The sequence below is a fragment of the Neoarius graeffei genome, chromosome 14, assembly GCF_027579695.1.
Source record: "Neoarius graeffei isolate fNeoGra1 chromosome 14, fNeoGra1.pri, whole genome shotgun sequence".
Lineage (NCBI taxonomy): Eukaryota > Metazoa > Chordata > Actinopteri > Siluriformes > Ariidae > Neoarius > Neoarius graeffei.
Window position 1 is genome coordinate 11,787,988 of NC_083582.1, and position 66,095 is coordinate 11,854,082.

At 42.8% G+C, this 66,095-nt stretch overlaps 3 protein-coding genes across 5 annotated transcripts in view; 1 reads left to right on the plus strand and 2 right to left on the minus strand.

The window, feature by feature from the left end:
• The window catches only part of LOC132897966 (rho-related GTP-binding protein RhoN-like), a 21,603-nt gene extending 21,191 nt beyond the window's left edge, over window positions 1-412 (minus strand). Inside the window, exon 1 of the mRNA XM_060939277.1 lies at window positions 71-412. Within this exon, the coding sequence (XP_060795260.1) occupies window positions 71-187 (117 nt within the window). The 5' untranslated portion in view covers window positions 188-412. The remainder of the gene's footprint in view (window positions 1-70) is intronic.
• Window positions 413-8,154: 7,742 nt separating this feature from the next.
• LOC132897967 (uncharacterized) lies at window positions 8,155-32,269 on the minus strand. The gene is made up of 8 exons (XM_060939278.1): window positions 32,150-32,269; window positions 28,161-28,345; window positions 27,831-27,934; window positions 27,472-27,666; window positions 18,402-18,582; window positions 12,360-15,127; window positions 12,045-12,274; window positions 8,155-8,245 (listed from the first exon to the last, which is right to left on the minus strand). The coding sequence occupies exons 2-8, from the start codon at window positions 28,342-28,344 to the stop codon at window positions 8,173-8,175; spliced, it is 3,735 nt and encodes a 1,244-aa protein (XP_060795261.1). The 5' UTR covers window position 28,345; window positions 32,150-32,269; the 3' UTR covers window positions 8,155-8,172.
• A 6,722-nt stretch (window positions 32,270-38,991) lies between these two features.
• Window positions 38,992-41,930, plus strand: LOC132897968 (uncharacterized). Of its 3 annotated transcripts, none has more exons than XM_060939280.1 (2): window positions 38,992-39,767; window positions 41,161-41,930. In XM_060939280.1, the coding sequence occupies exons 1-2, from the start codon at window positions 39,086-39,088 to the stop codon at window positions 41,196-41,198; spliced, it is 720 nt and encodes a 239-aa protein (XP_060795263.1). In that variant the 5' UTR covers window positions 38,992-39,085; the 3' UTR covers window positions 41,199-41,930. The 3 variants fall into 3 exon arrangements, with proteins under 3 accessions (XP_060795263.1, XP_060795264.1, XP_060795262.1); XM_060939281.1 differs by having other exon boundaries at window positions 41,176-41,930; XM_060939279.1 differs by having other exon boundaries at window positions 41,211-41,930.
• Window positions 41,931-66,095: the final 24,165 nt, after the last annotated feature.

A 66,095-nucleotide genomic window follows, 5' to 3' on the forward strand; every position in this document is an offset into this window, starting at 1 on the left:
ATAAGCATCAGTAGTGTAAAAGCAGTGGAAGCAATAGTGTGTGTGTGTGTGTGTGTGTGTGTGTCCTCACATCTGGATAGGAGTCCTTGGCGAACACGTGCAGCAGCGCGGTTTTCCCGCAGCGCGAGTCTCCCACCACTACGATCTTACAGCGGCGCGCGACCCGACTCTCCATCGCTGAACTCATCACCAAGCAACAAGCCGTTCCCGAGGAGCAGCGCGTGAGTCACGGGCACTGCGTTAACCCCGCACGCGCAGGACAAACAAAGCAAACAGACCTCAACGTCACGTCCCGTCGGTGCGCTTTTAATCCTGAGGTGTGTGCGCGTGCGTGCGTTTTGTTTCCTGTCACATCGCCACGCGCTGTTCACCGTGAAGGAGCGCGCGCTGTCCTCCTCCTCCACTCTCACGCGCCTCCCAGCTGTAGCGCGCGAGCCGAGAGCGCCGGAGTTTTATCCTCCACATCGAAAACTCCGCCTCACGTGTTGCACAATCAGCCAATCAGACACCAGGATTATTCACAGCGCCGTTTAAAACCCCCAAACCGGGTACCGTTCAAAAGTTTGGGGTCGCCCAGACAATTTTGTGTTTTCCATGAAAAGTCACACCTTTATTTACCACCATAAGTTGTAAAATGAATAGAAAATATAGTCAAGACATTTTTCTGGCCATTTTGAGCATTTAATCGACCCCACAAGATCACGTCATGTCATGTCAGCCCGGGGGCATTTTGAGTTATTGACAGATTCAGAAAGTACAGTTTCTAAGCTTTCCAATGATGCCTTCCATGTGGAGATCTGACAATATTTGAAGAATGTGTGGCCTTTTGAAAGTGCATACTTTTCCTTCTCAGTTACTCTGGGTGCAGGGCGGGCACATAATGGTGCTCATTTGCATGACATTATGTGCCTTATTTTTGTACTTCATATCTGAAGTACAAAAATAAGTCCTAAAGTATACTTTAACGTTTTGTGGTTGAAAAATTACTCACACCGTAAGAAAGAAAGATAGCACGATGATAACAACTAACACAATGCTAGTTTCATGTAACCAAACCACAACACTCTCCGTTACATGCAAAAATAACCACACAACCTTAGATTAATAAACTTACCCCATCAGAAAGAGAAATGTCGCCTTGCACACATCAATGCCTCTGATGGAATATGTAGTCCTAGAACACTTCCTTTTGGTTGTTTTTTTTTGCTAGAAATGGTCATCTCGGGTGGCACGGTGGCGTAGTGGTTAGCGCTGTCGCCTCACAGCAAGAAGGTCCGGGTTCGAGCCCTGTGGCCGGTGAGGGCCTTTCTGTACGGAGTTTGCATGTTCTCCCCGTGTCTGCGTGGGTTTCCTCCGGGTGCTCCGGTTTCCCCCACAGTCCAAAGACATGCAGGTTAGGTTAACTGGTGACTCTAAATTGACCGTAGGTGTGAATGTGAGTGTGAATGGTTGTCTGTGTCTATGTGTCAGCCCTGTGATGACCTGGCGACTTGTCCAGGGTGTACCCCGCCTTTCGCCCGTAGTCAGCTGGGATAGGCTCCAGCTTGCCTGCGACCCTGTAGAACAGGATAAAGCGGCTAGAGATAATGAGATGAGATGAGATGGTCATCTCTGATGTAACTACCGTGCATCTGTTTGCTTCGCGGTGTTTCAGCTCCTCTGCGATCTGTTTAGCTTGCTCCATATTCATTCCATAGTGAAATTACACGCCTGTATGCAGCTTAAGTAGCCACGAGCTCAGCTTGTATCATACAGCTGATTGGCGAAAAAAAACCCCAAAAGACAAATCGTCACGTGAATGGCCCATATGGTAATTTACCCACACCCCCCAGCAGGCTACAGTCCTGACAAAAACGAAACAATTTGCAACAAAAAAATGTATGCTTTTCCAACAAAACAATCTATTATCTGAAATACTGATTGCATTCTTCAAGATCTCAACTTGCACATTATGGAAAAAAACGAAAATCACAAATTTCGAAAAAAAATGCTTCTTTTGCGATTTTCTCAGATTCGTTTCGGCCGACATGTGTCCCTGGATTCCGTGAAGTGATACGGATGCTCCAGAAACTCAATCTGCTCAAAGGAAGGTCAGTTTTATAGCTTCTCTAAAGAGCTAAACTGTTTTCAGCTGTGCTAACATGATTGTACAAGGGTTTTCTAATCATCCATTAGCCTTCTGAGGCAATGAGCAAACACATTGTACCATTAGAACACTGGAGTGATAGTTGCTGGAAATGGGCCTCTATACACCTATAGAGATATTGCACCAAAAACCAGACATTTAGTAGAATTTAGCTAGAATAGTCATTTACCACATTGGCAATGTATAGAGTGGATTTCTGATTAGTTTAAAGCAGGGGTTCTCAACCTTTTGCAACCTGGGCCCCACCAAAGCTGGTTCATTGCAGTTGGGGGCCCCTCTTCTCGGCCCGCCCCCATCCCCCCCCCCCCCCCCAACACACTCACCCGCAGTGACGCCACCCGACCTACAGCACCTTATATTGACCGATAGATAGATAGATAGATAGATAGATAGATAGATAGATAGATAGATAGCCCTGGGCTAGATTATTATTATTATTATTATCATTATTTTTATTATTATTATTATTAGTAGTAGTAGTAGTAGTAGCAGTAGCAGCAGTAGTAGCATTATCCATTCCATAGAAATACATAGGCCTATTATCATTATTAGGCTATTGTTATAATTGGCAGTAGCACCACATTTCTAATCTGCTTTCGGGCATTATTATTATTATTATTATTATTATTATTATTATTGCCTATTATCATTACTAAGCTGTTGGCAGTAGTACAAGACTTATGTTCTTTCAGGCATTATTATTATTATTAGGCCTATTATTATTATTATTATTATTGCTGTTGTTGGTTGTTGATATTATTATTATTATTATTCTATTATTATTAATAGGTATTATTATTATTATTATTATCTCATTCTCATCTCATTATCTCTAGCCGCTTTATCCTTCTACAGGGTCGCAGGCAAGCTGGAGCCTATCCCAGCTGACTACGGGCGAAAGGCGGGGTACACCCTGGACAAGTCGCCAGGTCATCACAGGGCTGACACATAGACACAGACAACCATTCACACTCACATTCACACCTACGGTCAATTTAGAGTCACCAGTTAACCTAACCTGCATGTCTTTGGACTGTGGGGGAAACCGGAGCACCCGGAGGAAACCCACGCGGACACGGGGAGAACATGCAAACTCCACACAGAAAGGCCCTCGCCGGCCCCGGGGCTCGAACCCAGGACCTTCTTGCTGTGAGGCGACAGTGCTAACCACTACACCACCGTGCCGCCCCTATTATTATTATTATTAGTGTTTTTATTAGGTATTTTATTAGGCTTATCATTAGCTGGCTATTGATATCATTGGGAATTGGGACCAGGCGTGAATTTAGGTTTTACTTTTTACTGTGCCTTTGTGATCTGCATTTGCGTTAATGCGAGACCTGAGCCTGCTTTGCCTTACAAAGATCCTCGATTCTTGGCGAAATGTTTGACAAGCACAGTCTCAAGTCATCCTCAATTTGCGCACGATTGCGATATTTCGTTTTGAGCGCAGTCATTTTTGAAAATCCTGCCTCACACAAGTAGGTCGATGCGAATGGGATGAGCAGTTTCAAGGCTACGTCACACAGTTGCGGGTACTCCTGCATCAATGCTGCCCAGAATGTCGAAAGAGGGCATGAGGTGAAGACTGCCTTAAGTCTACTGTCACTCTTCAGCTCAATAAGCTGTTCCTGCATGTCAACTGGAAGTTCGTCAGCAGTACACACAAATGGATCTCGAACCCACGCAAAAGAGCGATAATCCTCTGTGAAGTATGCCGCAAACTGTTTTCTCAATTACCGACAGGTGCTCTGACGCTGCTTGAAAGACAGATGAGAAATCGTGGGAAGTGCCTGCATTACTGATAAAGTCTGCAAGGCTTGGGAACATATCACAGTTCCCCCGACTGATGCGGCCACACACACAAGATTTTATGATAGATTGATGATAGATTTTATAATAGTATTGATTTGTATGTAATAGTCCAATGTCCTGCATTTTGACATGGGTAAATGTGTTGCATCTGCTTAGCTACTATAGCCTGTTAGCCCCAGATTTTTTTTCCCCTCCATACATGAAGCCTACTCGCGACCCCCCTGGAGTACCTCCGCGCCCCACCAGGGGGGCGCGCCCCCCCGGTTGAGAACCACTAGTTTAAAGTGATCTTCATTGAAAAGAACAGTGCTTTTCTTTCAAAAATAAGGAAATTTCAAAGTGACCCCAAACTTTTGAACGGTAGTGTACAAATTACAACAAAAAGAGTATGTATAAACAAATAAATAAAAAACTAAACCCTTTCGCTCCTTAGTCTGATAGTCACAATTTTACAGCAAATCTAGAAAAAAAAAATCATACTCATTCACTTCGTGGATCTATTTTTCATTTTTTTAATTTGATGACTCATCCTGTACTAGTTTTGTGTTTGTCCACGCCCCCTATGGGCGTGTCTTGCTCTACAGCCTTCAAACATACTATTGCTGGGTTTCACGTGACGTCACATCCGCCTCATTAGTTATTCAAAACTTTAGCTGGTGGTCAACCAAAGCTCAGTTGGCAAAGTGTTTGTACAAGGTGCATCGCTCACATGAAAAAAATGCCTCACGCTTGCGTTGTTCGAATCGATCGAACCGTGAAACTGATAAAAGTTTCTTCAGGGTTCCAATAAAAAAGGGTGAACGAACACAGTATTTCATAAAAAGACATTGAGAAAGGTGGCTTTCGAAGCTCTCTTAATGAAATGGAAGCGAGTCGAGTTTGCAGTGACCACTCGGTGAAAGGTTTGTATCTCCCTCTCAGATCTGTCCTTAGTGTTTTCCAAGTACTTTTCTTGCTATGTGTTGTTATTTTGCGGTACTTTTTTTTTTAAGTCACGAAGCGCTAAAGTCCCCGGCTGCTTCTTTGTTTACTCCTCACTCCTCGCAAAGTCCATATCAAGTCAAGTTTATTTGTATAGCGCTTTTAACAATAGACAGTGTCGCAAAGCAGCTTTACAGAATTTAAATGACTTTAAACATGAGCTAATTTTATCCCTAATCTATCCCCAATGAGTAGACCTGTGGCGACGGTGGCAAGGAAAAACTCCCTCAGACAACATGAGGAAGAAACCTCGAGAGGAACCAGACTCTCGAGGTTTCCATATGCATGAAGGTCGTGACAAAATTCTTCCCCAGCCGTACAGTTACAATGCACCGTGATCACTTCTCTGTCTTGTTTAACTAAGATTCAGGTCTTTAAAGGGGTTTTTGATGATCTTTGTGAATGATTTACCTGAGAGATAAGAGCCAACACAAGTGAGAATCAAGCCAACTGTTGTTTGTTTACACTTTAACTTGCAACACTTTGTTGTAAAGACATGAACGAAAAGCTTAAAAAAACATACTTACACGGGCAAAAACAATACAGGATTCATTCAGCAGCGACTTGATAGCGAGGTTCTTTACCCAGCCACATACAAAAAAGTTGTAAGCCTCCATACTCTTCCACGCTTTCATCTGTTTTGCGGTGTAGAAGGACGTCTGCAACACCAGATAGTTCGAGATGTCGGGGAACTCGACTGAAGGGTAGTTTTTGAGATCGTATGACAAATCCTTCTTTACCAGACTGTAGGCGTCGATTCCATTGCACATAGCAATCTTCTGAATTTATCTAAGGCAAGCAACGGCTTCTAGATTACAAGCATATTCTGATAAGTTATTGGTAGTTGTTTGCGCTACGGCAGCCGTTTAGACCACCAGCTATTTCACTTCCAGTAAAACTGCTAAGAAAAGTCACATGACTGAAACCCAGCAATTCCCTCTCCCAACTGAGAATAAATGGGTGGAGTTTATTCATGCGGCGTTTGTGGGACAGAGTTTGTGTGAGTTGGTGGTCATGTGACACATCTTTATCCAACATCTCCACCAGTTTATACATCGTTATTTGTTCTTGAGTCTAAGATTCCTGTTCTTGGCTGCAGGAGTGGAACCCAATGTGGTCTTCTACTGTTGCATGCTGAGATGCTTTTCTGCTCACCATGGTTGTAAAGAGTGATTATATGAGTTACTATATCCTTCCTGGCAAAAAAGTTCGATCTAATCTGGCCATTTTCCTCTGAGCTCTCTCATCAACAAGGCTTTTGTTTCCACCCACAGAACTGTCGCTCGCTCACTCAGTGTTTTTTGCTTTCCGCACCATTCTGTGTAAACTCTAGAAACTGTTGTGTGTGTGTGAAAACCCCAGGAGATCAGCAGTTTCTGAAATACTCAAACCAGTCCATCTGGCTCAAACCAGTGTATAGTGAGTGTATAGGCCAAATTCCAAATGCCTTCACTATATACACTCACTACTTACAGTATGAAATAGAATCTACAGAGAAACTGTAAAGAAGTGCAAACTCCTCTGTCCTGAAGACGTTGAAAAATATAAAGGTACAGCTTCACCTCTGACACTGGAGACTCCTTCCAGAAATGTTACTGAAATAAACACCTTACAAAATATAGCTGTTACTTTTTACTTAATAATTGGAAACGACAGACTCTTTATTCATATGAGAATTTCATTTCAACTCCAAAAAAAAGATATTTAAATCGACGTCATTATAATCATTCCTTTATAACGTGTTTAGTGCAGCAGAGCATCTTAATAACCTGCTGAACACTGAACACTCTTTTTAGCATTTTATTTTAAAGATTAATCATGTGGACGTCCTGATTTGACTGAACATAAAGACTGCTAGCTGGTGGATAGTACGCTGGAGATTATTTGCATGGTGTTAGTTACTGCTTTCACTTTGTGTGCAGCTAATTAACCTTCTACAGTTTGGTAGTTCTACTCCATCCACAAAATAGATTTGGAAGTTTGTTTGTAACGTCCAACACTTGACCCTTAACCTTGGAAACTCATTTGTACACAACAGTGAGTTTTAATGAGTAAGATCTTTTTTTTAATCAAACAAGCCATGAACTCACTCTAGATTAAAACGTTAAAGGAACTAAATTTTTTTTAAATTCTTTTTAATTCCGGTATCTAACATCTACGTACAAATCATGTTTGCTGTAACTGAGATTATACTAAAATGAGCATCATATTTATGGGCTGTTGTCAAAATGTATTATTATTATTTAAATTATTCTTCATAATTATTATTGTGGATGAAATTAAAAACAGCATATGGAAAAAATAGTGCTTGTACGCCCCCTGCTGTTACACTACTATTCTATAATTATAATAACTATGTAACTGAACAATATAAATATCAGTAGAACATATAATAATTGTGTAATTAGTGTATTATTCGCTGTAATGTAATTCACAGAAAGCTTGGCTTGGTGTTATAAGCTTCCTGTGATGCTTTTTAATACAGAAAAGTGTTGTTAATACTGAACAGGTTTAAGACATAAATGTTTATTCAGTTAAAATGGAGCCACAATCATGTAAATAATCACAACAATGCTTATAAATCATCTTTACATCCAGTATATATTACAAATGCATCTCGTCATTTTAATCCTTAAACCACTGAAACTGTCATTAATCTCTAGCCAATAGTTCAACATGTTCGACATATTCAAACAAGCTGTGTTTATGATATATCGTGTACATACCGTGCTGTTTTGATGAATTATTCATACTGTTAATTTTAAGTAGTAAGTCACTTCAGTAATTTTAGAATGAAACTGAAGAATGCGGCTGCATTCCAATGTTCTTAATGTTCACTTCCCCTCATGGCGCCTATGGATAGTGTTATTATTTTATTCGTCATTAATTATTCCCAATGAAGGGAGAAGCAAACTGTACTAAAATCTGTGGAGGAATCTGTGCGAGAGGATCTTGGAAATCTTTTTACAAGAACAAACGCAGTGTACCCAGAAGGCATTGGTGGGTGCACTTTGGCGGTACTACCAAACCTGTTTTTTGAAGCAGTAATAAAATATTAAATATTTCAAAAGGATAATAAAATTAGGCTTAGGATCAAGCTGAAGTTCACTAGAAACTTGGTGGAGCAATCCAACAATAAATCCACAAGAATGATTAAGGATTCTCTACACAATTGCGTGATTTAAAAAAAAACAAAAAAACAAAACAAGAAATTGTCATGGAAAGAGCATTTATTCTTTGACTCCTGCTATCTCCAGTGCTTCATCCAAGCGTTTGATGTAGCCAAAGTCAGGATACCCATTCCTAAAATAAACAGAAGGAAAAACAAAATCAAAACCTGGTGTCCATCATGTACTTTTTTAGTTTTTCACTGGCGTTACAAGGCTAATAAAACAAGTATCACCTGTAATATTTCCTTTAAATATCATTCAGTACAGTGGAACTTATTGTGATCTATATTACATTATTTATTTCTTGAGGAAAATGATCCGATATTACATATCTGTGAGTGGCAAAAGTATGTGAACCTTTGCTTTCAGTATCTGGTGTGACCCCCTTGTGCAGCAATAACTGCAACTAAACGTTTCCGGTAACTGTTGATCAGTCCTGCACACCGGCTTGGAGGAATTTTTACCCATTCCTCCATACAGAACAGCTTCAACTCTGGGATGTTGGTGGGTTTCTTCACATGAACTGCTCGCTTCAGGTTCTTCCACAACATTTCGATTGGATTAAGGTCAGGACTTTGACTTGGCCATTCCAAAACATTAACTTTTTTATTCTTTAACCATTCTTTGGTAGAACGACTTGTGTGCTTAGGGTCGTTGTCTTGCTGCATGGCCCACCTTCTCTTGAGATTCAGTTCATGGACAGATGCCCTGACATTTTCCTTTAGAATTCACTGGTATAATTCAGAATTCATTGTTCCATCAATGATGGCAAGCCGTCTTGGTCCAGATGCAGTAAAACAGGCCCAAACCATGATACTACCACCACCATGTTTCACAGATGGGATAAAGTTATTATGCTGGAATGCAGTGTTTTCCTTTCTCCAAACATAACACTTCTCATTTAAACCAAAAAGTCCTATTTTGGTCTCCTCCATCCACAAAACGTTTTTCCAATCGCCTTCTGGCTTGTCCACATGATCTTTAGCAAACTGCAGACGAGCAGCAATGTTCTTTTTGGAGAGCGGTGGCTTTCTCCTTGCAACTCTGCCATGCACACCATTGTTGTTCAGCGTTCTCCTGATGGTGGACTCATGAACATTAACATTAGCCAATGTGAGAGAGGTCTTCAGTTGCTTAGAAGTTACCCTAGGGTCCTTTGAGACCTTGCCGACTATTACACGCCTTGCTCTTGGAGTGATCTTTGTTGGTCGACCACTCCTGGGGAGGGTAACAATGGTCTTGAATTTCTTCCATTTGTACACAATCTGTCTGACTGTGGATTGGTGGAGTCCAAACTCTTTAGAGATGCTTTTGTAACCTTTTCAAGCCTGATGAGCATCAACAACATTTTTTCTGAGGTCCTCAGAAATCTCCTTTGTTTGTGCCATGATACACTTCCACAAACGTGTTGTGAAGATCAGACTTTGATAGATCCCTGTTCTTTAAATAAAACAGGGTGCCCACTCACACCTGATTGTCATCCCAATGATTGAAAACACCTGACTCTAATTTCACCTTCAAATTAACTGCTATTCCTAGAGGTTCACATACTTTTGCCACTCACAGATATGTAATATTGGATCATTTTCCTCAATAAATAAATGACCAAGTATAATATTTTTTGTCTCATTTGTTTAACTGGGTTCTCTTTACCTACTTTTAGGACTTGTGTGAAAATCTAATGATGTTTTAGGTCATATTATGCAGAAATATAGAAAATTCTAAAGGGTTCACAAACTTTCAAGCACCACCGCATGCAGATAAACCCAGGACACTACCCTGCCACACCAGCAGAGGACATAATCTCTGTAATTCCAAAGCAACCTCCATTATTCCTTAGGCTCACTTTCTGATAAAAATTGAATTCACTGCAAAGTCTTGCCAACTTTCTGGCTGTGTCCATTGGTCTTCCATGTTCTAATTACTGCCTGATTATTCTGATCTTGACTGAGATTCTGTTTTGTGTGTTAGGATTTTGTATTAAAGCACCTCTACAGATTGATCCTAACTCTCTCTTTGAGTCTGATATGTGACTATAATACAACTTCAAATCAGAAAAAGTTGGGATGGTGTGGAAAATGCAAATAAAAAAGAAAGCATGTCTGTGAAGATTCTCAGTCATCCAGGTCATAGTAAACTGTGGGTGGTAAAAGAGAGCAACTGGACTTGACTCAAGTCCAGCTGCTCTCTTTTACCACCCACAGAAAAAAGAAAGCAGTGATTTCTAAATGTACTTAGACTTGTATTACATTACAGACAGAATGAACCCAAGATATTTCATGTTTGGTTGGTCAACTTCATTTCATTTGTTAATATACAGCCATTCCTGCGTTTCAGGCCTGCAACACATTCCAAAAAAGCTGGGACGGGGGAAATTTAGGGCTAGTAATGAAGTAAAACAATTAAATAATGATGTGATTTGAAACAGGTGATGTCAACAGGTGACTGTAATCATGATTTGGTACAAAATCAGTATCCAGGAAAGCCCTAGTCTTTGAGGAGCAAAGGTGGGCTGAGGATCTCCAGTTTGTCAACGAATGTGTGAGAAACTTATTGAAATGTTTAAAAACAATGTTCCTCAAAGAGAGACAGGAAGGGATTTGGATATTTCACCCTCTACGGTGCATAATATCATTAAAAGATTCAAGGAATCTGGAGGAATTTCTGTGCGTAAAGGGCAAGGGCTCAAGCCTAATCTGAACACCTGCGATGTCTGATCCCTCAGACAGCACTGCATCAAGAACCGCCATTCATCTGCTATGGGGTTGTGTCAGTTCCCTTGGCAAAGGTAACTTACACTTCTGTAATGGCAGTATTAATGCAGAAAAGTACACTGAGATTTCGGAGCAACATATGCTGCCTTCAAGACGACATCTTTTCCAGGGAGATTTCAACAAAACAAAGCAAAACCACATTCTGCACACATTACAAAGACGTGGCTGTGAAAGAAGAGGGTGTGCCCCCTCTGTCCTCAATAGAGAATGTGTGGAGAATTTAGAAATGAAAAATATCACAATCATGACTACGTACTTTTGCACACCTTAAGGCCTGTTTGTAGGAAGAATGGAACAAAATAACACCTAAAACGCTTCATCACTTGGTGTCTTTTCTCAATCAGAGAACCCATTCTCATATACCAAGATTGTTCACCTTGCAGGCCAGGACGAGACATTTTATATGTCAGTAACAATAACAACCCTTTCCTCAGCATCACAAAAACTAGAAACAGGAAGTAACATACAAAGTTGAACTAATGCTTGGGTTGAGGTCCCGATAGTGAATAGCTTCTGCACATAATGTGGACTGCACTATGGTTTGGTTGATGTACACCTCTGACCAGATGAGATGTCTGTTTTGATCTTGAAGTGGAGAATAAATGCATATACACTTCTATCCAGTCATCTATAAACATCTTTTTTGTTATCTTTTTTTTACAGAAAGAGTAAATAAAATAAATCACCTTTCTGACTTCTCTAGTGATCTCTCTAGCTCTCTCTGGTCCAATGAGCTCCCTTTATAATAATAATTTACATAAACACATACTGTATGGCTAATGATCTGCTAGAGAAGTTGAACTGGGTCATGTTTAAAAGACTAGAGCTGCTAAACTTTGGCTAGTTTTATTGCTTTTTATTGGGTCTTCTACAGCACTGTTTTGAATGCTCATTTGAGTCCAGTGAAATACTTTGCTGGATCTGCGTCCGGACCATGGCCTACCAGTTGACAACCTCTATTCTATATCCTAAACTTATCTAATTTCAATGCAAAACAAAAACTAGCCATTAGCCAAAATATATCTTAATACGTTCTGAAAAACTGGATCATCTCTCAGTCACTATCAATAACCTGTTAGTAAGATTATTAGGTAGTGAATCAGTTCTGAAAGATGGAAGCATTCTAGTTGAAAACCCCAGCTAAAGGAGTATACTCACTTAGATGCACCCCCTTCTGTTCTGGTTTTATGAGGAATGCTGCCCCAAACCACTCTTCCTTCTATGCTTCCATCATCATCATCTGAAGACCCTACTTTCACAGTGAAAGTGAGTCCTTCATGAAAAGCTTTCTTCAGAAGAGGCAGAAGCTTTTTAGTGTGCTTGTTGTGTGGCAAAAAGGCTTCAAATCTGTTCCCTTTAAAAGGTGCCCCTGGGCAAGGATGATCATCCTGTGGAGAGACCAGTCCATGAGTCTGTGGGAGGTTATAGGTAATATGTTAGAGGTTAATTTTTATACAAATGGTATATTCTTACCCCTTGAATACCATCGGGTATATCATAGATAATCTTCAGAGCTGTGTCCCTGTTAAATCCGGGAATTGTTATTGTTGATTCTTGAACAGACATCGTGCCTTTGATACCAGCTGTAGCACAGATTCTGCAGTTGTTATGAGCTTCTTTTTCACACTTGGGGCAAAAGTTATAGTCACATGCTGTTTGTCTAACAGTGCTGGATTCTTTTTTGCACACATAGCATAAAAGGAGGTTCTGATTTCTGCTGGGCAGTATTTCATTTTTGGGTTCTGAAACTTCAGGTGACCCTTGAGAATCCCTGATTTGGTCCACTGAAATACCTGGGTTCATTTGTTTAATAAATGCTTCCTTGCTCTGAGCAGTAGTGCTTGTATGGTTGCTGTTATTCTCACCATCTGCTTTGTCTTTTGTGGTGGAGTTAATGACGCTCCCAGATGAGGTTTCTCCATTCTCATTGTTCATGGTCCCACTGTCGCCTTGCATCAAGGTAGGACCTTTCTTATTCAATTGCTCCAATTCTTCTTTCATCCTGTTTTGGCTTCCGCTTTCATCATCTTGTTCTTGGTTAGTTAAGACCTGAGGAATCATCTCTGAGGAACTTGCAACACTTTGGTCAGACCTTTTGGCTAGATCTTTCATAATGATATCGGTATGTGGTTTTGCTGAGGCTGTAGACTGGTTGCCAAATAATTTTAAATCACTGTCAGGTGCTTTGCTGGAATGTATACCATATGGGTTGGGATGCTTCTTATTCTCCTGCTTTGAATTTGCAATATCTCCCCCTTTATGGAAGATGTTTATCATCATGGCCTCTACCTTATCACATGATGGTTTAGGACCTAGGATCACCATGTCATTGGACATTACTAAGATTTTAACCATCTTACAGTGCTGCTTCACTGATGTACACAACTCTAGCAAGGTCTTATCCTTGCTGTCTGACACTCCGAGCTTGGACAGTGGTACTGTTCTTGTTTCAAAGTCCATTTCAGCTTTAGTAATGAGACTATTCAAAGCACGGTGACATTCACTCACCTTTCCAGAGTCTACACCTCTTAGACATAATGTGATGTTGTCACCAACTAATTTATCTTTAACTTGTAGGTCAGATGTCAAATTATCAATTTCGGTATTATAAACTGACATAAGATAGAGCCACAGTCTAAAAGGCAAAACTAACTCCATAGTGATGATTTCCCTTGTCAGAGAATTTTGGCTTGTTCCCTTTTGTCCAGCAGACAGATCTACAGACATTGGCACTGTTTCCTCACCTTTGTTCATCCTGTCACTGAGGCTACTGGACCTTCTCAGGGTTGATCCTGAAGGCATGGTGGTGCTGTCATCTTGGCCTCCACTCAAACAAGCTGGAGTCATTGTAGGTTTCTTGTCATATGGAAAATGACCAAGTTTTGACATGTCACCTTTTACCTGGATCTCTGTTTTGCTAGTGCTGGTTTTTGCACTCATACTACGTAAGGTGTTTAGATCCAGATGAGTATTCATTGATGGTGTGATAAGGGGAAGAGAGTGTTGCTGTCCACTATCAATAAACTTTCTCTCCTGTACATATGCATCTCCAACCAATTTGGGAGCTTCCAAGTTGTAAGACATTAAATCCATATTGCCACTGCACATCTCTTTACTAAAATTGGCAGCCATTTTTCGTTCCTTCCCAGACTCTGTTTGTTTAGTCTTGTACCCTTTACTTGACTTGATTTGTTTCTCTGAGTCAACTATATTTGTGTCCGAATGGCTTTGGAGTTCAGTTGTCTCTGAACTGAAGTCTGCCTTATCAAATAATTTTTCATTTATATCCAAGGTGGAGTATGGAGCAGAAGGCTTAGAAGATTCAAAAAGAGAATCTGTGTCTTTATATCTGTCAGGCCAACTACCAGGCTCCATCCATTTTAGATCACTTGAAACATGTCTGTCTTGTGAACCTTCAGTTCTTCTGAAATCAAATGGGTATTCTGTTGACTTCTCTATTCTTTGAATTGGGAAGGTAAATTGTCCAGTGTGTGAATGGTCGTCGAATTTTTTTGATTCCACAGAACTGTGTCTTTTCTTGCTAGAAATCTCACTAGGAATCCCTCTTTGGTTTGTATCTTGGAAGACCTTCTTTGGCATGAATATGTCATGAGAATCCTGACACGATTGTGGAAAGATGCCCGATGGCTCTGATGATGCTGAACTTCCTTGTTTCTTGGATTGAGAGGGGACAAACAGAAGATCTGAGTGGATTTCTTTCTCTATCCCAAACCCTTGCATTGAACAAATAAACTGCTTGGCTTCACATACATCACTTTTACTTCCAACCATATACACATTCCTGTCTTCTTCATTGATCATCAGCCTCGGCAGCCTCTTCCTAAGGCACTCCAGAGCATATGTGAGTTCCTTTTCTGGAATTCCACGCTTATAAACATGCTCCTTGCGTAACTGCGACTCTTCCTGCTGGTACAGATGTGCCAGACCTTGATGGGCCTTCTTAACATAACTTATGCCATGCCTAGACAGGTCTGTTTTTGGTTTGAGATACAAAGTTGTGATGTCGTCACAGTTCACATCTAGAACCTCTACATGATTCTGCTTGAGGATGCTTTGGTATTCCTTGGAGCAGTATGTGTGGATATAACGGAAGATGTCTGAATCCACAGTCAGGGAAAAGTCTTCAAGCGAAGTTCCAATATCTGGCACCAAGTCCCATTTGTCTTTTGTTAAATCTGCATGTGATGCACGATTGCTGTAACTACTTGGCAGAGGTAAACCTGTAAAGAACAATCATATAGTTCACATCAGCAGTGATTTTTTTTACTTAGCATCATTGAAGTCACTGTACAACCCCAATTCCAAAAAAGGTCGAGCGCTGTGTAAACTGTAAATAAGAACAGAAAATGATAATTTGTAAATCATGGAAACCCTATAGCTCATTGAAAATAGTACAAAGACAACATATCAAATGTTGAAACTGAGAAATTTTATTGTTTTTTGAAAAATATATGCTCATTTTAAATTTGATGCCAGCAATACATTTAAAAAAAGGAGGGACAGGAGCATGTTTACCACTGTGGTTCATCATCTCTACTTTTAACAACACTCTGTAAATGTTTGGGAACTGAGGAGACCAACTGCTGTAGTTTTGAAAGAGAAATGTTGTCCCATTCTTGTCTGATATACAGTTTCAGTTGCTCAACAGTTTGGGGTCTCCTTTGTCGTATTTTACGCTTCATAATGCGCCAAATGTTTTAAATGGGAGACAGGTCTGGACTGCAGATAGGCCAGTTTAGCAACCGGACTCTTTTACTACGGAGCTATGCAGTTTTAATATGTGCAGAAAGCGGTTTGGTATTATCCTGCTGAAAGAAGGAAGGCCTTCCCTGAAAAAGATTTTGTCTGGATGGCAGCATATTGCTCTGAAACGTGTGTGTGTGTGTGTGTGTGTGTGTGTGTGTGTAAATATATATATATATGTGTGTGTGTGTGTGTGTGTGTGTATATATATATATATATATGTGTGTGTGTGTGTGTGTGTGTGTGTGTGTGTGTAAAATTCAGCATTAATGATGCCTTCCCAGATGAACAAGCTACCCGTGTCATGTGCATTAATGCCCCCTCATACCATCACAGATGCTGGCTTTTGAACTGTGCACTGATAACAAGCCGGATGGTCCCTCTCCTCTTTAGTCTGGAGGACGTGGTGTCCATTTCGTCAGACCTCAGGACAGTTTTCCACTTTGTCTCAGTCCATCGTAAAAGAGCTCGGGCCCAGAGAAGGTGGTGTTGTTTCTGGATATTGTTTATATCTGGCTTTAATTTGCATTTGTGGATGCAGTAATGAACTGTTTTCACAGATGATGGTTTTCTGAAGTGTTCCTGAGCCCATACAGTGATTTCCACTACAGACACGTCTGCTTTTAATGCAGTGTCGCCTGAAGGCCTGAAGATCACAGGCATACAATGTCAGTTTTCAGTCTTGTCTCTTGCATACAGAGATTTCTCCAGATTCTCTGAATCTTTTAATGATCTTCAATACCATAGATGATGTGATCCCCAAATTCTTTGCAGTTTTACATTGAGGAACATTATTCTTAAATTGTTGCACTGTTTGCCCACACAGTCTTTCATAGAGCGGTGAACCCCTCCCCATCTTTACTTCTGAGAGACTCCGCCTCTCTGGGATGCTCTTTTTATACCCAATCATCTTACTGACCTGTTGCCAATTAACCAAATTAGTGGGGGGTTTTTAGCATTACACAACTTTTTCAGTCTTTTGTTGCCCCATCTCAACTTTTCTGAAATGTGTTGCTGACATCAAATTCAAAATAAACATATATTTTTCAAAAAACAATAAAATTTCCCAGTTTCAACATCTGATGCGTTGTCTTTGTACTATTTTCAATGAAATATAAGGTTTCCATGATTTTCAAATCTTTGTTCTGTTTTAATTTATGTTTTACACAGTGTCCCAACTTTTTTGGAATTGGGGTTGTATGTCTTTCGCGGGCAGTCCTAATTTGAGTTAAATGGCAGTTTCCATAATTTCATTGCAGTGTTTATGTGCAATATGGCCACATAATCTACACACTGTAGACTGTACACTGTCAGAAATAGGGATACAGTAGGAGTCCATTTCTGTCCCCCAAGGTACAATCTACACTAATGTACCCCCTAGGGTTCATTATTGGACCTCAAGGTAACTATGTGTACCGTATCGTATATGTTCCCAAACAGTATATAAAGGGTACAAATAAGTACCTTAGAAGGTTCTGCCCCAGTGACAAGCCATCATACCCCTAAAGGTACAATAATATCCTTTATCTTCTGGGGGTGGCACGGTGGTGTAGTGGTTGGCGCTGTTGCCTCACAGCAAGAAGGTCTGGGTTCAAGCCCCGTGGCCGGCGAGGGCCTTTCTGTGCGGAGTTTGCATGTTCTCCCTATGTCCGTGTGGGTTTCCTCCGGGTGCTCCGGTTTCCCCCACAGTCCAAAGACATGCAGGTTAGGTTAACTGGTGACTCTAAATTGACCGTAGGTGTAAATGTGAGTGTGAATGGTTGTCTGTGTCTATGTGTCAGCCCTGTGATGACCTGGCGACTTGTCCAGGGTGTACCCCGCCTTTCGCCTGTAGTCAGCTGGGATAGGCTCCAGCTTGCCTGCGACCCTGTAGAAGGATAAAGCGGCTAGAGATAATGAGATGAGATTTTCTGTGAGTGTATGCATTTCACAAAATTCCACAATGGGTGGAGACCAAAGAAGTGAACCAACATGCCTGACTCTTTAGGATCAGCCCTGAGAAGTTCCACAGTTTGGTGCTAATCGTGGTTCTGTCTCAATCCATTGTTAATCCCCAGCTCTGTCTGAAAACCTGATTTTTGGACATTCTGTCAAGTCACACTGCTGCCAATGTGACACTTGTTCAGGGTTCAGTATCCTGTACACACCATGAAGTTTGTACCCTGTAAAGACAAAACTGCCTGTTTAAATTCTTCTGTTTAAATTTTCTGTTTTCTTTTGATTTAAGGATGAAGTTTTATTCTATAGTGATCTTATATAGAGTTGCTGAAAGATTGCTCTACGTTAAAAGATTACAAGATTATCCTCTTCTGAGCATCTGAGTCTGTTTTTATGGGCGAGTCGAAGCCTTCATCAGAGTTAGCAGTACTTTCCTTTTAGCTGTGCTAATGTAAGGAATAAAACACTCCATATAGGAAAATAATAAACAATGGGGTGGTATATGTTACTGCTGCCAACCCAAAAGTGTTAACTTACCAATAACAGCACGCTCCCAAGTGTTTTATTCTTCTTATACCAAAGCAATTTTTACAATTTTCATTTTGTAAAGAATGACACGTCATACTTTTTATCTGTTTATATTTACATTCACAAAACAACTTCCTGTTCTTACTTAAATTATAGCAGCTAAAAACAGTTGTTTCTTCACCAGCTTATCTTTTCTTTCTGTCTTGAATTTGAAAGTTACAGTAGGTGTAAAATTATTATTATTAAGCTTGAAGTAATAGATTATAAGTATAGGAATTGGTGTACCTGCTTTCAAGCTTTTACTCTCCAGGTTTAGATTCAAATCTTCACTCAGCACGGTGTGTTTTACAACCCCAATGTCTTCATTTGCACTCTTCACGTGGCTGTTGGCCGACTCCTCCAGGGGTGAGTTATACGTCTTTTTGCTTTCTGTCTTTGGTTGCGGTTTATCACCTGAGCTCTGGTCCTGAGTGAATATTATTATTATTATTATTTTCATTAGTATTAGAACAATATGCATCCATTTATCCAGTTAAAATACAGCCATTTTAACAGCTTTCAGGACATCATGATATCTGCTTATATACATGAAAACAGTAGCGTGAAGGTTTTGTTTAAAGCAAAATGTTTAAGATGAGTTTATTACAACAATACAGACAAACTAATTCAGCGGTTATCGCTCTGAGGCTGCTTAAAAATCTCAAGCTGTTTTTCTACTAAATAACATGATTAAACATATCACAATAAAATTGGAAGGTGTTGATTAATTCTCTGTAATAGCAGCTCTGACAATAGTGCAGGTTTATATTACATTAAACTGCACTTGTTATAATACATTATCGTTTCTATAGTAACAGCTCGTTCACTGGAACGCATATAGTCATCATCATCATCATATCAAGATATGATGATGATGATGACTATATGCTTTCTGTCTTTGGTTGCGGTTTATCACCTGAGCTCTGGTCCTGAGTGAATATTATTATTATTATTATTATTTTCATTAGTATTAGAACAATATGCATCCATTTATCCAGTTAAAATACAGCCATTTTAACAGCTTTGTTAAAATGTCGCTCCAACTCTGGATCCAGCGACGGGCTGTCTCGTTGGCCTCCCGGAGATCGCCGTCTGAGCAGGTCAGACCAAGTTCACAGTTATGTAGAAGGTGCTGTATGGTTTGGGGGTCTTCCCTGCAGAGAGAGGCTGCACTTGTAGATTTACCCCATCTCAGAATGTTGTCACCGGTCCTAGCTACCTTGTATCTGGCTCTGTTGAGTGTGACCCAGTCCCTCCTCGGTAGGTCTGCTCCCGGGGGAAGTGTCTCGCTAGGGGGAGGTAATGACTCATTGTTGTTTGAGTCATTCTCCTTCCACCTCTCCATCTTGAAGGTTTTTGGTGGTACTACACCTAGGCCTTGAACCATCATGAAGCTGTGACATGATCTCAGCCATTGGGGGACCTCCTGATGTATGTGTAGTGGGTGTCTGGGGTCGTTCAGTTGCTTGTCATGCTCCATTCTCACTTGAGGTTCTCGGCGTATACCAGGTGGGCAAATACCTGATAGTTTGTACAGTGCTGGCAAGGGAGTAGCTTTCAGGGTGCCTGTGATGGTGCGACAGGCTCTGTTGAGCTCTACGTCAATCTTGGAAGCATGGGCTGACCTCTCCCATACTGTAGCACAGTACTCAGCTGTTGAATAGTACAGCGCCAGCGTGGACTGCTTGAGGGTGTTGGGGTCAGCACCCCATCTGGAGTTGGCAAGGTTGTCGAGAAGGTTGTTGAGGGGGGGATACTTTCCTCCGGAGCTTAGCAACGTGCTCTTTGAAGGACCTTTGTTCTTTGCCCGTTAGTGTCTTCAGGGCATCTGTGAGACGTTTCTCGATGATCTCAAAACTTCTTGCCTGGGTAGCCAGGCAGAGGTCATCTGCATAGATGAACCTACGGATGTTGTTGAAGGCAGGCTGGTCGTTTGTGTAAATGCTGAAGATCATTGGGGCTAATACTGACTCCTGTGGCAAACCGTTTTTCTGTGCTCTCCATCGACTGTATTTGCCGTCCATTTCAACGAAGAAGCGGCAGTTTGTCAGGAATGACTCTACAACCCCGATTCCAAAAAAGTTGGGACAAAGTACAAATTGTAAGTAAAAATGGAATGCAATAATTTACAAATCTCAAAAACTGATATTGTATTCACAATAGAACATAGACAACATATCAAATGTCGAAAGTGAGACATTTTGAAATTTCATGCCAAATATTGGCTCATTTGAAATTTCATGACAGCAACACATCTCAAAAAAGTTGGGACAGGGGCAATAAGAGGCTGGAAAAGTTAAAGGTACAAAAAAGGAACAGCTGGAGGACCAAATTGCAACTCATTAGGTCAATTGGCAATAGGTCATTAACATGACTGGGTATAAAAAGAGCATCTTGGAGTGGCAGCGGCTCTCAGAAGTAAAGATGGGAAGAGGATCACCAATCCCCCTAATTCTGCACCGACAAATAGTGGAGCGATATCAGAAAGGAGTTCGACAGTGTAAAATTGCAAAGAGTTTGAACATATCATCATCTACAGTGCATAATATCATCAAAAGATTCAGAGAATCTGGGAGAATCTCTGTGCGTAAGGGTCAAGGCCAGAAAACCATACTGGGTGCCCATGATCTTCGGGCCCTTAGACGGCACTGCATCACATACAGGCATGCTTCTGTATTGGAAATCACAAAATGGGCTCAGGAATATTTCCAGAGAACATTATCTGTGAACACAATTCACCGTGCCATCCGCTGTTGCCAGCTAAAACTCTATAGTTCAAAGAAGAAGCCGTATCTAAACATGATCCAGAAGCGCAGACATCTTCTCTGGGCCAAGGCTAATTTAAAATGGACTGTGGCAAAGTGGAAAACTGTTCTGTGGTCAGACGAATCAAAATTTGAAGTTCTTTATGGAAATCAGGGACGCCGTGTCATTCGGACTAAAGAGGAGAAGGACGACCCAAGTTGTTATCAGCGCTCAGTTCAGAAACCTGCATCTCTGATGGTATGGGGTTGCATTAGTGCGTGTGGCATGGGCAGCTTACACATCTGGAAAGACACCATCAATGCTGAAAGGTATATCCAGGTTCTAGAGCAACATATGCTCCCATCCAGACGACGTCTCTTTCAGGGAAGACCTTGCATTTTCCAACATGACAATGCCAAACCACATACTGCATCAATTACAGCATCATGGCTGTGTAGAAGAAGGGTCCAGGTACTGAACTGACCAGCCTGCAGTCCAGATCTTTCACCCAGAGAAAACATTTGGTGCATCATAAAACGGAAGATACGACAAAAAAGACCCAAGACAGTTGATCAACTAGAATCCTACATTAAACAAGAATGGGTTAACATTCCTATCCCTAAACTTGAGCAACTTGTCTCCTCAGTCTCCAGACGTTTACAGACTGTTGTAAAGAGAAAAGGGGATGTCTCACAGTGGTAAACATGGCCTTGTCCCAACTTTTTTGAGATGTGTTGTTGTCATGAAATTTAAAATCACCTAATTTTTCTCTTTAAATGATACATTTTCTCAGTTTAAACATTTGATATGTCATCTATGTTCTATTCTGAATAAAATATGGAATTTTGAAACTTCCAAATCATTGCATTCTGTTTTTATTTACAGTTTGTACTTTGTCCCAACTTTTTTGGAATCGGGGTTGTATGATGCGGACAATTTTTGTGTTCTTGATCATGCGGGCTACTTTAGTCAGTAGAGCTCGATGGTTCACTGTGTCGTAGGCAGCTGTGAGGTCGACGAATCCAGCACCAGTTATCTTACCGGCCTCAAAGCCATCTTCGATGAACTGTGTGAGATTTAGTACTTGTCCGTAGCACGACCGCCCTTCTCTAAATCCACACTGGTCACGGCAGAGTTGTTCCTCGACAGTGGGCTTGATATGGGTCATTACCAGTCATTCATACAACTTAAAGAATATGCAGAGAAGTGATATTGGTCGGTAGCTTTCTGGCATCTTTGGGTCTTTGTTGGGTTTCAACAGAGCTACAACCTTTGCGTGTCGCCACATCTTGGGTAGGTAAGTACCATTAGCGGAACTGTTGAACAACTCTAGTAGCCAGTCTAAGGCCTTGTCACCGAAGTGTTTAATCATCTCTGCACTGATTCCATCAAGTCCTGATGCTTTGCCGGTTTTTAGGTGTTTCAGACCAGCAAAAAGCTCGTCGTGGGAAAAGGGAAAGAAGATTTCGTCACTTTCTTCAAGGACACGTCTCATTTCTTCTTTCATCGTAGCCACGTTCCTTGTTGTGGGGTTTTCCATTGTCTAGTAGTTGTTTTGCTACTTGATTTGGGGTCACTGCTGCAATACGTCGATCTGGCTCCTGGTCAGAGTTTAGTTTTTTGATGGTCTTCCAAGCCTTCTTACTGTTGTGTGTCATATCCAACCCACCGATGGTCTCTTGCCAGTGTTCCTTTCTTGCTTCACTAAGTGATACTAGTAGGTTTTCTCCAAGTTCAATAGTTTCTTTGGCAAATGGGTCAGTGTCATAGGCTTCAATGTACCTGTCATAAATTTCTTTGCTGGTGTCAGTTAGGCCAGGGATGTACTGCTTCCTACATCCGTGAGGGATGTTCTTCTTCGTAGTGTCCCAGACTAGTCTTTGGAAAGATTCATAGCCTTCAGGTGTTGGGTCTGTGTCTTCTATTCCTTCTTCCAGGTCTGAGGGGAAGTCTTCCCACTTGGCTCTCCGGTAGTTGAAGCTGGGTTGTGGCTTTCTGTTGGTGATAGGGTTGACGACAGGGGTAAGATGCAGTGTAATGGGTCTATGTTGAGATTAGGTATGGGATCTTGTACTGACTTCTGAAAGTTCTGGTGGCGTCGAGAGGACACAAAGGCCAAATCTGGGTTATAGCCTTTTCGCCAGCGGGCACTAAGAAAGGATGGTTTATCCTTTGCTCGTATATAGTGAATGCTCCACTAATAACAAATGGATTAAAAACGGGTGTAATTGTTAATATGATGAACTCTTCTGTAAGATGTTTATTTATTTAACATTTATGGAAGGAGTTTTCAGTGTCAATGACTCTTGATAGCTGCTACAGTACAACATAAATGAGAACAGGCACTAACTTGTATGGCACAACATTAAATGTAACTATTAATGGATAAAAAGTATGATGTGATGATCTTCAGTGGATAAAAAAATTGTAATTGTTGGCATACCATTGTGTAGAGATGAAAGTGGAGCAAAGAAAAAAAACCCTGAACTTTTGAAAGTCAAACTAAGATGGGGGGCAACGTCCCCTGAAAATATTTTAATAACATAGCACGCAAAACCCTGCATTCTAGTGCATTTTAGTACTTATTTTCACTAAAACAAGTTATAACTTTTAAGCCTTTTTCCTTCATGTACAGTGGCGCTTGAAAGTTTGTGAACCTTTCAGAATTTTCTATATTTCTGCATAAATATGACCTAAAACATCATCAGATTTTCACACAAGCCCTAAAAGTAGATAAAGAGAACCCAGTTAAACAAATGAGACAAAAATATTATACTTGTCCATTTATTTATTGAAGAAAATGATCCAATATTACATATCTGTGAGTGGCAAAAGTATGTGAACCTTTGCTTTCAGTACCTGGTGTGACCCCCTTGTGCAGCAATAACTGCAACTAAACATTTCTGGTAACTGTTGATCAGTCCTGCACACCAGCTTGGAGGAATTTTAGCCCATTCCTCCATACAGAACAGCTTCAACTCTGGGATGTTGGTGGGTTTCTTCACATGAACTGCTCGCTTCAGGTCCTTCCACAACATTTTGATTGGATTAAGGTCAGGACTTTGACTTGGCCATTCCAAAACATTAACTTTTTTATTCTTCTTTAACCATTCTTTGGTAGAACAACTTGTGTGCTTAGGGTCGTTGTCTCGCTCCATGACCCACCTTCTCTTGAGATTCAGTTCATGGACAGATGTCCTGACATTTTCCTTTAGAATTCGCTGGTATAATTCAGAATTCATTGTTCCATCAATGATATCAAGCCATCCTGACCCAGATGCAGCAAAACAGGCCCAAACCATGATACTACCACCACCATGTTTCACAGATGGGATAAGGTTCTTATGCTGGAATGCAGTGTTTTCCTTTCGCCAAACATAACGCTTCTCATTTAAACCAAAAAGTTCTATTTTGGTCTCATCCGTCCACAAAACATTTTTCCAGTGGCCTTCTGGCTTGTCCATGTGATCTTGAGCAAACTGCAGACGAGCAACAATGTTCTTTTTGGAGTGCAGTGGCTTTTTCCTTGCAACCCTGCCATGCACACCATTGTTGTTTAGTGTTCTCCTGATGGTGGACTCATGAACATTAACATTAGCCAATGTGAGAGAGGCCTTTGGTTGCTTAGAAGTTACCCTGGGGTCCTTTGTGACCTCGCCGACTATTACACGCCTTGCTCTTGGAGTGATCTTTGTTGGTTGACCACTCCTGGGGAGGGTAACAATGGTCCTGAATTTCCTCCATTTGTACACAACCTGTCTGACTGTGGATTGATGGAGTCCAAACTCTTTAGAGATGCTTTTGTAACCTTTTCAAGCCTGATGAGCATCAACAACGCTTTTTCTGAGGTCCTCAGAAATCTCCTTTGTTCGTGCCATGATACACTTCCACAAACATGTGTTGTGAAGATCAGACTTTGATAGATCCCTGTTCTTTAAATAAAAAAGGGTGCCCACTCACACCTGATTGTCATCCCATTGATTGAAAACACCTGACTCTAATTTCACCTTCAAATTAACTGCTAATCCTAGAGGTTCACATAATTTTGCCACTCACAGATATGTAATATTGGATCATTTTCCTCAATAAATAAATGACCGAGCGACTTGTCCAGGGTGTACCCCGCCTTTCGCCCGTAGTCAGCTGGGATAGGCTCCAGCTTGCCTGCGACCCTGTAGAACAGGATAAAGCGGCTAGAGATAATGAGATGAGATGAGATAATATTTTTGTCTCATTTGTTTAACTGGGTTCTCTTTATCTACTTTTAGGACTTGTGTGAAAATCTGATGATGTTTTAGCTCATATTTATGCAGAAATATAGAAAATTCTAAAGGGCTCACAAACTTTCAAGCACCACTGTACATTAATGATTAACATGTCAAAAATATCAAATTTAATTCCCCTAGTTAATGAGTAATTTTCATGAGTGGATTTAGAAAACACGGTGATTTTCTTGGCTATACAGTTCATTACTTTAAAAAAATGAGACAGTTGAAGGTAAACTCAGCAAAATCCCAAAACAGTACTGTTAAAAATTAAAGGTCTGTTAGAGTTTCTAAAGCTTTCAGGTTTCAATGTTGGGGACATTGAGCCTCGTTTATCAATCTTTTAGTAGAGTTGTGCGTTTGCATAAGCTAAAGTGAACTAAAAATTACCAAATCATATTTATGCGAGTTGAAGCCAATTATTTACATTAGTTCGTATTTTCTGTAAATTTAAATGCACCAATGAATACCAAATTTCTCATGTAAATCAGGGGCGTAGCTAGGATTTTTCAAGGCGGGGGGTCACACACTGACTGGCAGCCTGAGTACATTATGTAACAAAAAATAATTACCATTGCTAGTTTTAGGCAGCTTAGAAACCGGCTCTTCCATTGTTGCTGTTTCTTCCACGTTTTCTTGATGTTGTGTTCTAGAAATGGCACTAAAACTTAGCTTCGAAACCACAAAATGCAACTTTGATGGAAAAAATATATAATAAATTGCTGACCTCTCTTCACGTCGAAAGAAGGAGGAAAGTTTTGCTTGTTTTGACATGGCGAATTATTAACACAAGAGGAAATACTTGTAATTTGCAACTAAAAAGACTGCAGCTACACTGGCAGCTTGACCGTGCTTTCTAGTGCAATTGTGTTGTGCTTGCGCAGAACGGTGTCAGTCCTGCACGCCTTAGCACATGCACCTTAAGGCGCGCCTTGCCTAACGAGCTCCGGCACGCGCGCCGTTAACAAAGAACACCTGTCTTTAATCAATGAACTATGTTTGGGCTATTTAAGGACTGCGCCCATGCAAGGACGATGCGAAGTATTACGCCGCATCTAGGAACGCGAAAAATCCGAAAAATAAATTTCTCCATTCAGAAAACCGGAGATTTTCAAGAGTTTTGTCAAATATCCGGATTTCCAGGTAAATCCGGAAGACTTTCATCCCTGCATTGTGGTATAAGAGGAATAAAACACTCGGGGAAATGGTGTTAACAATCAGAAAAATAATCAACTGCTTGAGGCAAGGCAAGCTAAGGCAAGTTTATTTATATAGCACATTTCATACACAGTGGCAGTTCAATGTGCTTTACAGAAGTACATTGAGCACACCACCATGTTGTTTATTATTTTTCTGTAACAGCATGACATGCAGAGACATACTGGATAGGAAAATATGAAAAAGAAATCTGTAGAGCATTCAGATATTAAGAATATATTGACGCATAGGAAAGGCGGGGTACACCCTGGACAAGTCGCCAGGTCATCACAGGGCTGACACATAGACACAGACAACCATTCACACTCACATTCACACCTACGGTCAATTTAGAGTCACCAGTTAACCTAACCTGCATGTCTTTGGACTGTGGGGGAAACCGGAGCACCCGGAGGAAACCCACACGGACAGAAAATGCAAACTCCACACAGAAAGGCCCTCGCCGGCCACGGGGCTCGAACCCGGACCTTCTTGCTGTGAGGCGACAGCGCTAACCACTACACCACCGTGCCGCCCATAATAATAATAATAATAATGAAGGGAAATCGTGATCTACGTGCATTTTTACCTAGAGAAGCTGTAAAATATTTTACGCGTATCAAAAATACGTTAGTCCATAAAATCATAGTTCATAGTTGTAGCTGTGTTTAAATGAAACAATAAAAACTCATATGTTGGCTGTAGGCGGCACGGTGGTGTAGTGGTTAGTGCTGTCGCCTCACAGCAAGAAGGTCCGGGTTCGAGCCCCGTGGCCGGCGAGGGCCTTTCTGTGTGGAGTTTGCATGTTCTCCCCGTGTCCGCGTGGGTTTCCTCCAGGTGCTCCGGTTTCCCCCACAGTCCAAAGACATGCAGGTTAGGTTAACTGGTGACTCTAAATTGACCGTAGGTGTGAATGTGAGTGTGAATGGTTGCCTGTGTCTATGTGTCAGCCCTGTGATGACCTGGCGACTTGTCCAGGGTGTACCCCGCCTTTCACCTGTAGTCAGTTGGGATAGGCTCCAGCTTGCCTGCGACCCTGTAGAACAGGATAAAGCGGCTAGAGATAATGAGATGAGATGTTGGCTGTAAAGTGTTATGATCTGTGATACCTGTTTCTCCAGCGATCCCAGCACCAGGCTGCTGAGTGACTGAACCTCACTGTAGCGCCCTGTCAGAGTATAGAGGTCTTTCTGGTCATCAAAAGTCAAACAGACTCCTGGAAAACTTTCATGTAAAGACAAAAGGGTCTTTTTTCCTTCCGGGAGCTTCTTGTGGTCCACCAACACCGACATACGCAGCAGGACCTGAGGAGGAGGAGAAGGAATGAAAAAGAGAGAATGGACACATTTTCTTTAAAAATGTCCTTCATGAGCTTTGTTCAAGATCAGCAATATTGTGAAAAGAGAGATGGAAATGAAAAAATGACTGAATATGAGTGAATTTGAATAAAAGTGGAAACAGCTGTTACTTTATCCACATCTGCTTCTTCATGATGAAGACTGATGGTGATGTCATAGATTTTGTCATTGATTTTAAAAACCTGCTTTCCTCTCTGAGCGAGTCTCGAGGCAACTGTGAAAAAGAGGGAGAGTTATATCAGATAAATAACACTTAACACTTTCTTTTACAGTGTACAGTCAATAAAATGTGAATTGACATGTTAATGTGTAACAGATCATCATCTGAAATACGGACAATTCAGCACACATGATGTAACGAGTACAGCGATACGCCCGGCATTAAACATCATCTGAACTTTAATTCTGTTTTATTTACTATATATGAAAATATCTCTTACCCTCGCTCTCCTCAAACGTGATGAAGGCTGTACCAGGCATCGTTTTGGAAACAGTGACCGAGCTGATATCACCTCCGCCATTCTTTTTGCGCAGGAAATGGATCTGAATTTTGTCTATGAGCCGATTTTCAGACCAGCCCACAGGCAGACCTCTCACTCGGATTGTCCTCGCTTCACCAGCCATCCTAATCGGAGATAAGGATGGAAAAGGAAAGAGGAGATGTAAATCACATACAGTGTATTGGCTCATATCTTCCAATTTTTTTTTCTTTGCCAGATGGCATTAATACTGTAGATTTATTGTTACCTGCAAATTTTTTGGGATAATGTACGTCAGTAATAAGGAACTGTACACTGTATAATGATGCGAGTCATGTTATAAAACACACTTTGAGTACACTGAAAAAGTCATTCATAGAGCAACATATTTAAAATTAATTTCCACTTAAGTAAAATTCTTAGGTTTAGCAAAAAGGAAACTGTCGCATGTTTATTTATTGTCGTAACAAGAAAAAAAATAGGTACCTTATGGGTATATGTGGCTACTACTTATAAATAAAATTGTTTTCTGATCCCATGTCCATACAGTAAATATAGCATATATACACGTTTTTGATGATACTCGCCTCATCTCTTGCAAGCATCACCAAGCTATGAGCAGCATCAGGGCTTGGAGTATTTTGGTTACCAATTTTGTTTACTGCGTTTTGTTCAAAATACAGTCCTGTGAACTAGATCTATTTTCAAAATGGTAAGAAAGCACTTGTTCCTGAATTGTCTTAGAAGCATTATTTAGTACTAATGAGCACATTCTGTTTCACAAGTGTAATGTAAAGACTCTAAAATAAAATTAAAAAATTAAAGCTAATAGCAGAAGTTTGACCAATTATACTTTTAACTTTTATGCTTAGTTTTCATGATTTATTCCCATGATTTATTTATTTGTAATTGCAAACTAAGCGGATCGCTCAAAAGCTTCCAATGTTGTCTTCGCTTTCTTCTTGAGTTTTTGTTGAATGGTGTAAATATTCTTGGTGTAAATATCTGCCAAAAAGCTCAAAAAAACTTACAAAACCTTTCATTTGACCTTTCAGAAGGACCAAACAAAAGCTGTGATAATCAAAAGGTAAATTTTCTTCAAATAAACACCACTTACTTGATATCGAATTGGTAGCCTTGGCGAACCACGAGGTGAATTTCGTTTATCTTTTTATCTGCCGATTATCTTCTGATACTATGAAGTTATAACAAGGTTTCTCTTATTTTGTTTCTGGTTCTGATTGGTTCCGAAGTTTATTAAGAAGTAGAACGGGTACTTGAACTTGATCAAGATAAGTGCTGATTGGTTCCGAAGTTTTGCTATTGTCGCACTCGTTCTTACATTCTTACAACATGATGACACAGTGGCTTCACCACTCGTTCTTGTGTACCTTTGATAACGCGAGATCAACTGTTCTTATCGCGAGATCACGATTCACCGTTATGGTGATTGTAATGCTTATGCGTATGCGCAGTGCACGATTGTTACACTTATTCTTACATTCTTACAACACGATGACATAGTGGCTCTGCCTTGGTGAGGCAGTAGCCCTAATTATACTTTATTAGCATGTAAAAGCATAAGGCCTGAATGACTTTTGATGCACAGCATATGTGTGCATTTGTGACTTGCACCTGCACGTTACACCTGTTTTTGTTTTTTTTATTAATTTTTTTATTTTAAAGAATTCCAGTTGTTAGCTTTCTTCCTGATGGTCCTAGTTTAATATTTTAAAAAAACAGCTTGGTGTATTATTAAACTTTACACATGGGCTCTGCTGAAATTTCAAAGCTGTTGGTCACACCACATAAACTGATTAAAATAAACATGTAATTGATAATATGGTGACATTTCCTGTATGGAGAAATTTATTTTTATGGAAGGAAGGAAGGAAGGAAGGAAGGAAGGAAGGAAGGAAGGAAGGCAAGGCAAGGCAAGTTTATTTATATAGCACATTTCATACACAATGGCAGTTCAATGTGCTTTACAGAAGCAAAAACAAAAACAGTAAACAATAGAGAAATAAAATTACATAAAATAATTTTATTTTTATTCTAAAACAATTAATTAAAAGAATTAAAAGAAAATAATAAGAATTAAACAATAGTAAAAATAAAATAATAAAATGCCAAAAAGAAAAAAAAAAGAAGAAAAAGAAACCAGCGGAATAAAATAGAATAAAATTAAAGTAAATTTAAAACATGCAGAGAAAGTAAAGATTATAAAAAATGTAAAAATATTAATTATTTAACAGAAAGCATCTGAAAACAGCTTGGTCTTTAACCTAGATTTGAAGCTGCCAACAGCAGGAGCATTTTTAATGTCCTCTGGCAGTTGGTTCCATAGCTGTACTGCATAGTAGCTAAAAGCTGCTTCACCACACTTTGTTTTAACAACTGGTTTTAATAGTAAATTTTTCTGTTGCGATCTGGTAGATCTGATTGGGTTAGGCCGCTGCAACATATCAGAGAGGTAAATGGGCCCTGTACCATTTAGAGATTTGTACAGCAGCAGCAATACTTTAAAGTCAATTCTGTAGCTTACTGGAAGCCAGTGAAGGGACCTTAGAATTGGAGTAATGTGCTCTGTTCTTTTTGTTCATGTGAGAACCCTCGCCGCTGCATTTTGAACCAGCTGAAGTCGTTTGATGGTCTTTTTTGGCAGGCCTGTGAAAAGGCCATTGCAGTAATCAACCCTACTAGAGATGAAGGCATGTATTAGTTTTTCCAGATCATTTTTTGACATAAGTCCTCTTAGTTTGGAAATGTTTTTTAGGTGATAAAATGCCGTTTTAGTGATTGCTTTCATGTGACTGTCAAAGTTTAGCTCGCTGTCAATGAAAACACCAAGATTTTTAACAATTTCTTTAGTTTTAATCCCTTTTGTGTCAAGAATAGTGGTAATCCTGAGTCTTTCGTCTTTTTTTCCAAATAGAATTACCGTACTTCTGTTTTATCTGTGTTCAGCTGAAGAAAATTTTGTGACATCCAGCTATTGATTTGATCGATACACTGGTAGAGCCATTTAAGGGGGGCATAGTCATTAGGTGATAGAGCAAACTAAATTTGGGTATCATCGGCATAGCAGTGATACAAAGGAGTCTCCAGTGTCAGTAGCAGTCAGAAGTGAAGTCATAACACTTTAACTCATAATATATTGTAGTCGTTTGACAAATTCCATCCACCCATCCATCCACCTGTAACCGCTTATCCTGTGCAGGGTCACGGGCAAGCTGGAGCCTATCCCAGCTAACTATGGGTGAAAGGCGGGGTACACCCTGGACAAGTCGTCAGGTCATCGCAGGGCTGACACATAGACACAGACAACCATTCACACCTACGGTCAATTTAGAGTCACCAGTTAACCTAACCTGCATGTCTTTGGACTGTGGGGGAAACCGGAGCACCCGGAGGAAACCCACGCGGACACGGGGAGAACATGCAAACTCTGCACAGAAAGGCCCTCGCCGGCCACAGGGCTCGAACCCAGAACCTTCTTGCTGTGAGGCAACAGCGCTAACCACTACACCACCATGGACAAATTGCTATGGAATATTAGTTCGTAAAACACTATACTATCTTGGCGTCAGGTGTTGGATTATTTTTACGTAACAACACGACACGAAGAGGTTTATTCCTCCACTCACCTGGTGTCCATTAGCCGTGACGCTAACACTAAACCTCAGGCCTGGAGAAAGTAACACCTGCACTCAGTTACTCTTTTTAATATCAAACAGACACCACATTTATTACTATATTTTACAGAAATATCCCAAAGATCATACATTTATTAACATGCATAAAAAACTAGCCCAGTCATGCACATGTTGAGGATAAGTTTCTGTTTACACCAGAAAACGTCCAAGTTCAGAAACATCAACTTTCCGCTTGAATTAACCTGAAATTCGCTTTAATTACAAAGTCGAAGGATTTGTTTTAAAACAGCTTACTTTCCGGTGAGAAAGCTCACACGCACACGGTGTTTCCGTCGCTTTTTCTTCTCTTTTCTTCTCTTTTCTTTTCTTTTGTAAACCGAAGCGCGAGCTCCAGCAGCAGGTATTTGTTTTTGAGAAAACGAAAGTGAAAGTAGCGTCGCGCGAGTCCAGGAGATGACGCAGGCATCTCATTTGCATATTCATGAGATTCAAAACTTACATTTTTTTTAAATATATAATAGCATTACGTGTCTAAGCATTTCCAAAATGATTGATTGATTGATTGATTGATTGATTGATTGATTACAAAAACCTTTTTATTGACACGTTTTTTTCTGTTGTAATGAATTTGGAGGAATATCCTGTACACTTTACATAATGTTTCCATCAATGAAGAGTTTATAACACCAACGAAACTGACTTCATGTTAAAACTGTGATTTTTGTTAATTAAACATGTTAATGTTGGGCGGCACGGTGGTGTAGTGGTTAGCGCTGTCGCCTCACAGCAAGAAGGTCCGGGTTCGAGCCCCGTGGCCGGCAAGGGCCTTTCTGTGTGGAGTTTGCATGTTCTCCCTGTGTCCGTGTGGGTTTCCTCCAAGTGCTCCGGTTTCCCCCACAGTCCAAAGACATGCAGGTTAGGTTAACTGGTGACTCTAAATTGACCGTGAATGTGAGTGTGAATGGTTGTCTGTGTCAGACCTGTGATGACCTGGCGACTTGTCCAGGGTGTACCCCGCCTTTCGCCCGTAGTCAGCTGGGATAGGCTCCAGCTTGCCTGCGACCCTGTAGAACAGGATAAAGTGGCTAGAGATAATGAGATGAATGTTGGATTAGGCATTGCCCTGGTTTATCGAGGAAATCAGAAAATGGTGACAGCTGTCCAAAGCCCCATAAAGCTGCCCGACATGATTGAAGCAGTGGGCAGAGCTGTCGGCACTCAGACTGTGGCTATTCAGAACTTGAATCGCAACATGGATAACATCTTGGAGAAGCTTTTGGCTTTGCAAAGGAAATGGATTGATTCGGAGACCAGAATAGACAAACAGAGTAGTCATGTAAGAATGCGTCTACTCGCCCCAAGACCAAACAATCCCAATCTTATCTGCTTTCGGCTCCCTCAGACAGCACTGGCCTCGGCCAAGGCCGTTGCTGGAACAAAAACTCCCCCTGAAGATCACTGCAGTGAGATGCTCTTGTATTCCTTCCCGCAGTCACCGCTTTTACCCCCAGTGTGACAAGTGGGTGCGCGACCAGCGCCATTATGGCTGCAGGAATGGATGGCTGCTTGCTTGCACTGGGTTACCTCTACCTGTGGGAGGAAACCAGAGCACCCGGAGGAGACAGGAGGAGAACATGCAAACTCCACACAGAAAGGCCCCTGTCAGCTGTAAGGTTCAAACCCAGAATCCACTGTGAGGTGACAGATTGTGATGAGTCTCATGAGAAGGAGATGTTTGACCATTATGGAAGGAGTCTCCAGTGTCAGTGTTTCATAATGGTCAGTAACAGGAAAGTCCACTTCACTTCACTTCACCCCACACCAAGACATGTCATTGATTATTTTCCTATAACCCCATTTGTGTGTTATTCTTTATAATCTGTAACTCATTGTTTAACTCATTATGTACATTTCATTAGTTTTGTGTTTATTGTATTGCGGTGCAGCAAGCTCTTATTTCAGGCGTTCAGATTTTAAAAGATTATGAGAAATTGATCACAATTTACATGAAAGTTCACATGTCACGAAGCCTGTGTAATACTATATATGTATTATTGTTGTCAAGATCATTGTCAATGTCACTGATTGTTCTTTACTGGTATATTCATTAAGCTTCACTGATCAGTTTATCATTACATAATAGTTTATATAACCTGATTAACTATCCAATAATTGCTGATTATCAGCAATTACAACTTCCATTAATTAAGCAACTAATCTGGGGCAGGTTTCCCAAAAGCCTCTTCACGCTAAGAACATCTTAACTAGGAGAGAGAGTGTTCATTGTGCTGTTGCTCGCTCTACCATTTAACAATGATCTTTGTGCTACAATACCGCGAGTTGGCCTAGTGGTTAGTGTGTCCACTTCTCGATTGGGAGATTGGGAGTTCTACTCACGGTTGGGTCATACCAAAGACCATCATAAAAATGGTACCTACTGCCATCTGGCAAGGCATGCTGCAATACAGATGTGAGTGGGGAGTCAAACTCTCATGGTTACCAGAGGACTAGCCCCCCACTGTAACCCTAGCTATGTAATAGGCGAGAGGCTGAGGGCGACGGAGATCGGCGCTGCCACATGGCGTGGGAAGGACTTTTGTGCTACAATGTTTTTGGGAAACTCAGCACTGATAATTAAGTTAATAATTGGATTATGAAGCTAATAGATGGTAATAGATAGTAACTCCACACATATGCAAATGGTTACTGGACTTCCTGACTAATTGCCCCCAGTCTGTCAGGCTTGGCAGACATACATATTCCATTCTCACCATGAGTACCGGCGTGCCGCAAGGCTGTGTGCTGAGCCCCCTCCTCTATGCACTTTTCACCCACGACTGTCAACCTACCCACAAGTCAAACATTATTGTTAAGTTTGTGGATGATACAACGGTCATTGGGATCATATCTAATAACGCTGAAGCTGCATACAGAGAGGAGGCTCAGAACCTGGCAGCGTGGTGCGACACCAACAACCTGGTCTTGAACACCAAGAAAACCAAAGAAATCATTGTGGACTTCAGGACCTCCAAAAAGACAGCACACAGCCCAGTAACCATCAGAGCAGAGGCTGTGGAGAGAGTCTCCAGCTTCAAGTTTCTGGGAGTGACCATCACAGAGGACCTCTCCTGGACTGAGAACACCTCAGTGGTAGTAGGCAAAGCACAACAACGACTCTACTTTCTGAGGAGTTTAAGGAGAGTCAACCTTCCCCAGAAGCTGCTGGTCAACTTCAAAAGGTGCACCATAGAAAGCATATTAACAAACTGTATGACCACCTGGTACAGCAGCTGCACCAAAGCTGCCAGAAAAGCCCTACAACGTGTTGTGAAAACAGCACAGGACATCGTTGGCACTGAGTTGTCATTTCTGGATCTGCTACACAACACTTGCTGTGTCAGAAGGGCCAAAAACATTATTGTAAGATTGTGTGTGTTCTCGTGCATAGCTGTCCTGAGCTTTATGACCCTTTCACACCCTGGTAAACGTGCATAATCGCGAGAACATACTCTTTTGTTTTCTCTGTACCTTCTAGTTTCGCTGAAACCACATTCCTGGTTCCTCCTGTTCTAGGGGGTGTATGGTCTGCTCTTTCATGTATAATAAAAACGACTCCTTATCTGGCGAGTTGACCTTGTGCCCCCGAGCCCCTTACTTATCTTGTCACGCAAGCTTCTGATGTATATAAACCCTGCTCTTTCTGTGTATCGTTGAGCAGTGCTTGAATAAACCAGATTGATTTAACTCGTGTGGTTTGTTTTAACCCTGCTCCAGAGCGCTCTTACGTCAACGCATCTGAACTGAGACAGACACAGGTTCTAACAATTTGGTGACCCCGACGTGATACTCTCAATCAGGTAAGACATGTTTGATTGACTACCTGGTTGGCAGTAGTTTCGTAGTGTCCTACGGAGGACAGTTTTCCCTGGTTCGAGTCCAGGAAGAGCGCGCTATACAAATTTGTACTATATTTGTTGTCTGTTCCTCTTCAGATCCGTTTGTTGTCATTGTACGATGGGAAGCTCGTTCCCTAAGCCTGCGCCAGGGGAAACCCCGGCCGAATGGATGACTAGGTGCGGTTTCGCTTATTATGTTTCTCCCTGGCTCGATAATTTGGCAGGTTGGACCGAGGCCAACCCTCAAATTCCTTCATATCCTCGCCGAGGTACTTTCGATCCTGGTTATCTTGCATCGGCCCATCGCATGATTTATGAGGGATTAGGGGACCCCGGATGGGATCGCCCGTATATGCGGGAAGGATATGCCAAATGGTATGATATGAAGAAGATTTGGGATAATTTTAAACAGGCTTATACTCCCCGTTCAGTCCTGAAATCCATCCCGAAGCCTCGGGCTGCACCCGTCACCAAGGAAACGGAGGAGGCGGCGCTAGGAAAATCCAAATCTCATTCTGCTCCTCCAGCCTCGTTAGACAGTAAACCTCCACCTTATAGTAAGGCTGGAAAAATTACTGGTAAATCGCCGTCAGCTGCAAAAACGATTCCTAAAATTTATCCGTCCCTGGCTGCTGTGTCTGCGTGCCCCCCCCCCACGGTTGACAGAGGGCAGCGTCCCGGAGGGATAAAGGGTGCGCCTGCATCAGCCAAGAACGGCAAAGACGAAGAAAGTAGTGACGATACCGATGATGACACTGATGATGACGATTGGGATAATCCCGATGGTGTGGGTCCAGACGCCGGCTCGCGTCCTTATCCGCCACAAAACGCTGCTTGTGTATGGGTTGCAAAGCGCAGTGGTATTGATATAACTCCTCCGTCCCCGTCGGCTCTTAAGGACATCATCTCGCTTCTTCCGTCACCCGATAAGCCCTTGCTTTTTGTTGATCAGTTAATTAATGTTTCTCGTAATTGTCAGCTTACGGGAGCTGATTACCGGTTTATTCTGCAAAATAAATTAGGAGGCGCATACGATGAGACGGCCCTGTTAGAAAACGTACAGGTCCTCCGCCCCGTCAACGATATTGCTGTTAATGTTAAGGAGGAATTGCCTCCGGTAGGGGAAAACGGTCGCCCTCGCCAGCGCACCGTGTCTACCTTCTTTTGGAAAGACACGCCGAACGCACTGCAGCAGCTTCGTGAGCAATTGACGCGATACCTGCTCGCCTTAAAACAAGCAAATAGAGACCTGTCACAGGTCACTAATTGCAAACAGGAGCGTTCTGAGCTGACGTCGGCTTTCTGGAAGCGCTTTGGGGAAGTTTGGCAACATTTGGGAGGTCTTGAACTTGATTTGGCAAACCCGAACCCAATGTTCTTGTCCACCTTTCTGTCTAATTGTCGCCCCGAAATACAGAGCGTTTTAAAACATCACTGGAGTGACCGGAATAATCTGGTCCTCCGCCAGGCCGGGGAGCGGGTGCGCACGCTGGAGAGCGATGGTCTTTTAGACTGTAAAACGAATAAAGCATGTTTATCCGTCGTGCCGGGCGGACGAGCGGAGGGACGACAGGAGAGGGGTCGCCGAACGGGACCGCGCGGCGGGGGAGGGAGGAGAAATGGAAAGTGCCACTATTGTGGAAAAGAGGGGCACTGGATAAGAGAATGTCATGCGAAACAGCGAGATGAGCAGGAACGCGAGAAACCCGTCATGCGCGCCGGTTCAAGCCCCACAGGGCAGAGAGATCCTGCCCGCCCATAGGGCTGCCCTCAGAGCGATGAAACCCCGACCGTTGCTATGTTAAATCTTTTATTCAGCTCCCCTCTTAACGAAGATCTTCCCACTATTGTTTTATGCCTGGCAGGGACTGAATATCCTTTTTTACTCGACACCGGGGCTACCATGTCCTCAGTGGGGAGGGAATATGCGGGTCCTTTATCTACACGGTCTGTAAGCTCTGTGGGAATAGAAGGGGTTCCTTTCCATTCCAGTTGCACGCCCCCCCTTTCTGTTACTTGTGCCCTTGATCCTTTACTGAAGTTTTCTCACTCCTTTGTTTGCATGCCTGATTGCCCTTTTAACCTGCTTGGACGGGACCTCATGAGCCTCCTAGGGCTCTCTATTTCTTTTAGTGGCTCACACATGGTTGTTGACATACCAGACGACACTTCGTCGGCTGCTCTTGCCCTCACCTCTCTTTCTCTCCCCCATAACCTTCTCAATGCTGCTTGTGCCGTTACCTGCCTCACACCCTCTCTTTCTGATCTCCCAGCTTCTCTTTGGGCGGAACATAAGGACGAGGTGGGCTTTGTTAACTGTACCCCTTACGAGGCGGTCATTAAACATTCCTCGCCTGTATATGTAAAACAGTACCCCCTTTCCCCAGCTAAGCTATCTGGCATTGATGATGTTTTATGTTCTCTCCTAGAGCAAGGTGTGGTCGTCCCCTGTGTTAGCCCTTATAACACTCCAGTGAACCCGGTGCAGAAGCCCAACGGCACGTGGCGTTTCACCCAGGACTTGCGTAAGATTAATGAGTTAATTATCCCAGTCGCCCCATTAGTTCCAGACGTTCCCTCTCTTATGGCCTCGATTCCGTGTGAACATGCGTTTTTCTCTGTAATTGATCTCTGTTCTGCCTTTTTCAGCGTCCCTGTGGGCCACGACACGCAGCCCCTGTTCGCTTTTACGCACAGGGGAAAGCAGTACACATGGACCAGGTTACCCCAAGGATATGTCGATTCCCCCGCGGTTTTTACAGCCGTAGTGAGGGACGCCTTGGCCGGTTTGTGCCTCCCCTCGGGCTCCTCCGTGCTCCAATACGCGGATGATCTTCTGGTAACGGCGGAGGACGAGGACCTTTGCGCTAAAGCCACACTCGCTCTCCTCTCTCTTCTGGCGCAAGAAGGTTTCAAGGTCTCACGAACTAAGCTTCAGTTCTGCCTCCCCACTGTTCGATATCTGGGTCACGATCTCTCCCAGGGCTCCCGCAGGCTCAGCCCCGAGCGTGTGCAGGTCATCCTAGACACTCAGGTGCCTGCCACCAAACACGCCCTCATGGCTTTTCTGGGACTTATCAATTACTGCCGCCAGTGGATTCCTGACTGTTCCACCTATGACAAGTGTCTGCGCTCTGCAATTCTGCACTCGGACCCTTTGACTCAGCCCCTGGTGTGGTCTGATGAGATGCTGACGGCCTTCAGGGCCTTGAAACAGGCTTTATGCTCGGCCCCTGCTCTCGGACTTCCGAATTACCGTTTGCCGTTTCATTTATATGTGTGCAACCAGCAGGGAACTGCGTCTGGGGTTTTGGCGCAGGAGCACGGGGGGGGTATGCGGCCTTGTGCGTTCCTCTCTAAAACTCTTGATTCTGTGGCACAGGGTCTCCCTGCTTGCCTCAGGGCGGTGGCTGCATGTGCTGTCATGGTCACGGACGCTGAACGGCTGGTTTTGTCTCACCCGCTCGTTCTCCACACCTCACATGATGTAGTGCACGTTTTAAAGAACCTCAGTACCCAGCATTTATCTGCGCAGCGTCGCTCTGGATACGAGTCTATTCTTTTGGCCACCGAAAACCTTACTGTTAAGCCCTCCTCCTCCTTTGATTCTCTCGCGCACGCGCTTCAGCGCCTCCTCAATTCACAGGATGATTTTCTTCCTTCTGAAACACACGACTGCATTTCTAGCATTCTTTTCGAGACAAGTATCCGCCCCGACTTACGCTCCACCCCGTTACTTTCAGGTGATTCGCTGTTTGTGGACGGCTCGTGCTCACGCCCCTCTGACGGCGTTTTCGTGTGTGGTTATTCTGTGTGCCGCCTTCCTGATGAAACTGTTGAAGCTTTTTCTCTTCCTTTCTCCTCGGCTCAGGCTGCCGAACTATACGCTCTAACCCGTGCATGTGTTATTGCTCAGGACACAGACGTCACTATCTACACTGATTCACGCTACGCTTTCGGCGTTGCTCATGACTTTGGTCGGATTTGGGCTTCGCGTGGGTTCACCACTGCAGACGGTAAGCCCATTTCTCATTCTTCGCTTGTTACTGATTTAATCACCGCCTGTCTTCTCCCGCGCTCTTTAGCCATTGTTAAGACTCGTGCTCATTGTATTGGGGACTCTTTTGAGATCAGGGGAAACTCTCTCGCCGATCGCATTGCCAAAGCCGCGGCTGCCTCCGGTGTTTTTCCGCCTTCGCTTACTCTCTCCCTGGTCTCATCCAGCCGTATGATTAGTGCCGTTCTTCCGGACATTGACTTGATCTCCCTCCAGGCCTCCGCTTCGGCCTCAGACAACCATTTCTGGGACTCATGCGGCGCGCAGCCGTCTGACGGCGTTCGGATCGATGCTCAGGGCCGCCTTTGTTTGCCTAGACATTGCACTCCATTTCTCGTCCGCGAGTTTCATGGTCCCACTCACCGCGGACGAAGGGGGGTAGTGGAGGATTTATCCAAAATATTTTGCATCGACAAAATACACACCGATGTACATCACATTCTAGACAGATGTTTAACGTGCGCACAGAATAATCCATCTAAACCAGGCGCGGTACATCAGCACCTTCCCATACCTGACACGCCGTTCCAGGAATGGCAGATTGACTTTACTCACATGCCAAAACAGGGCCCCTTTAAGTATCTCTTGGTCATGGTCGACAAATTTTCACGATGGGTGGAGGCTTTCCCTTGCGGGAAAGAAGACGCTCGCACGGCGGTAAACAAATTGACGCAAGAAATCATTCCGCGTTATGGCCTCCCGGTAGGGATAGACTCTGACAAAGGGACGCCGTTCACCTCTAAGGTGACCCAAGAACTATGTAAGGACCTAAAAATCCTTTGGCGATTCCACATCCCGTACCATCCACAATCCTCCGGCATTGTGGAGCGCGCAAATAGAACAATCAAGGGTAAGCTGCGTAAAGCCATGCAAGAAGCTGGTACTAAAAATTGGGTACAAGTTTTGCCTTTAGTTCTCGCTGACATGCGAATGACCGCTCAAGTGGCCCTCGACAACCTGTCTCCGTACGAGCTCGTGATGGGCCGGCCTTTTCCTACACCCTGGCGCAGAGGTATGCAGGCTATAGGAACGAGTGATCTTGATGTACATCTCAGTGAGTACGCCGTGGGTCTCATGCGGGTGTTGGATGAGTACTGGACGAGACTAAATTCCAAAAAGCCTCCCATTCCTGAGGCACCCACTCACCCCTTTGAGGTAGGGGATAAAGTGTTGGTAAAGAAATTTGCGAAATTAGGCGCTCCTTTGGAGGAACCGCCCTACAGTGAACCCACGGATGTGCTCGCTGTAACTCGAACGGCTGTACTAACTGACCTTTTTCCACAGTGGATTCATGCCAGTCGAATAAAGAAGGCTCCAATGTAATAGAAATCTATATTGTTGATGCTTAACAGGTTTTTGTGTTTCAGAAAGTTGCTGTGACAATAGCTGACGGCCTTTTCAGGGATCCCCTTTCCAGCATCCGGAGTGATCCGGTTTCGGCTGATCTACAAAGAGGGGATGGTCGGTGCGTCCCGCAGACTTCTGAACTGAGGAATCTGGAAGACACGTGAGCCTGGGCTACCTTCAACTATCTACATCCTGTGGACACAGAAAGAACAAAGTCAGTGACCAGTATGACTTTCCTTCTGGTATTGGTCTTAGCGCTTGGAGCAGGGAATCCCGCTCAAGCCAGCCACGAGGACAACGTTTTTTGGCGATTTGCCAATTGGACTGCTAAACAACATACTAATCAGTCTTGTTATGTCTGTCAATACGTTAGAGTCTAAACTGTAGTTATACTCTGTAAACAAAGTATAAAAGAGGGGATTGTAAGATTGTGTGTGTTCTCGTGCATAGCTGTCCTGAGCTTTATGACCCTTTCACACCCTGGTAAAAGTGCATAATCGCGAGAACATACTCTTTTGTTTTCTCTGTACCTTCTAGTTTCGCTGAAACCACATTCCTGGTTCCTCCTGTTCTAGGGGGTGTATGGTCTGCTCTTTCATGTATAATAAAAACGACTCCTTATCTGGCGAGTTGACCTTGTGCCCCCGAGCCCCTTACTTATCTTGTCACGCAAGCTTCTGATGTATATAAACCCTGCTCTTTCTGTGTATCGTTGAGCAGTGCTTGAATAAACCAGATTGATTTAACTCGTGTGGTTTGTTTTAACCCTGCTCCAGAGCGCTCTTACGTCAACGCATCTGAACTGAGACAGACACAGGTTCTAACAATTATAAAGGACATCACTCATCCTACACAGGCAGGAGAGTCAGATCTATACGTACACATACCAACAGACTTAAAAACAGTTTCCTTCCAACTGCAATAAACTTACTGAACTCTGATATCTCCACAGTCTGAAATATGACATGTGCAATGCATTATTTTTCTGTTCAATCCATAACCTGTACATATTACTTGATTTCCATATCATTTCTGTTAAGTGTATTTATGCTCATTTTGTATATATTATATTTATTTACTTATCACCTTTCTTAGCAAGGTGTGTGTTTTCTCTTATTATTTTTGCACCTTTGGGACCAACACAAAATTCATTGTACCTTAACAATGACAATAAAGTACTTGAACTTGAACTTAATTTGGATCCATTGTACAATGAAACAGATCTGTGTTTCTTTAACATTTTCCATCAGCAGCACATATTCATCTGTCTTACTAAACTATTTACATTTAAACTGAGCTTTACATCATCAGTTTAATTGATGGAAATAACACATTAGTGAAAAGTATTTTTATACACACAGTGAAGTCCAAGGGTGGCACAGTGGTGTAGTGGTTAGCGCTGTCGCCTCACAGCAAGAAGGTCCGGGTTCGAGCCCTGTGGCCGGCGAGGGCCTTTCTGTGCAGAGTTTGCATGTTCTCCCCATGTCCGCGTGGGTTTCCTCTGGGTGCTCCGGTTTCCCCCGCAGTCCAAAGACGTGCAGATTAGGTTAACTGGTGACTCTAAATTGACCGTAGGTGTGAATGTGAGTGTGAATGGTTGTGTGTCTATGTGTCAGCCCTGTGATGACCTGGTGACTTGTCCAGGGTGTACCCTGCCTTTCGCCCATAGTCAGCTGGGATAGGCTCCAGCTTGCCTGCGACCCTGTAGAAGGATAAAGCGGCTAGAGATAATGAGATGAGACAGTGAAGTCCAAAAGTCTGAGAACTCTGTAGTGAAAATGCGTTCTTTTCTAATTTAATACACCAAATTTCATTACAAATTATATTATTTGACATGAATTTCAGAGTTTCTGAATACAGTATTGGGTTTAGATCAAATCCACCTGAGTGTTGTCTGATCTCATGCTTCATTAGAAGAGATTAGACATGAGGAAAATGTGACCTTTTGTACAAAGCAGTTAACTCGGTCGAAATAACACATTCTCTTACATTTAAACTGGGACCTAGAATCTTGAAGATATTTAACATTTACTTTCTTTCTTTTGAATATTTTAAAATTCGAAACCCTCCTGTGGTCATTGTTACTGTACTCAGTCAGTTTAGTTGCAGTACTTTAATGAGCCACAAGAGGGGGCACCTGCTTCAGTCCCACACGCTGTTAGAATCAGAATCAGAATTCCTTGATCGTCAGCCCTAACGGTGCATTGACAGAACAAAACAAGAAGTAGCAAGAGCAAAATAAACAGGTATATATAGCCATACACACTTTACACACTTTACACACACACGCGCAAGGAAGAAAGTGTGCAACATGAGAGGGTAACTGAGAATGCACAGTGCAGTTATTAGCAGCTGAGATGTTGCATTTCTGAGATACATTCCAGAAGAATGAGGTAGTGCAGGTAGATTTATACATTCAGTGTGCAGTCGTGCCAGTAGCAACTGATTGGCAGTGTTCTGTTCATGTATGGCTGCGGGGTAGAAGCTGTTTTTAAGTCTGTTTGTATGAGATTTGATAGACCTGAAACGTTTTCCAGAGGACAGCAGTTTAAACCGATGTTGTCCAGGGTGAGAAAGATCTTTCAGTATGTTGGCTGCTCTGCTGAGAGCGGGGGGAGAAAATGTCCTCCAGGGAAGGCAGTGCACAACCGGTGATCTTCAGTGCGGTGCTGATTGACCCTCTGAAGGGCCTTCCTGTCCGCAGCTGAGCAACTGGCATACCACGTGGAAATGCAGTAAGCCAGCACACTCTCAGTGGAGCAGTGGTACAACCCCGATTCCAAAAAAGTTGGGACAAAGTACAAATTGTAAATAAAACGGCATGATGTGGAAGTTTCAAAATTCCATATTTTATTCAGAATAGAACATAGATGACATATCAAAGGTTTAAACTGAGAAAATGTATCATTTAAAGAGAAAAATTAGGTGATTTTAAATTTCATGACAACAACACATCTCAAAAAAGTTGGGACAAGGCCATGTTTACCACTGTGAGACATCCCCTTTTCTCTTTACAACAGTCTGTAAACGTCTGGGGACTGAGGAGACAAGTTGCTCAAGTTTAGGGATAGGAATGTTAACCCATTCTTGTCTAATGTAAGATTCTACTTGCTCAACTGCCTTAAGTCTTTTTTGTTGTATCTTCCATTTTATGATGCGCCAAATGTTTTCTATGGGTGAAAGATCTGGACTGCAGGCTGGCCAGTTCAGTACCCGGACCCTTCTTCTACGCAGCCATGATGCTGTAATTGATGCAGTATGTGGTTTGGCATTGTCATGTTGGAAAATGCAAGGTCTTCCCTGAAAGAGACGTCGTCTGGATGGGAGCATATGTTGCTCTAGAACCTGGATATACCTTTCAGCATTGATGGTGTCTTTCCAGATGTGTAAGCTGCCCATGCCACATGCACTAATGCAACCCCATACCATCAGAGATGCAGGCTTCTGAACTGAGCGCTGATAACAACTTGGGTCATCCTTCTCCTCTTTAGTCCGAATGACATGGCGTCCCTGATTTCCATAAAGAACTTCAAATTTTGATTCGTCTGACCACAGAACAGTTTTCCACTTTGCCACAGTCCATTTAAAATGAGCCTTGGCCCAGAGAAGACGTCTGCGCTTCTGGATCATGTTTAGATACGGCTTCTTCTTTGAACTATAGAGTTTTAGCTGGCAACGGTGGATGGCACGGTGAATTGTGTTCACAGATAATGTTCTCTGGAAATATTCCTGATCCCATTTTGTGATTTCCAATACAGAAGCATGCCTGTATGTGATGCAGTGCCGTCTAAGGGCCCGAAGATCATGGGCACCCAGTATGGTTTTCCGGCCTTGACCCTTACGCACAGAGATTCTTCCAGATTCTCTGAATCTTTTGATGATATTATGCACTGTAGATGATTATATGTTCAAACTCTGCAATTTTACACTGTCGAACTCCTTTCTGATATTGCTCCACTATTTGTCAGCGCAGAATTAGGGGGATTGGTGATCCTCTTCCCATCTTTACTTCTGAGAGCCGCTACCACTCCAAGATGCTCTTTTTATACCCAGTCATGTTAATGACCTATTGCCAGTTGACCAAATGAGTTGCAATTTGGTCCTCCAGCTGTTCCTTTTTTGTACCTTTAACTTTTCCAGCCTCTTATTGCCCCTGTCCCAACTTTTTTGAGATGTGTTGCTGTCATGAAATTTCAAATGAGCCAATATTTGGCATGAAATTTCAAAATGTCTCACTTTCGACATTTGATATGTTGTCTATGTTCTATTGTGAATACAATATCAGTTTTTGAGGTTTGTAAATTATTGCATTCCGTTTTTATTTACAATTTGTACTTTGTCCCAACTTTTTTGGAATCGGGGTTGTAGAAGGATACCAGCAGCTTCTTCTCCAGGTTGTTTTTCCTGAGGATTCTCAGGAAGAGGAGTCACTGCTGAGCCTTCTTGAGCACTGCGGTGGTGTTGGTGTACCAGGAGAGGTCCTCGACGATGTGTGTGCACAGGAACTTGAAATCAGGTATCCTTTCCACACATTCCCTGTTGATTAAGAACAGTTCTGGGTCTGCCTTGTTTTTCTGAAAGTCGATAATGGCGAAGTAATGGCGCCGTGCTGATGGCAGCCTGTTGCAGCAGCTATCGGTTTGTGTGAAGTTTTTAAGTGTTTTAAGTTGCGTTTTATGTTGCGTTTATTGTATTGGTGGCGTCTATCTAGTTGTCAAGATATTATGGATACTAAGTGGCTGATGCGACTTTTATACTTTTTCATTGTTTTTATAACTTACACTGAGTCGGGTCATGTCAATGTGGGCAGTATTGTTTACCTGCGTGACCAGCAGATTGTGCTCTCCAAACCATTACTACTGCCGGGATTAAGACGTCAAATCCCCATGAAGTTGAGAAGGAGACGCCGGGGGTGCAGGGCCGGTGTGTTACAAAGAGCCAGGAGAAGGCGATTTAAACCTTTTATTCCATCAGTCGTCATGGGGAATGTGAGGTTGTTGGCAAACAAGACTGATGAGCTTGGGGCATTGATAAGAACACAGCAGGAGTACCATGAATGCAGCCTTATGTGTTTTACTGAGAAGTGGCTGCAGGAGCATGTTCTGGACTCCAATGTCTCTGTCCATGGCTTCTTCACGGTGAGAACTGACTGGGATTGCAGGCTGAGCAGTAAGAAGAAGGGGGGGGGGGGGGGTTGCGGTGCTTGTGAACAACAGATGGTGTAATCCTGGCCATGCTATGGTGAAGGAGCGTGTCTGCAATCTGAACATCAAACTGTTAGCAGTGGGATTGCGTCCATTCTATTTGCCACGGGAGTTCACCTGTGTCATAGTGGTCGTTGTTTACATTTCGCCTTCAGCTGACACCGACGTAGCATGTGACGTCATCAACTCTGTCACTGCCAGACTACTCACACAACATCCAAATGCATCCATAGCAATTTCAGGGGATTTTAATCATGCTTCTCTCTCTGCAATGCTTCCAACGTTTAAACAATATGTGGATTGTCCCACCAGAGAAAATAAAACATTGGACTTATTATATGCAAATGTGAAGGATGCCTACAGTTCTACTGCCCTTCCCCCCCGGGCAGATCTGATCACAATGTGGTCTTGCTCACCCCCACCTACACACTGTAAAAAAAGAATAGTCGAGAATACTTGAAATTTCAAGGCAACCGTCTGCATTAAGAATTTTATGTTTTGCCAACGATGTATGCCCATGATAATCCAAACTATGATAACACTGTTATCTTTATTAAGAATTCTTAATTAAGTCAATTTTCAATTCCTCATTCTGCCAACATAGATTTCTCTTTTTGCTGAACAGTGGCATTCACAGTAGTACAAAAAGGCAATTGAGGTTATCACAATTTTTGGGTTTTTTTTTTTTTTACCTTTATTTGGATAGGACAGTGTAGAGACAGGAAATGAGCAGAAGAGAGAGACAGGGAAGGATCGGGAAATGACCTCAGGTCGGAATCGAACCCGGGTCCCCAGATTTATGGTATGGCGCCTTATCCACCTGAGCCACGACAACATGAACTTCAACTGGAGAGAGAACCACATTGCCCAGCCCTTGCATTTGGGAGAGGAAACCCCGTGTCTTGGTCATTAAGAGCATGCGCTGAATAAACACCTGTGGCAATTATGCATTTTCAATTCAGATTATTCACTATTGCATATTTACACATCATTGAGGTGCACCCTATCAGTTTGATGTGGATTTTTCTGTTCGTTAATAATTATTCATATTTTCTTGTCCATTCAATTGTGAATATGGAATTACTTGAACAAAGCGTAATTCTATTTTTTAGAATTATCCACATCAAGAAAAATCCACATCAAACTGATAGGGTGCACCTCAATGATGTGTAAATATACAATAGTGAATAATCTGAATTGAAAATACATAATTGTAACAGGTGTTTATTCAGCGCATGCTCTGAATGACCAAGACACGTGGTTTCCTCTCCCAAATGCAAGGGCTGGGCAATGTGGTCCTCTCTCCAGTTGAAGTTCATGTTGTCGTGGCTCAGGTGGATAAGGCGCCATACCATAAATCTGGGGGCCTGGGTTTGATTCTGACCTGAGGTCATTTCCTGATCTCTCTCTCTCTCCTGTTCATTTCCTGTCTCTACACTGTCCTATCCAAATAAAGGTAAAAAAAGCCCCCCCAAAAATTTTGTGATAACCTCAATTGCCTTTTTGTACTACTGTGAATGCCACTGTTCAGCAAAAAGAGAAATCTATGTTGGCAGAATGAGGAATTGAAAATTGACTTAATTAAGAATTCTTAATAAAGATAACAGTGTTATCATAGTTTGGATTATCATGGGCACATCGTTGGCAAAACATAAAATTATTAATGCAGACTGTTGCCTTGAAATTTCAAGTATTCTCAACTATTCTTTTTTACAGTGCATACCCATTGTACAGTGGCAACCAGTGACCGAAAAGACTGTGTGGCACTGGTCACCTGAAGCCACAGATCTTCTACAGGGGTGCTTTGAGGTCACAGATTGGAATGTGCTCTGTGAGCCCCATGGAAATGACATCGACTCCATGACTGACTGTATAACAGAGTACATCATCTTCTGTGTTGATAGCATAGTACCTGCAAAGACGGTGAGGTGCTTTGCCAACAATAAACCCTGGGTCACGAGTGACCTGAAAGGACTGCTTAATAAGAAAAAAAGCTTTCAGGGAAGGTGACCGAGAAATGCTCAGGAATGTGCAGAGGGAGCTGAAGGTGTGGCTGAGAGAGAGCAAGGAGGCATATAGGAGGAAGCTGGAAAGCAAGCTCCAGCAGAACAACATGCGAGACGTGTGGAGTGGGATGAGGAACATCACTGGGTTTAAGGTGAAGGGGAGTCAGGCTGAGGGTGGCTGCAGCAGGGCCAATGAGCTGAACACGTTTTTCAACAGGTTCAGCGCGGGGCCCCTGTCTATCTTCCCCACCTCCCCTAGCTCTACAGGCCCCACTTTCTCCACTTCCACACAGGGACTTCCCTCACATGCCACCTCAGTAAATAGGACTGCTGACACCCATTGTTCCCCCCACACCCCCCAGATTCCATCACCATAGCAGACAACGCTGCCCCCTCCTCCTCCTCCTCCTCCTCCTCCTCCTCCCTGTCCTCCTTTAGACGTCCCACCTGTATGTCTGTCACCAGCAACCAGGTGAAAAGGCAGCTAGTAAAACTCCACCTGAACAAGGCTACAGGTCCAGATGGCATCAGCCCCAGGGTCCTGAAGTCCTGCGCAGACCAGCTGTGCTGGATTTTACAGCACCTGTTCAATCTTAGCCTTGGGCAGGGGAAGGTGCTTGTGCTGTGGAAGACATCCTGCCTTGTTCCGGTCCCAAAGAAGCCTGCTCCATCAGCTCTTAATGACTATAGACCGGTTGCCTTGACATCGCACATTATGAAGGCGCTGGAGAGACTGGTCTTGGCCCATCTAAGATCACAGGTGACATCCTCCCTGGACCCCTTACAGTTTGCCTACTGTCCTAAGGTGGGGGTGGAGGATGCCATAATTTATCTGCTCCAGAGAGCTCACTCTCACCTTGACAGAGCAGGCAGTGCTGTGAGAATCATGTTTTTTTATTTCTCCAGTGCTTTTAACACAATCCAGCCTGTGCTACTGGGTGAAAAGCTGCAGAGGATGCAGGTGGACACTGCCATCATCTCCTGGATTATGGACTACCTCATAGAGAGGCCACAGTTTGTGCGACTTGGGGGCTGTGTGTCTGAGTGGGTAGTCAGCAGTACAGGAGCACCTCAGGGGACTGTTTTATCCCCTTTCCTCTTCACACTCTACACCTCTAACTTTTGTTACAGCTCTGAGTCTTGCCATCTGCAGAAGTTCTCAAATGATTCTGCACCGGCAAGTGGTGGAACGCTTTGTGGAGTGGTGTGGTAACAACCACCTTTTCTTAAATGTGGCCAAGACCAAGGAGATGGTGGTGGACTTTAGAAGGACCAGGGCTAAGCTAAACACCATTTCCATCTTGGGAGAAAAGGTAGAGGTGGTAGAGAGCTATAAATATCTAGGGGTTCACATAGACAATAAACTGGACAGGAAGCACATTACTGAGGCTGTTTACAAGAAGGGTCAGAGTAGGCTTTATTTCTTGAGGAGGCTTAGGTCTTTTAATGTGTGTACTAAGATGTTGCAAATGTTTTATCAGTCTGTGGTGGCAAGTGCAATTTTCTTTGCTGTCATCTGCTGGGGTAGCAGTATCAGGGCCAGTGACTCTAATAGACTGAATAAGTTAATTAGAAAGGCAGGCTTTGTGCTGGGGACTACTCTGGAACCCCTAGAATTGGTGGTGGAAAGGAGGATGCTACAGAAATTGTTACACATTATGGACAATACCTCACATCCCCTATACAGTACACTGGCAAAGCAACAAAGTGTTTTTAGTGGGAGGCTTCGCCAACTCAGTAGTAGTAAGGACAGATATAGGAGGACTTTCCTACCCACAGCAATAACACTTTATAATGACTCCCCTCTGAGCAGAGAGAGAATAATCTTTCAAGAATAATCTTGTAATCTTAAATCTTGAGATGCAATGCACTTAAGTCTCCCTGGTTGGGAGGGCTTCTTTCTATACATATGCATATTCTGGTTTATGGACTACTCTATTGCAATGTGTTGATTAATGCCTTATCAGGCAGTTACAGTCTCACTTTGGCATTTAGATGGGCATTATGCCTTGACAACTACCTCAGGCTATGTCTTGTGGGTGAAAGCATTTTTTGTCTGTGTATGTGCTTGCTGTATGTTTTTAAGGTTGCTGAAACAATGGAATTTCCCTTTGGGATGATTAAAGTCTATCTATCTATCTATCTATCTATCTATCTATCTATCTATCTATCTATCTATCTATCTATCTATCTATCTATCTGTCTGTCTATCTGTCTGTCTGTCTGTCTGTCTGTCTGTCTGTCTGTCTATCTGAGTTCCTTTGTTTTTGACATGTTCAGGATGAGGTTATTGTCTGAATTACACACTGCTAGTCTTTGGACTTCTTCCCTGTAGGCTGTCTCGTCTCTTCCGGACATGAGACCAACCATGGTGGTATTGTCCACAAACTTAATAATGGTGTTGGTGGAATGGATGGGGATGCTGTTATATGTGTAGAGGGTGTAGAGAGTGGTTGACAAAATACAGATAAGTCACAGAGTATGGATTCACGGAAATATATATATATATATATATATATATATATAAAGATACTAAATACGGAGTGGTCATGGATTTTAATACGGATGCATCACGGATTCTAGTAATTTATGGATTGGTCACAGATGTTTCAGTATATTACATATTGGTTATGGATTTCAGATGGATGATGTATCACGGATGGGTAATTTTACGAACATTGCTATGAGCTGATGGAACAATGACACGGACATCACAAAGACTGTCTCCACAGTGACGTTATCTGTCAGTGGTAGCTACATGATGGAGGTAGAAGCTCCAGATAAAGTCAGGCCAGTACTAACTAACCAGCACGTGAATCTTTTGATAAGAGATGTGGGGTTGCTGCTAAAACTTGTGACACGGAACGGAACGTGACATGACATCGCTCGGGCAGTGACCTCCCCGCGATATGGGATGGGACAGGACACCTACCTTATTGTCCGTGATGGGATATAATTTGTTAATTAATAAGTAATTCATTGAAAAATTCTTGCATTGACTTGTCATTTCTTCTTCTCATGTCATACTCATGCAATCTAGGAGTCATCCTGCCACTGTAATACCAGGATGTAATGGGACAATGAAACAAGATGGAACGGGATGTGGTGTGACATCATAAACGATGACAATGAAATGCCAGTTCCCATCTATGCAGGGACTGTATTCTTGCATAGAAATTGGTGCAATTAAAGCACTGCCAGTATCTGGACCTATGGTCCAGATCATAAATACTGACTTGGAAGGTAGTGGAAACCAGTGGCGGCTGGTAGTCTTTCAAACAGGGGAGGCTGGTCGGTTACGATATTTCCAGATTTTAAAAGAAAAAACACATCAGTTTTGCCCATACTCTTGCCTCTGATCTGGCTGATTGTTGGCAGGGTCACAAACTGTGAAATAACAGGTTCTTTTGGCCCATTAGCCTACTGTCCAATATACATGATGGTGGTGTTGGGGGGGGTATATTTTAACATTTTATATTTTAAAATTGTGGCATGTTGTTTAAAAATTTACCTCGGCTGTGTTTTTGTTTAAAAATGCTTTCCAAATTGTAGCTGTGTTTAATTCATATCCAGAAAAACATATATTCCAATATAATATACTCAGCATAAACATTTTAAATAGATTCTATATTTTTGGTCCATCCATGACATATTACTAAAGTAGCCTATTTACTGTTGTTGATGTGGGTCACTTGCTGTTAGCCAATTCACTTTCTCGTACCAGGAGAGCTGAAAGGAACGAGTATTATTCCCTACCTTTTTCACCAAGTCAATTTGAGGCATTGCTCTACCCTCCTCTTTAATTTTAATTTTTTCCTTGAAAGGAAGACTGGCAAATGGCTTCGCCAAAATTAAATCAGCAATGCTTGGCATCCGTGCGCAGCTTTCTTGCTAGCTGACTAGCCCCCTCAAGTTCAAGTTCAGTCACTCAAATAAACGAAATTTCTGGAACTAAGATAGCAAACTTGACAACACTATATTTACACTTTATTTACAATGAAAATATATACAAACTAAAAAAAGCTGGTAGAAACCGTATGTAATGAATGAAATCGAAATGTAAGCCGATCTCTTACAATACACCACAGCACTTGCGAATCCGCATGGGACTGAACTGATGTTGCCAGATACTGCTGACGTTATCCAGCCCAAAATATGTTCAAAACCCGCCAAAATGCACTTAAAACCGCCCAATCTGGCAACACTGTACCGCTGCCTGTCTATAGTTGAAACGAGCTGTCAATCAAAGAAAATATCCGGCCGCTTTCACCAATCACCAGTCTCCTCGTGGAAACTGCCATGTCGTCCCACTGTGAGGCTGGGAGTCCGTGGGCGGGCATTTTCGCAGTATTTGTCCAATAACTGTCTTGCATTTTGAGATTGAAAAGCGCATCGCTCCCAAATGCCGTTGAAGTCCACTGAGGCTGGGAGTCCATGAGACTCCGTGGGCGGGCATTTTCGCAGTATTTGTCCAATAATCGTCTTGCATTTTGAGATTGAAAAGCACAGAGCTCCCAATCCACTGAGGCTGGGCTGCATCGCGCTGTCACGAGGGGGAAAAACTCACGCACACATTAGGCGAACTGGGGAAAGTTATAACGGAATGATTTCGCACTGTAGTTGGGTTGAGCACATATTTCTATGATTCTGGATCTGAAATAGCAATGTTATAAGGTCAGCTATAACATAAGCCTAGCGCAATTCATCCTACACAATGTTTGTCATTTTTAGAGGAGGCTGAGCCTCCCTCGTTGTCTTAGAGCAATCGCCCGTGGTGGAAACCACTGGATTACTTTTTCAACTGTCAGTTGTGAAGATGGTACAGTTAATGTCTTTGACAGTGCAGAGGTGTCTTACTTGCACTTTAAAGTGATCAAAGCAATCTGTAATGTTGTGTTACCCAAGTCCAAACTGTTGACCATTAATTATATATCATGTGACATGCAGGGTAATGGGCTTGTGGGCTCTTTGCCACTGCTAATGCCTTTTCCATTTGCAATGGCATATGCCCATCAACGTTAATGTATGAAAATGAGGAAATATCTAATAAAATGTTTCAAAGGAAAAAAAAAGTAGTTCAATTTCCATTCTTTGACAACCCCCCGATATTAATAGGATCCCAAAAGCAATATGGCTCAACAGTGGAGCAGTTATACTGTTCCTGCAATATGTCAGAGGATAGTGAATTGTATTTCAGTTGTACTAAATGTAAATCATCCATCATGTGAAGGACTGGGGCATAAAACCCAGGAGGAAATTAACAAAGCAAAGAATTTAAAATGTATCAAATGTCAGAGCAGATGTGGAAGACCAAAGAAGAAATCAATATTAACACATACACACTAATTTGTTTGTTATTTCTTTCTTTTCTTTTCTTTCTTTTGATTATTCTTAACTAACTAGAGTATGTTATCCAAACTCTACCATGACAATGAAAGCTATAGTATGTTATCCAAACTATACCATGACACATGACAGGACAGCTCAGGTAAGATCTCCCAGGACTGGACGTGGCAAGAGTTCAATGTCCATGATCAATAATATGTCCTTGACAATTATTTTGGTCTGCGATGGAACGGGGAGGTCACTGACCGTGATATGTCATGTCACGTCTCATTCCGTGTCATGGGTTTTAGTAATCGTCTTTTACAGCAGCTGGCATCCAGTGTTGCATTACTACCATCTACAAGTTTACCTTGACCATGCACTGACAGTTACATCATTCTGTCACTAAACGAACAGCTGATCACACCGAGGTGCTCGCTGACCACTGATATTTATTAGTTTGGTCCTGCATTTCCTTTCCTTCATATATAACATAATGTCTTTTCTTCTGGCTTTCTGTTACTGCAGTCGGTCTTTCACATTTCATTCGCCCACTCACATCCTCCATTTTTCTCTCCTGTTTCGAATTTGTATCCCACAATGATATGCGTGAACAGGGAAAGCCCACCACATGATGCATGACGTAGTATTTTGAATTGAGTCATGGTGAAGCAAGAAAAAATAGCGGAGAATTTAGGGCCATGTGGTCCTAAATTCATTAATTGTTCTATTAAAAAAAAACTAATGAAATTGGAAGTCTTTGATTCAAATTCAGTATTTTGGTCCACTAAACAAAAATAACTGGGTGTCAGAAAAAATTCTTTTTATGACCTAAACCTGAAAAATCTGAATGGCAGTCTAACTATTTATAGTTCACAGAAACACTCACATATCTGTGAATGAAAGATCCGTGCTTTGTACTATATTTTTTATTTTCCGTGAATCCGTATTCCGTGACTCATCTGTATTTTATAAACGGGCGGTGTAGAGGAGGGGACTCAGCACACAGCCCTGTGGAGCACCAGTGCTGAGTGTGAGAGTGGGGGAGAGGTGTGGGTGTATTCTAACAGACTGGGGGCGGTTGGTCAGGAAGTCCTTGATCCATTGACAGATGGGTCGAGAGAGTCCTACGTCACTGACTTTAGTGACCAGTCTGCTCGAGGTGATTGTGTTGAATGCAGAGCTAAAGTCTATGAACAGCATCCTTACATAGCTCCCCCGGTGTTCAAGGTGGGCACTGCATTGTGAAGAGCTGTAGCAATGGTATCTTCTGTGGACCTATCTGCTCTGTAGGCAAATTGGTGTGGATTGAAAGTGGGTGGGAGGCTGGCTTTAATATGCTCCTGGACCAGCCTCTCAAAACACTTTGTGAGTGCAAATGGATGGTAATCTTTGAGGCGTTTTTCAGCAGGGGGAATATTGGAGCAGAATTTAGGCATGGTAGAATGATGGATTTGGACAGGGACATGCTAAAGATTTTTGTGAGGACCTCTGAAAGCTGGTCTGCACAGTCTTTAGAACCCTTCCTGTCATACCATCTGGACCTGCAGCTTTCCTTGGGTTCACTGTTCTCACTTCATGTTCTTGCACAGTGAGGGTGTGGCTGCTGTTGTAGGCTCATGGGGTGTGATGGCTGCCTCGGCAGTGTTCACTTCAAAGCGAGCAAAGAAACAGTTCAGCTTTTCTGCCGGTGAGGCATCGCCAACGGCAGTCGTGCTGTTGTTTTTGTAATTGGTGAGCTAACATTCTGTCACAGACAGGCTAAATGACTGCTAATAATACCATATTTTGTTTAATGAGCTGTTTAACAAAGTATTTTATCACACAGACAACAAACTAGCAGCTCACTAACTTGTTTATCTGTTCACATGAGGGCCATCTATCATCAAGGAGAAATGTGCAAAAGCAAATCTCCTTTGTTTTAATCTTTCATCCCATTTTGTGTCTCGTGTTATTTCTCTTTTGTCTCATTTTCTGTGTCCTTCAGGTGTCATTTCTTCTTGCATGTCATGTTTTGTCTCTTGTCTCGTCTTACATTTCTTTTCTTATTTCTTGTTTTGTCTCATTTCTTATCTAATCTTTCCTGTCATCTCATCTCATTATCTCTAGCCGCTTTATCCTTCTACAGGGTCGCAGGCAAGCTGGAGCCTATCCCAGCTGACTACGGGCGAAAGGCGGGGTACACCCTGGACAAGTCGCCAGGTCATCACAGGGCTGACACATAGACACAGACAACCATTCACACTCACATTCACACCTACGGTCAATTTAGAGTCACCAGTTAACCTAACCTGCATATCTTTGGACTGTGGGGGAAACCGGAGCACCCGGAGGAAACCCACGCAGACACGGGGAGAACATGCAAACTCCACACAGAAAGGCCCTCGCCGGCCCCGGGGCTCGAACCCAGGACCTTCTTGCTGTGAGGCGACAGCGCTAACCACTACACCACCGTGCCGCCCCTCCTGTCATCTCATTTGTCTTATTTCTTGTCCAATATCTTGTCTTATCTCATTTGGTTCATTATGTGCCTCAATTCAGTCTCATCTCATTTCTCATCTAATGTTACTTTTCTTTCATCTCATGTCTCTGTCTCTGTTGTCTCATTTGTCTCATCTCGGTGGTGTCATCTTTTATATTGTCTCATGTTTTATTGCTTCTCTCATGTCAAGTCATTTTTTGTCTTATATTTTGTTTAATCTCATTTGTCTCATCTCTTGTGTTGTCTCATTTCTTGTATGTTTTTCTTGTCTCATCTCACTTAGTGAATTCTTTGCCTCACTTAAGCACAGGGGCGATTTTCCGTCGCTTGGTCATGCGACTTTTTGATGGAAGCGAAAAATCGCTTCATGTGCGGATATTTGCAATGGCGATTTTTTGTTGCTTGCAACAGATCACAGGTATCAAACATGCTTGATATTCTGTGACAAAAAAATCGCCAGTCGCTAACTTGTTGCAGAGATATTGCCACGTGTGCATCTGTGATAAGGAAGCGATCACCTCCAAAGGCTAAGCCAATCCTCGCCCACAAAGTAGTCATGTGATTTCCACGTGACTTGGATCCCCCTCCCCAAATCACCCACTGGTCACAGAGAACACGCATACGAGAGGGGAAACTTGCGTCCAAAAATCGCAGTACTCTTGCAATGGAAAATCGCCCATGTGCGCCGGGCTTTAATTTGTTTCATTTTTCCTTCATCTCATGCACTGTTTCTCAAAGTGTGGTCCGTGAGCAACCCCTGGTGGTCCGCGAGCTGATGTCATAAAATATCACATTTTATCAGTGTTTCTCAAATTGCGTATGTGACTCCAAAAGCAAAGTTATGAGTAGCACAGATGAGTTGTTTTCTACAGGGCCGCGTTAACCCTTGCCAAGGCCCTGGGCAGACACACCCCCGAGGCCCCACCCCCGCTAGTCTGGCTAACGCGACTTCAAAGCTCTGCGAGCATTTGGTCTGGCAAAGATATTAAGCCCAACCGTTTCCCAAAGTGCGTGGTTGACCCGCTTCAGTTTGCTACTGGTCGAAGCCAGAAAAAGCTGTGATGAAGCTTAAACCAATCACATCACTCTTTCCTCTGACGTATGTGACGCGACGGAGCTAACTGGTAGATTAAACTCTTACCGAAGCCGGTCGGGAGCAAGGCGAAAACGTCCTTCCTTTCAATAAATACCTCCAGGGCTGCTCTTTGCTCCATTTTCAATGAGAACTTGCTCCATGTTCGTAATGTTTCTAGTGAATGAAGCTCTTCCGGCATAGATTGTGTAAACAATCTATGGCTTCCGGTCGCAGTTCTACTACGTCAGTGCCTTGAACACGCCTCTACCCAGGGCCGTTGGAGATGCTCAAAGTTGATTGGCTCCCGATTTTTCGGGAGCTTGGAAGAGCTGTAGATAGCTTGCCTTGCCAGACTAAGCTCGCAACAGGCCCTCGTGTTGCGTCACACTTAGGATGGGTGGGCCCAGGCTACATCCCTGCCTGTTGTCAACTGCGCTCAGCAAATTCACCCCCTCAGACGTGCCTGTCTAACTAAACACAGAAACTTAAATAATGACAGTGGCACAATTAGAAATACTATTGAATGATAAAACTTTATATCCATCAACACCTATTTAATCGAGAAAAAGCAATGGTGAAATAGGCAATTGCATGGTGAAAAAATCCATCAGACATCACGGTTAACAAGTCTGGTTAACTAAAGTTTAGCCTCAAGAAGCCTTTGAATGAGTGAGTCAATGAACAACATGTCAAGAACATGACCTAGGCCTACAACAGTTTCTTTAGTGTTCAGAACAAGAACATTCATTTGGTATATAACCGTTCGTTTTCATTTTGGAATCCAGGCGACTTTTAACTTGTGAAAACAAAGAGCGATCTCATCTCATCTCATCTCATTATCTCTAGCCGCTTTATCCTTCTACAGGGTCGCAGGCAAGCTGGAGTCTATCCCAGCTGACTACGGGCGAAAGGCGGGGTACACCCTGGACAAGTCGCCAGTTCATCACAGGGCTGACACATAGACACAGACAACCATTCACACTCACACCTACGGTCAATTTAGAGTCACCAGTTAACCTAACCTGCGTGTCTTTGGACTGTGGGGGAAACCGGAGCACCCGGAGGAAACCCACGCGGACACGGGGAGAACATGCAAACTCCACACAGAAAGGCCCTCGCCGGCCCCGGGGCTCGAACCCAGGACCTTCTTGCTGTGAGGCGACAGCGCTAACCACTACACCACCGTGCCGCCCTACAAAGAGCGATAACAAAGAAAAATATCTTGCTTCTCAGAAATAAATCTCAAAATGTTAGGCTATGTGAAACATTTCATCCTTTCACACACGTAATGTCCCAAACAGCAGTGGCACACAGCTTTGCGCATTCAGTTTGACAGCCATGGGTCAACTTACAAGGGCACTTTCCTACTTTTCTGGAAAGCGAAGTCATTAATTAAATCATTGAACTCAAGCTGGAGTAGCGTGTGAAGACATGGTGGACAGTGATCATATTGACAATGACAGGTGATTTACTGTATGTGACGGGACAAGGTGGGCTTCCTTACGGGTGGCGAAATGCGTAAAAAATGTTATCAATATGATCAAAACTTCTGAAAATATCGTTTCATATTTTCCAATCTCGCTACCTCCGAGGCCCCCTAGTGGCCAAGGCCCTGGGCAGCTGCCCATGAAGCCCATTAGGATAACGTGTCCTTGGTTTTCTATATTGAATAAAGTCCAATGTAAATTCAAATAGTAGCCTCATCTCATCTCATTATCTCTAGCCACTTTATCCTTCTACAGGGTCGCAGGCAAGCTGGAGCCTATCTCAGCTGACTACGGGCGAAAGGCGGGGTACACCCTGGACAAGTCGCCAGGTCATCACAGGGCTGACACATAGACACAGACAACCATTCACACTCACATTCACACCTACGGTCAATTTAGAGTCACCAGTTAACCTAACCTACATGTCTTTGGACTGTGGGGGAAACCGGAGCACCCGGAGGAAACCCACGCGGACACGGGGAGAACATGCAAACTCCACACAGAAAGGCCCTCGCCGGCCCCGGGGCTCGAACCCAGGACCTTCTTGCTGTGAGGCGACAGCGCTAACCACTACACCACCGTGCCACCCAAATAGTAGCCTATTATTTGAATTGATCTGACATTAAGCAAGCCAACAGTTTTGCAACACTGCCTATAGCTCCGTCAGTTTAGGTTGCACTTTCATATCAACGTCACCTCTGAATGTGGAAGGAATGTGGAATGCGGAGAAACTATGAGTAACCAAATTAGCATCAAACTATCAAAAAGATAATGGATCGGTGGCTGAAGACCAGGTCAGTCAAAAGAAAAGCGCAAGAGACATCCGACACGAGCAAGGACAAAGTGCAAAGACACGGTGATTCTTTATTTGAGAAAACAAAGCAGTGCAACCGGATCAATGAGATTAAAGCTAGACAGCTTTTTGGTTACATAAAATTGGTGAAATTTAGTTCCCTCTGAAATTTGGTCATTGTGATATATGTTTATTTCTGTAATTAAAAAAAAAAAAAAACAGGCCATTCTGTGGCTGGGAAGTTATTTAATTTGAGGGGATTCCCTAGCAAACAATCTGCATGAAATCACTCGCTTCGCGCAGTCAGCAGACAGAGGAAGTCCGTGTGCGCATGCATACATTTACCTTTGAGCGTGCACTGACAGTTTCATCATTCTGTCGCTAAATGAACAGCTGATCACACCGAGGTGTTCACTGACTGCCGATATTTATTAGTTTGGTCCTGTGTTTCCTTTCCTTCGTATATAACATAATGTTTTTTCTTCTTGCTTTCCGTTACTGTAGTCGGTCTTTCACGTTTCACGATTTTTCTCTTCTGTTTCAAATTTGTATCCCACAATGCTATGCGCGAACAGGGAAAGCCCACCATGTGATGCATGCATCACAGTGAAGGAAGAAAAAATAGCAGAGAATTTAGGGCCACATGGCCCTAAATTCATTAAGTGTTCTATTTAAAAAAACCCAATAAAATTGGAAGTCTGTGATTCGAATTCAATAGCCCACTAAACAAAAATAATTGGGTGTCAGGGAAAATCATTTTTATGACCTACACTTGAAAAATCTGAAAGGCAGTACAGCTTTAAAGGGCATATTCTGGACCAATTTCTTTTTTTTTATATGAAAGAATGTCCCTTTACACAATCATCCAGAAGGGTAATTTTGCACAAGGCCATCTGTCTACAGCAGAAAAAAATTAAATAAAACGCGTCTGGAAAAATCCCAAGGGAGTCTGGAGCCAGAATCGTGACGCTACCTGTGGAAGCGCCAGCAGGCTGCGAGAGCTTTGGACGGTTTCAGTGCACAGCCTGTGTCGACCAAGCGCTCCCATTTCTCTCTCATTGTCCGGTCTTTTGGAAAACGACGAGTACTAATCCCTTCAAGATTGGTGTTGCTACACCCTCCTATGATACATCTGTTAACCATTTTAATAATTACGTGATAACGTTGAAGAAATTTGCAGAAAACCACCAGGTCGTTTTCTCATAAACAAACCAGCGCTGACATAGGATTCAGAAGGAGGCGTCCCGCACGCGACGTCACGAAAATCAATATTTCCCGGGAAATCCAAATGCCAAGTTTTTTCAGTGGCGGACCAATTCGCCTCAAATGGCTTGATTTCAAATGAATTTTTCTGGTATTGCGCAAGGTAAAAAAATTGCAGAGAATGCAGAATGTGACAGATATTTGACCAAAGTTTAATATAAAATAGGAGAATTACATTGATCTTGCTCCTGAATATGCACTTTAGGCGGCACGGTGGTGTAGTGGTTAGCGCTGTCGCCTCACAGCAAGAAGGTCTGGGTTCGAGCCCCGTGGCCGGCGAGGGCCTTTCTGTGTGGAGTTTGCATGTTCTCCCCGTGTCCGCGTGGGTTTCCTCCGGGTGCTCCGGTTTCCCCCACAGTCCAAAGACATGCAGCTTAGGTTAACTGGTGACTCTAAATTGACCGTAGGTGTGAGTGTGAATGGTTGTCTGTGTCTATGTGTCAGCCCTGTGATGACCTGGCGACTTGCCCAGGGTGTACCCCGCCTTTCGCCTGTAGTCAGCTGGGATAGGCTGCAGCTTGCCTGCGACCCTGTAGAAGGATAAAGTGGCTAGAGATAATGAGATGAGATATGCACTTTAAAACTGTCCAGTTTGGAGCCAGACATTGCTTCACTGATGTATCAGAATAAGCAGCACCATTTTTTCCATTAAGATAAGGATAACAATGAGTGAGTTGGCGATACTATTTGTAAAACTGTAATTTCATTAGTGTGTAATTTGTAATATACTGTTGAAGTAGGCTCATTGTTTTTTGTTCAGGATATTTAAGGGGTTAGGTGGTCTGCAATTTTTTTTTTTTGATGGATAAAGTGGTCCTTGGTCTGAAAAAGTTTGAGAAACACTGATCTAATGTCTCATCTTTTGTCTTATTTCTTGTCTCATCTCATTTGTCTGTACTTTTCTCTCCTCTCATGTCTCCTTTCTTGTCTCATCATCAGTGTAATTTGTTTTATGTTAAGCTCTTTCCCCTCTTGTTTTTATTCTTATCCATTTGCTCCACAATTTTTAGTAGCTTTGTTCTCATTAGTGTTCTGCATTTCTACAACAAAGTTCAGTTGGTAATAGAAGGAAACTTGAGAGGTAGGTAACTTGATATAGGGTGCTGATTTGTAGATTGGTTTCAGATTCTTGTATTATTTAAAAGCAGGTGAGTCTCACAAAGTGTAGCTGAAGGCACTGGAAAGACGGGGAAGCCCTGAATGTTTCAGGAGGTTTCAAATGTAGACAAGAGCAGTGGAGCATGAGTGAGTGTTGGAGTGAGGAGAGATGCAGGAGTCTATCAGGGAGCCAAGGATTTCTAGCTTTACCCCTGAGTTGAGCATGTACGCTAGTCAGCTACCATCTCTTTCTGAGGCAAAACTGTGTTTTGTGTAATCTGTGTAAAGGAACCTTTTTTTTTTTAAGATATTTTTTGGGCTTTTTTCACCTTTATTGGATAGCACAGTGTAGAGACAGGAAATGAGCGGGAGAGAGAGACAGGGAGGGATCGGGAAATGACCTCGGGTCGGAATCGAACCCGGGTCCCCGGATTCATGGTATGGTGTGTGTAAAGGAACCTTTTAAATTGAGTTTACTTAATTAACACAGTTGTGTTACTGATACCGCTGTACTGCTGGAGTCTGGAGCAAGAACAGGGTTATTTCGAGCAGACTCATGGTGTCTATTTACAGGAGCACATGGATGTCTTGTCCTTTAGATCAGATCACTGATTCAGCAATGCCCCCCTATTTTTAGGACATGTTATGATCTTGATCCTGTGCGTGCACACACACACACACACACACACACACACACACACACACACACACACACACACACACACACACACACATCTAGCCATGGCTATACTTTCTTACAGCTCCCTTTTTGTAGTACCTAAAAGACATTTGATCAGTATTTATTTATTTTAGGTAGACTGCTTTGACCCGATGTGTCAGACTCTGGAGTGAGCCGTGTCTGAAACCACACACTATGCTTGATTTTCACTCCACAGTGTACCGTAAGTATGCTCATATTAGTGTTTATGTGGTAATGGTAGGAGCACTTTGAGGAGCCTCTATCTTCATTGCCCTCACACTGGCATAACTGCAGAATTGGATGAGATTTGGCCAGAAATGCTCAAACCACTAGATAAGGTTGGGGCCATGTGCTTAAAACACTCCTGCAACGTTGACACTGGAGATTTGGGACAGTGCCTTTGGAATGGTGTTCAGATAGTGTGTTCCACTTATAAGGGACTCAGACTCCTTTGCCTCCCAGGAATACCATGAGTCTGGAGGAACAAGGTGGGTTCTTTCTTGACCGAGCAATGTTGGACAAGCTCTTTACTCATTCGCAGTTTATTACTGATGTTAAGTGGAAAGGTAGGTGTGAGGACAAGGAAGTATTGTGTCTCTATTTCTGTTTGCAGTTTTCATGGACAGTATAGCAAATGATTCAGATAAACCTCAGAGTAGAGCCGCTGCTCTTTCAGATTGAAAGGAGCAGTTGAGTTGAGGTGGTTTAGGCACATTGCAAAGGTTTAAATGGACACAGTTTAAATGTACACAGTATATATACAGCGGTGCTTGAAAGTTTGTGAACCCTTTAGAATTTTCTATATTTCTGCATAAATACGACCTAAAACATCATCAGATTTTCACACAAGTCCTAAAAGTAGATAAAGAGAACCCAGTTAAACAAACGAGACAAAAATATTGTACTTGGTCATTTATTTATTGAGGAAAATGATCCAATATTACGTATCTGTGAGTGGCAAAAGTATGTGAACCTCTAGGATTAGCAATTAATTTGAAGGTGAAATTAGAGTCAGGTGTTTTCAATCAATGGGATGACAATCAGCTGTTTTATTTAAAGAACAGAGATCTATCAAAGTCTGATCTTCACAACACATGTTTGTGGAAGTGTGTCATGGCACGAACAAAGGAGATTTCTGAGGACCTCAGAAAAAACGTTGTTGATGCTCATCAACTGCACCATGTCTTTCGCCGACATGCTTTCGCTCAGTGACCCTTCATGCCACACTTGAAACATACAACGTCAGTATCCTCATTGCTCCTGTACCGTGCTTTGACTTGGCGGGCCCCCATCCGGCTCTCGCCACAGTCTTCATCACATTATCGCTGGACTCTGTTGCGGTTAGCTTCTTTGTGGCTTCAAAACTACGCAGCTTTGTTTTGAATTCTGCAAATGTTATCTTGTCCTCATTGTGTGCTACATGTATTGCAAATGGCTTAAAACTTTCAGGCAGCCCTTTTTAAACCATAGCAATCAGCAAGCCATCTCCTAATGTTTCACCTGAGTTCCACAGCGCCGTAATGGCAGTCTCCACCCTGATGATGTAGTCTGTAACGGTCTCGCTGCTCGTCTTCTGAAGTGCTGTCAGCAGGGTATACAGGTTGATAATGCGGGGCTTCCCCTTCCCGGCATAGTACTCCCTCAATATCTTTAATGCGTTTCTTGCATTGTCAGGTGCATCTTGCACAATTAACGAGGGGCTTTTATCATCCAACAATTGAATCAACTCTGCGTACGCATCTGCGTTCTTCTTACCGTCTGCCACTACCTCATCTTGACCGTTGGGTTCTCTCAGAACCATATTCTTTAATCCTAATAAATGCAAATGTCCCAGCACTTTAGTCTCCCACGGTTCGTACTTCGTTTCATCTCCGTCAAACATGAGTCGAGGTAGCCTGCTTGCTCCTCTTGGATCCATGAGGCTATCTATTAGCCATTAGCAAGCTGTCCGTCGCGACTTTCTACCGGCGATAAAACATAAAAAAAAAACTTCCCCGAGTTGCTTCTGGGCCCATAATCTGTTGAGCTTCGCAGCTTCATCAGCGCTGAACCCGGGGAATAATCTCACGGAGGCAATGATACTCTTTAGCCCTTATGGCATCTTTATTAACACTCATCACGATCTTACACTTTCTCTAGTCGCGGCGGGGAGAACTCCAAACTTTTTTTTTTACAGACATAACAAGCCTGGGCGTGGCCTAAACAAAATGTGGTGTCACAACATGAGTTTCAGGCTTGTGACTTGTGACCCACTGTGGTGAAAACAAAACACTACACCTCATTAAACTGCATTAAAATCACATATCACATATTGTAACAACTGAGTACATTAAATAAAATAATTTATGTTTTTCGCGGTCCAAATCCTGCGCTCTGATTGGCTGGCAAGCGGGTCCGTATTCTACGGTACGGACCCCAGTTACGGACCCCGGTTATGGACCTCTGGCGACTCGCTCGTTCACAATAACAACAAACATAGTAGCAGTTTTTGTCAACATTTATCTTTTTTTTAAAAATAAGATTTATTTATAAGATTATCAAAATCTTATAAATTTTTGCCAGCATTTCTAAGGAGAACAGCATTAATTTTACATCATGGATAGCGATAACGACAGTGTTCACAGCGAAAGCGAGTTTTACTACCCTGAGGAAGAATAAATAAAAGAAAACATTTCAGGAGAAGGGCGGCACGGTGGTGTAGTGGTTAGCGCTGTCGCCTCACAGCAAGAAGGTCCGGGTTTGAGCCCCGTGGCCGGCGAGGGCCTTTCTGTGTGGAGTTTGCATGTTCTCCCCGTGTCCACGTGGGTTTCCTCCGGGTCCTCCGGTTTCCCCCACAGTCCAAAGACATGCAGGATAGGTTAACTGGTGACTCTAAATTGACTGTAGGTGTGAATGTGAGTGTGAATGGTTGTCTGTGTCTATGTGTCAGCCCTGTGATGACCTGGCGACTTGTCCAGGGTGTACCCCGCCTTTCGCCCGTAGTCAGCTGGGATAGGCTCCAGCTTGCCTGCGACCCTGTAGAACAGGACAAAGCGGCTAGAGATAATGAGATGAGATGGGATGAGATTTCAGGAGAAAGCTAAAAACCTCTAACTGTTGCTAACGCCGAGCAAAAACATGGCTGAATCCTGAATGACTCCTATTTGTATAAATAGGGGAGTACATAGGCGACAAAATGTAGGTTTTTTCCTGCCATGGAAGTGCACTTGTATACCGAGGAAGAAGCCATTTGCATTACAGCCGTGAAATACTCTCGTTTTCTGTTAGAATTTGGTAAAGAAAAAAATAAATATATTATTTACCAGTTTAAGGTCGGGCCGTATGGTGAAATACCGTGACCTCGGCTCAGAGGGCCTCGCTCAGTACTTTCAAGACCTCGCTCACGGTATTTCACGATTTCGGACCTCCCAGCTGGTAAATAACATATATATCTCTTAACGCGGGGGCGGCACGGTGGTGTAGTGGTTAGCGCTGTCGCCTCACAGCAAGAAGGTCCGGGTTCGAGCC

Bases quoted from the DNA above. Each gene is read 5' to 3' on its own strand.
- LOC132897967 (XM_060939278.1), bottom strand. From the start codon at position 28,344: ATGGCTGGTGAAGCGAGGACAATCCGAGTGAGAGGTCTGCCTGTGGGC. The intron at 18,583-27,471 runs GTATCACAGATC...ATATTCACTCAG, and splicing joins TGGGATCGCTGGAGAAACAG to GACCAGAGCTCAGGTGATAA. The intron at 15,128-18,401 runs GTACACCAATTC...TGTTCTTTACAG, and splicing joins GAGTAAAAGCTTGAAAGCAG to GTTTACCTCTGCCAAGTAGT.
- LOC132897968 (XM_060939279.1), top strand. From the start codon at position 39,086: ATGCGGCCTTGTGCGTTCCTCTCTAAAACTCTTGATTCTGTGGCACAG. The intron at 39,768-41,210 runs GTAAGCCCATTT...CGGCCTTTTCAG, and splicing joins TGGGTTCACCACTGCAGACG to GGATCCCCTTTCCAGCATCC.